The sequence below is a fragment of the Chanodichthys erythropterus genome, chromosome 8 (genome assembly GCF_024489055.1).
Source record: "Chanodichthys erythropterus isolate Z2021 chromosome 8, ASM2448905v1, whole genome shotgun sequence".
Taxonomy (NCBI): domain Eukaryota; kingdom Metazoa; phylum Chordata; class Actinopteri; order Cypriniformes; family Xenocyprididae; genus Chanodichthys; species Chanodichthys erythropterus.
In genome coordinates this window covers 47,156,745-47,228,833 of record NC_090228.1, presented here as the reverse complement: position 1 = coordinate 47,228,833, position 72,089 = coordinate 47,156,745, and the positions used below count along the sequence as shown (strand labels likewise).

The window sequence follows — 72,089 nt, the reverse complement described above, 5'->3', positions numbered from 1 at the left end:
TTGGCTGATGTTTTTAAGGCCCTACCTCGTGCACAGATGATGTATATTGATATTATTCCTTTCAAAGCACCTAATAAATAGTCTTTTATCAGTTAGTAAAGACAGTTTCAAGTAATATTGCAAAAATGTATAAAACAAAACATCCTCTATAGCACCTTTAATAAAGTTAAATAAGATAAAAAAGCAGATATAAAATGGCATATATACAACATATGAGAGATGGTAGTCAGAAACGGTAGTGCAAATAAGTCACAATGACAGTAGTGCAAGTGAACGGTAGTGAATAGACATTAAATAGAATTTCTCAACTATATTTCTTGAATGTAAAAGAAAAAAACAGTAAAAATACAGAAATAATATACATCTATTGGTGTGGCCAAGAACTGGCAGAGCACCCATAGCGTGCGTGTAACGAAGGCAGGACTCAGAGTAAGATCCACACGCAAAGCTTTATTAAACGTCAGATCAAATTGTCAGAAAGGCACAATCTTTATCAATAAACCACAAATTTGAGCTTTAAACCAGCACATTTTCACCTGAAAAACTCTTAAAACTACATATCATGACATAATAACAGTAATATGTTTAAATTATGCGGGGTTTCTCCTTTACTATTGACGCTTGCTGGTTAGTACGAGATGCATTCTGGGATACCTGGCTGTCTCAAGTCTGCACAAGTCACCTCTCGATGCATCCTCGATAAAAGGGGCGGATCAAGAACACATCTGGGGATTTGAACTGAACTTGGCTAGATGCGAACTTTGAATTGGAACAGTACTTGGACAGCGACTGATGACGTTTCACAAGTCCACAAGAACACAAGTACGCATATTGAGAAACGGCCCTAGCCCTGAGGTGATGTGTGTATGAGTCTTTTGTAGTCTGTGTAATGAGCTGCAGCTGGGTGTGGGGATTAACAAGGAGAGAACATGTGACTGGCAGAAAGGATTGTGGGAGATGTAGTCCGGGGCGTGACAGGGACAGACGGTGATCATGACAGTGCGTCTCAATCAGCTCCCTAGTTCAGTAGTTAGGGCACTGATCAGGGAGTCGGCCACATTCATTTACACGGTATACTGATACACGATCTAGGAAGCTAGGGAGCTGATTGAGACGCAGGGATAGTTTGTAGGGGTCTTCCTTGTCTACTTACTTTCTCTTCGTCTCTTTCTCAAAGTAAAGTTTATTAAGAATGAGAATCTAGAAGGATATTAAGAAGGATATTAAGATATCTTTAATATCTAATAATTTGCAGGCATGCAAACTTTGGAAAAAGTGTACTTATGGCACTCAGGTATGTTCTATGCAACTGAGATGATAGAAAATCACGAGATACATTTTCTAGTTTCAACATTATTTGTTCTTCAGACATTGCTCTTTAAAACAAAAAAAAAAAGTATCAGCTGTATGCAAAGTGACCCACATTTGGTTTTTGACCACTGAAAATGTGTACATTTTACCAATTTGAACCATCGAGGGCCTTTTAAATGAAGATACCAAAAGGAAAGTTTGTATTTTTTGCTCTATTGAATTTATTTGTGCTGCTGCTTGCAGTAGATTGTAGATTCTTTGTTCTTATTTTCTTTATTTTTATGTGATGGTAATCCTTTTTTCCCTGAATAGCACATACAGAACTGTACTGAAACCATGATACAAACTGAACCGTGAGCAATTCTAACCATTACACCCCTAATAGCCACTGACACTGCCAATACAGACTGGATGTGCCACTAAGACGTGCCATTGGCTTCTGTACATCGGATGTCATTATTGTAAATAAAAATCATAAGGCAAAGGAAAATAGAGTACAGTTGGTGCAGTGCTGCAAAAGCTATGAATTTATGAAGTGATTTCAAACCTTGCCATTTTCTTATAATATATATAATAATATATAATTAATATATGTGTACTTGGTGTATGACAACAGTCTGTTTTTGCATATTTATAATTTCTGTCTTTCCAATCCTATACAGACGCAGTAATGAAATGGAGTCAAGATGCAACTGAGAGGAGATGATAAAAAACATGCTTCTGAGCACCTTCATGCACAACAAGAAAGGAAGGAGTGGGACACACACAATAATATTTTTAAAAAGACTTCATAAGAATGTTATGGATTGTTGTTTGTTATTTATGTTGTTTCTAAATGTTATGTACGAGCAATTCCAGCATTATGGATGTGACATTTGCAGGCATAACTTGAAACATAAATATTTATAGAATGTATTCATTACCAATATATTGAATCATCTGTTTATATTTTTCTAAACCCCTGAAAATAGAGTCTAGACATCAGAAAAATTTCAACCTATAACTGCGTTTTATATTTTAGATGAGGGAAATGCACTTGCTTTGCGGACATGACAAAAAACGGACAACATATTTTTTTTACTTAGCAACAGTATCTACCAAATGGAGATTGATTGACTCTTCACAGAACATAACATATCTATTTTATTTTGATTTGCGTTTTCGCATTTAGGAAAGATCAATGTTACAGACGTGATGGTTTTGAAAGCGGAATTTATTTGACTATAAAAATTTTCTAGTGGACTATATATTACATTAATATAATAAACCATAATGAGCCTTTGATATATATAGGCATAATTTAATACGTGCTCAAGCGCATGCAGAAAGCTTGCTGCAAATCACTGACAAAAATAGCCTAATAATTATTGTGTCGGGGAAATGTCAGGAATGCAAGTGATCTCGCCGGTGCCTCCATGTCATGTAAGTGCATTAATACTTAGCATAAAAACGTGCACATTTATCTAGGTCAACGTTAAAGTGTGCGATCCATATTAAAATAAATCTTCATATCAGAAACAGACGCACTTGCAACCTATAAGTTGTGGCTATTTAAGTTTTAAAATGATCTAACTGACCGACACATCTATTTCGTTGTTGATCATATGTGTTATTGATCAAGATCATGTAATAGCTGTCATAAAAAAAATAAATAAAAAAAACATCATTAATTTATTATATAATTAAGGTACAAATATTTATCTAAAAATGCAATATTGGATAAAGATGTAATTTTGCTAAGTGTACCCCTCATATGTGGTGGATAATAGCGATTTTCTTCAAATTTCTATTAAAACAGCTGTAAAATACAGAACTTAATGCACAAAAAATGGTTCAGTAAGATTGATATTTGCATGGAATTGCTCGTAAAATATGTTTTTTTAACCCACTATTATATGTTTTTGTTATTTCTGGGTATACACATATACAATCACATATGGACTTTACGTTGAAATAAATGTTTTAATTGAATGCAAAGTGTAAAGTGTTTATTTGACGCAGAAGCAGTATAAATGATGTCTAAAGTGAGTCTGCAGCTGATTTTGTAACACATTTTAACTAAATTTTAACCTTCTTGAGACATCCTATAAATGTCAATATTGGACGTCCAAACGACGTCGTAAAAAGACGTCATAAAAACTTCTGGCTCCTCATGGGACGTCTGTTCAACGTGCAACAATGACGTCCAAACAACGTCGAAAAAAGACGTCCAAACGACGTCGAAAAAAGACGTCATAAAAACTTTCATTCTGGCTCTTCTGGGGACGTCTTTTCAACGTCCGACAAAGACGTCGAAATGACGTCTTTTGGACGTCCATTTGCTCAGTGGGATAAGTAAAGCCTAAATAAAAATAAATAAATAAAAGCCTACTGTCATCCATTGCTGCACACGAATGAGGTAAGCTTTGTGTTTTACATCATCTGACGCATGAACATGTTTACAAGACTGCAATCTCGGCGAAAAAGACAGCAAACTCGGGTTTGATTTGGGTATGCAAGAGCCTATATTGCTGTCAGTGTAATAACTAAAATAATGTTTATATATCATATTTTCTGGCTAGTTTAGTTTTCTATAATAAACCATAGGCTATACTTTAACCCAAACTGAATAATTAAAAACACGTTTAAATGAGTAAATCTTCTATAAATATTTTTTAATATTAATTTTCTCTCCTGACATACTTCAATTCTTGTTAAAACACACTAGATATACTTATTCTGTGCATTTTGAGCACTTTTTGTGTGAAATCACTTTTTTGTCCATCAAAGGTGTACTTTCACTTTAATTGAGCGTTAGCAGAGCAGCAAAAATAGACCCAGCGCCGAAACGATCGCGGCACTGCTGCTTCTGCTCTGCTCCTGCTCCGCGCTGCCGCGCAGCCTCTGCGTGCGGTGTGAACGCTCTCATCTGTTAACATGGACGCCGAAAAAATACGCGCTGCTTCTGCTCTGCTGCCGCTCGCGGTGTGAACCCGGCCTTAAGGCCCTTTCACACAGGACGCGGCATGCGCTGCGCTCGCCGCTGGGTTCAGCGCAGCCCTTCAGACACAAGCGATTTGCGCTACGCTGGCCAGAGCAAAGTGGGCGGAGTTTTCAAAACTTTCAGCGGGAGATCTAAACGTCTAGTCATTTGATTGTTGTTCCACCTGTCGGTTAGCAGCAAGATATGTATCTGTCCCGTGCTAAGAAGCGAGCGATAGCACTAGCCCTGCTAGTAAGAAGAAGAAGAAAGAGGAGGCTGTGGGTGCATGAAACCCTCAGGTCCAGAGAACAGTTTGGGGAATTCAGGCTTGCGAAGGAGCTCCGTTTCCACAGCGACCGGTTCCAGGTGTACTTTCGGCTCAGTAGGGAGCAGTTCGACAGTTTGCTGGGCAGAGTCGGACCTAGAATCTCAAGGATCCATTTAAGTTACCGAGGGCCAATTTCTTCAACGCAGCGTCTGGCAATTCGCCTGAGGTGGGTGATTTATATTGAAATAAAATCTACTACTTTTAAGTGCTGTCTATAATGTGTTATATTTATATGTAACACACACACACACACACACACACACATATATATATATATATATATATATATATATATATATATATATATATATATATATATATATATATATGCACATTTATATATGCACATTTATATATGCACATTTATATATGCACATTTATATATGCACACATATACACACACATTCTATATAACACACACATATACATACATATAACGTTGCATTATATATATATATATATATATATATATATAATATATAATATATGTGTGTTTGTATATATGTGTGTGTGTATGTATGTGTGTGTATATAATATATATATATATTACAAAATACACACATTTTTTAAACACAAACTGATGTGACTGCACTACTCCTTTCATTTCATAGGCTACATACATAGTAGGCTATGTTTTGCAGGAGTTCCGTGATCATGTCTTTATCCCGCTCACGCCCACACACCAGTTTCTTAATTTGTTACTCATTTTTTATTTTGAATTTTCTTCAGATCTCCTTTTACAACAATTACTTGCACACAGAAACAATATCTTTTACAGGGGATCATAACATTCACGCATCTTTACATGTATGATCAATTCCACAGAAAATATGTCCAAAAATACAAAGAAAAAAAGAAATAAGAAAATCATTAACAGTATTTAAAGCAAACAATTTGAACAAAATAAACATCAACTTAAAACAAAACATGGGTTGTATTCAAGTTCCCCTGGCAAATATAACCAGTTAGTTCTAATGGTCCTCCATCACCGTCATTAATGGTGCCCATCTTTCAATAAAAAGTTCCCTTTGTAATCTCAATGAATAAGTAATTTTTTCCATAGTGTAAATATTTCTCAAAATTGTTAGCCACTCAGCTTGGTTTGGTGGTTCATTTTTAAGCCACTTTTTTGTAATGGCTTTCTTTGCTGCTATCAGTAGTATCTGTAATAAATACATCTTTTTCCTACTGTGTATCACTACTGGTTTAATCCCTAGGATTGCTATCAGAGGGTCTTTTATCAGATCAACATTCAAAACTTTATTAATATATGTAAAAATGGATTTCCAAAAGTTATCCAACAAAGGGCATTCCCAAAAAATATGTGAGTGAGTAGCCATTGTCTCTCCACACCCCCTCCAACACTGACTTGATTGATTTGGATTCATTTTAGCCATAACTTGTGGTGTTCTGAAAAATCTGTTATTTATTTTCCATTGAAATTCCTTCCACAAGTTGGCATTAGTAACTTTATGAGCCTGAGTACATACCTCCAACCAAACTTCTTCACTTATTTCAAGCCGTAGCTCCCTAGTCCACTTGTCTTTCACATAGAATGAATTGTCTTTTGTCATTGAAGCAATGATCTTATAAACATTGGTTATTGGTTTCCTCATATGTTCTCCACCCTGAATTTTTAATAAATACCGTTCTAAAAGGGAGGGCTCTATTAATCTGTTCCAGTTTGGGTGTTTTAGTATGTAACTCCTTAATTGTAGGTACCTGAAAAAATCTGTTCTTAGTAGTTTAAACTCTATTCTCAGTTGTTCAAATGATTTGAAGTTATTATTACTAAATAATTGGTGTACATAATGAAGGTTCAAAAGTTTCCAGTTTTTGAATCCTGTATCAAGTCTCAATGGAAGAAAATCTCGAATATAAGTAATTGAACTCAAAACAGAGAAATTGCCTGTTAGCTTAAACATTTGTTGTATTTCCTTCCAAGCTATACATGTTGTGTTCGACCATTCTCCCAAAAGTTCTCTGGTGGATTTAAGCCTATTAAAGGGGATCACTGACAAAGGCATATCAGGACTGTAACTTTTTTCTATATTGAGCCATCTTGTGCTTGTATCATCTGATAGCCACACTATCATTGCACGTAATTGTGACGCTAACCAGTAATGTTTCAAGTTGGGTAGTCCTAGACCCCCTTTAGTTTTTGCCAATTGTAAGACTTTATATCTAACTCTGGGTCTCCTACCCTGCCATATAAATCTTGAGATGAGACGATCTAAAAGACTAAAAGTAGATTTAGGCGGAGAGATTGGTAGAGTTTGAAATAGAAAAAGGAGCCTTGGGAGAACATTCATCCTAACAGCCTCCACCCTGCCTATTAAAGTAAGGGGAAGTGTATTCCAGCGATTCAAATCGTGCTTAATTTTATCTATTAATTTAATATAATTACTTTGATATAAACTAAGATCAGAGGGTATATTTATTCCCAAATATTTAATACCCTCCTTGGGCCATCTAAATGAGAAAGCAGATTTCATCTGTGGGGAGATTAAATTGTTCATGGGGAGTGCTTCTGTCTTAGTCACATTTATTTTGTAACCTGAGTAAAATCCAAAGGTCTCAGTACATTTCATTAAATTTGGAACAGACTTTGTGGGATCTGAGATATACACAATTACATCGTCTGCGTATAGCGACAGCCTGTGTTCCTCTCCACTCACTTCAATACCACTAATATCTGTACTATCTCGTATTAGCTGTGCAAGGGGCTCTATACTAAGGGCAAAAAGAAGAGGCGAAAGAGGATCCCCCTGTCTGCAACCCCTCCCCAACAGAAATTTTTGTGAGAAACACCCATTTACCCTTACTGTCGCTTTTGGAGATGAGCATAACAGTTGGACCCATTTAACAAATCCAGGACCCAAACCAAATTTCCTCAAAACACTAAAAAGGAAAGGCCAGGAGACACGGTCGAATGCTTTTTCTGCATCCAAAGCTAATGCCATACATGGCACTGGTTTAGACTTGGCATAGGACATAACATTCAGTAGCCGACGAATGTTATCAGACAGCTGGCGACCAGTAATAAAGCCTGTCTGGTCCGGATGCACTAGAGTCGTTATAACTGTTTTAAGTCTTTTTGCCAGTATAGAGGTCAATATTTTGCAGTCCGAGTTTTGAAGCGCTATGGGTCTATATGAACTGCACTCTGTAGGGTCCTTTCCCTCCTTATGAATAACCGAAATTATTGTCTCTTTCCAATTTGGTGGGAATTCCCCCTTTCAAATGCATAAGCATATGCTTTCTCTAAAATAGGGCTTATATCATCTACAAAGGCCTTATAAAATTCGTTACAGTATCCATCCGAGCCCGGACTTTTGCCGTTTTTTAACCCCTTGATTGTTTCTACAATTTCTTCTCTCATAATGGGTCGATCAATAGCTTGTGAGTCTTCTTCTGATAGCTTTGGCAGATTTATGTTTTCTAAGTAGGCATCAATTTTTCCAAATTCTGTACATGTGTCTGTATTTGAGTACAGTTTCTTATAAAAAGTGGCAAAAGCTCCCGATATCTCATCTGGCTTATACAGAAAGGGCTTATCTGAGTTGTTATGTTTAATTTTCTGTACAACTGTTAGACTCATCTGTTTTTTTAGTTGGAATGCTAATAATTTACTTGCTCTACTCCCATGTTCATAATAGCGCTGTTTTAAAAATCTTAAATTTCTCTCAGTATTATTTGTGAGCAAGTCTCCCAAAGCTCTCCTGGCTTCCTTAAGCTGAGTTAGATCCTTTGTAGATAGTTGACTTTTATGTCTCTGTTCTAACTGTTTAATTTGTTCTTCAAGTTCTTTACGTTTGGCTTCTCTAAGTCTCGTCTTAGCTGATGCAAATGAAATTATCTTTCCCCTCAAAACTACCTTAGCCGCCTCCCACAAGGTCACTGGTGATGTCTCACTCGTGTCATTAAAATGAAGGTATTGGTCCAATTCCGCCTTTATATGATCTTTAAATGCATTATCGTTTAGAAGTGAGACATTTAGACGCCATAAACTTGGGTTATAACCCCTACCCAAATCCCAAATCAAACTAACTGGGGCATGGTCACTTAAAGTTATGTTATGTATTTTACAATCTAGGACTCTGTAAGACTCATTTTTAGCAACAAAGAAATAATCAATCCTGGAATATGAGGAGTGTGGGTTTGAATAGAATGTGTAGTCCCGATCTCTTGGGTGAATATGTCTCCATGCATCAATCATACCCAGATCCTCCACCATTTGTTTTAAAATCCTATTGGTCCCTGAAAGCCTGGCAAATGATGGTGGGTTTTTATCCATCCTATTTGACAAAATGCAATTAAAATCACCTCCAATCAAAATGATTCCTTTAGCTTTTTCTATAATCATTTCACAAATTTTCTTAAAAAAATTAGGATTGCTTTCATTTGGAGCGTAGATGTTCAGCATAGAGACATTCACACCACAGATGGATCCATTTACCAAAATAAATCTCCCCTCTTTATCAGTAGTTTCTGAGTGTAAACAAAACTGCAGTGAGCTGTGCAACAATATTGCCACTCCACGCCTTCTCCCTGAACCATGAGATGAAAAATACACTTGGCTGGCCCATGACCTTTTAAGTTTCATGTGTTCAGAATCTGATAGGTGGCTTTCTTGTATAAAGGCTATAGTACAGTTAAGATGTTTAAGCTCATTGAGAATTTTTTTCCTTTTTATGGGGTTATGTAAGCCCTTAACATTATAGCTAATTACTCTTATGCTATCCATTAACGCTTACGTATGCAAACCATTTATCGCACATTGCGGTTCTTTTATGTTCTTGGGGCTCATTGTTATACATATCCCATGTTGTAAAATAAAACATTAACACGAACACTGTAACTATATACATGATAACATTTTGCGTCCAGGCTTCCAATTTATTCACCCATAAACATACAAGTCTTCCTTGCAGTAACATTAACAAAACCATATAAAGCACTTGAGTCGGCCGTGAAAGAAAAAGTTTTGCAAGGAAGTGAAGGATTATCCAGAACCTCCATAAAGGAGACTGGGCCTTGACTGCAAGCTCGTTATTGCAGTCCCGCAGTAAATCTGTGTCCCCTCCGACCATCACAGATGTCCTGCGTTTATGTCTCCCACTCTCATCGCCACAGTTTTTAAAATAAAGTGAGAAAAAAAAAAAAAAAATAGTAATAATAATAAAAAAAAAGATCCTTTATCCGCCACTGAAGAGGATTTAGTGCTATTGCCTTTACGCCCATAAAGTCATCCAACAATTTAGAAACCAATGAAAACTGCTTATGAAAACAGCAAGTAGTGGCTTACCTCCCTAATATAGTCACGCAGCAAGTTATTGTTACGGAAGAGCAGGGAGGGAAGCGAGCAGCAAAAAAAGGCCTTGAAAGAAATGTCACCATAGCTTTATCATGCGTCTCCTCCCAGACCACTAATGAACTGATAGACTGCAGCAGGCGTGTTGAAAGTGTATGTGCGTCCCCCATGGGTCACAAGCAACTTGGCTGGAAAAAGTATCCTGTGTTTGTCAACTCCCTTCTCCCTTAACTTCTGCCGCACCTCATAGAATTCTCGCTGTTGTTTATATACTTCAGCCGATAAATCCGGGTGGAACCTGATGCTGTTATTCTTGTAGATCAACTGGCCTTTTGCTCTTGATGCTCTCCATACACGCTCCTTGTCTCGATAGTTTAGAAACTTCACAATGAAGGTTCGCGGGGTGGAGGCGGGGGCGCTCGTCGATCCGGTAATGCGGTGAGCTCTCTCCAATACCACCGGCGGCTGCACATTTAGATTTTCGGTAAACCAGTTTTCCATAAAAGCGCAAGAATCCGCCCCCTCCTCCTTCTCTGGTATGCCCACGATTCTCATGTTATTGCGAAGGCTTCTGTTTTCCAGATCATCTGCCTTCGTTTCCAAAAACTTCACCTTTCTTTCCAACGCACTGACTTTTGTCTGCAGGCCGCTAATTGAATCCTCCGCCGAGGATACCCGCTCTTCAGCCTGTGTGATGCGCCCGTTGCACTCATGTATGTTCGCCTGAACATCCTTAATAGCCGTTAACACACCACTAATTTCTGCATGAAAGTCATGTTTGAGGGATTTGATGGCTTGCATAATATCAGCGCTGGTTACCTCGTTCACCTGCGCGCTGTCTGTGACCACCGACATGGCGTCTCCTTCACTATGTTCGGGTTCTGAGACACTGTCCTCACTAATTTGAAAGTCCAGAGAGTTAAGCGATTTCTTATATTTACTCTTTGATACTCCCCTGGGCATGTTTAACTTACAATGACATTAGGTTGACTTTAAGTAGCTTTAGAATAGGAGTTAGGCGTTTTTGCAGCGAAAATCTTAAGTTCGGCGACGGAGCGGGGAGAAATGCTGCCGTTCAGCTCGACGCCATAACCGGAAGCCCCCAGTTTCTTAATTTGAGGTTAAAGGTTTTGCTGTTTTAATTGTACCAGTAGTTAAGATTTTACTGAACACCATAATGTCATTAATTTCAGATACCTGGCAACTGGTGACTCCTACACCACCATTGCTTCTAGTTACAGAGTGGGCATCTCCACTGTGGCAGGCATTGTGCCAGATGTGTCCAAGGCCATTTGGGACAGCCTGGTGGATGACTTTCTGCCTGTACCAAAGACTGCTGATTGGCAGGAGATTGCCACTGGCTTCAAGGAGAGGTGGAACTTCCCTAACTGTGTGGGTGCAATTGATGGGAAGCATGTGGTAATCCAGGCACCACATAATTCAGGTTCCCAGTATTTTAATTACAAGGGAACATACTCTCTTGTACTTCTGGCGGTTGTGGATGCAAGGTATCTTTTTAGGGTGGTGGATGTTGGAGCTTTTGGTCGGAACAGCGATGGAGGAACCCTTGCTGCCTCTGCTTTTGGACAAGCCCTGCGGGAAGAGAAGCTGCATCTCCCAGCAGATGCTCCTCTCCCTGACGCTGATCACCTGGGGCCCATGCCTCATGTCTTTGTGGGAGATGAGGCTTTTCCCCTCAGGTAAGTTATACTGATTGCAAATCATGGTATAGTGTGTGTGTTATACATACATTATACACAGTATCAAATAATTAGTTTTATCTTGGGTCTTGAGTTTGACTCTGAACAGAAATAATGTCTGATTTTTACATTACTTGCTGCATCAAATTTTGACATAATTGCTTTTTTCACTGTCTGATGCCTTGTTTTCACATTTTTGTATAGAATTATGTTACATTTTTAAATATTTTATTATTGGTTTACATTTAGTTGTAGTCTGTATCTATATATGTGTCTTATCTTCTCATTTTATTACAAGGAGGAATGTGCTGAGGCCCTATCCTGGAAGAAACCTCTCCCAATCAAAGAGGATCTTCAACTACCGCCTTTCACGAGCCCGAAGAGTTGTCGAGAATGCCTTTGGGATTCTTGCTGCACAATGGAGAATCTACCACCGGGTGATTGGAGTGAGCCCTGCAAATGTGGATGCCATTGTGAAAGCAACAGTGGCCCTTCATAACTTCCAGAGGTGGAACTCCACAACAGAAGGACCTTTCCCACAGGAAGAACAGCGCATCCCTGCATTTACACGTGCAAGGAGAGGGAACCAACAACTCCACCCAAGAGGCCATAGCTGTTCGGGAGTCCTTCAACAGGTACTTTTCTTCTGCCAGTGGTGAAGTCCCCTGGCAACACAACATAGCCTGATCTGCCCACCTGTCATCTCTGCACCCCTCACCTGCTGCTGCTTTTCATAACACAAAGGCTCTTTTAAGAGCCACCCACTTATTCTTGAAAGATCTGATTCCTGACTAAACATACACATTGCATGCACACGTTACATCTGTCATGTGTTTTAATAGTTTGAAATTTTTTTTGATTTCATTTGCAACTGCATAGTTCATACACTAAAAAATGATTCATCACTGTAACATCTGAATCAAAACACAAATAATGAACTCAGTTCTGTTACAGAATAACTGGATTTTTTAACAGTTTGCATGGACAATGTTTGTCCTATCCTTTATGTAATGCAGAACATTTAAGGTAAGTTTTCAGAATGTGTGTGCGTGTGTGTGTATGTTTTAGAATAAAAAATTAAAGTATTCGAACGTTAAAGCTGACACCAAGGAACAAATAATATCAAGAAGCTATTTCTCACGAAAACTCAGCCCTATGTAAAACAGACAAGAACTCCATTTCAACTTCACTTTTTTTTTCACGTGACAGGTTTCTAAGACGTGGGGCCAGACTTAAAAGAAAAAGCTCCTCCTCATCTGCAGACTGGTTGAGCACATTCATCAACTGATTATCAAACTCATCCTTCTGCCACTGCCTTTTTTTGGTCTTCATTGATCTTTTTGGTGCTGGCGTAGGCTGTGGAGTGCTGGGTACTGCAGGTACATGTGATACATGGGGTGCCGAGGTAGATGGGGTCTCCCCGGTTTGACTAGGGGGGTCAGACAGACTCAGAGTATCAGAAGATTCAGTGGCCAGAACTGCAGGAGTAGATGGGGAGCTGGGAGACACATCAGTCAGGGTAAGGGTAAAGGTTTCAGTTGGGTTACCAAGTGGTGATGACTGAGCAGCCAGGGGTGATGAGGTAACCTGGAGGGTGTGGGGGCTAGAGGATCTCTCTTCTAGGGACGGGGACATATTGGAGGAAGTGGCCCTCTCTCTGACATGAGGCTCCAAGAAACTCATAATGGAGAAATACCTCCATGTGGTTTTCTGTTCTGCCCCTGCACCACTCTTCTTCTCCCTCATGGCTTTTCTCTCCTTTATATATCTGTCCCTGAGATTTTTCCAACGCCTTTTACACTCATCCTCTAAATAAGTGGAGGAAATGTGTTACTTTTTTTAATAACACATTTGAAAACTGTACCTCTAACAGGTATAGAGCTATCCATGGGGAACACTTATCAAAACCTAAACTATGTTAACACATATTGCCTACTAACATGCTACCTGACTGTTAAAACACACCTGACATGCCTACTTTGAATGTAAATCTGTATGTTTATGTGACAATCATTCCTACCATATTATGTCTTTTAATAAAACATTTAATAAAAAAAAAAAAAAAAACGGTATGGACCATATACTTTGCTGTTCACCACATTACAAACTGTTGAATGTTATTCAGTGTATTTATAATATTGCATTTACGATAACAACAGAGCTTCCCAGATGAAAAAAAAAATACTATAGTAATTTATAGTAAATACAATAGTGTTTTTGAACCATGCTATAGTATATTGTAGTATACTGTATATATTATATTATTTACAACACTTTGTTAATGAATGCTACAGCATACTGTAATATTAACTATAGTGAACTGATAAACTGTAATAAATACCGTAGTATACTTTAGTATTTACTACTGTAAACTTTAGTATAATATAAAATATAAAAACACTATAATGTTTAATATAAATAATTATAGTATTTTTTTTATTTATCTGGGTTATTTCAACTAAGTAATGGAGGAGGCGAGAGGAGGAAAAATGACTTTTAACAGACGCTGCTGCTGCCCGTGTCCATTTCACGTAACTTACGCTATGTTTACACATATTGCCTACATAAAACAAGCTACCTGACTTAAAACCAAACACACCTGGCATGCCAACTTGAATTGATATGTGTTTCCATGACACAGCTTTTCTTCCGACGTCTCTATAGGAGCGTAAACTTGTATCATACAGCTCCGGGAATTCCGACACACACAGTACAATCTTTTCGTCCATTTTGCTTTCTACGTTTGTTTGGATGCTCCGTTTCTATTGGCCGCGCGGGTAATCGTCACAGAGCGCAGCGGCAAAAGTTGAACTATTTTGAACTTTGACCGCGGCGTGCGCGCAAGCTGCGCTGCGCTGCGCTTGCGCTTGCGCTTTGGCCGACGCCGTCCTCGCGCGGCGCAAGCCATTGAAATGAATGGGTTTCATAGCGCAGCGCAGCGCATACCGCGTCCTGTGTGAAAGGCCCTTTAGAGAGAAAGAAACCATCCATCCGTCCAAAGAAACGTTCCAGTTCAGGCATTTGCAGCAAAGAGATGATATAAATCGCGTTGCTCAATAAGAAGGATCACGACGCGTAACACTGCGGTCAAGCCAGCCGCCACCCAGAAATGAGCGGTCAATCTAGCCGCTCCTATATTTCGCGGTCCGCGCATACACTTGGTATTACGTTCAGATCGGTTCACAGACAGTCTTACCGTGATTTCACATTCATTCATTTATTCAGTCAGTCAGTCAGTCAATCTGTATGAATGAATAAAAATAACTAAAAAAAAATATTTCACAGCTCAATTTCACCTGAAAATGATAGTAATCCTCAAAGCCTGACATTGTATGCTGCTGAATTCCAAAATTAAAGCCCTCTAACACTCATACGCTGTTTTGTCCATACATTGTGAAACTGAATACATTTCACAAACCTATTTTACCTTGTGTGGAGAGGACACCTTGGCCGTTTCTCAAAACCAAGTTCGCAAACTTCGGACTCGCGTCCTTGGTGGTTCGGACAATTTCGACTCAGGAGAACGAACTCCCGTGGACGGGAGAACACAAATCCGGTGATTCTGCAAATGGAACAGCAGCGTACTTGATAACGTCACTCAGCTCGCTCTGGCTTCTCCGGTTATCTCTTTATGTATATTTTAGCCAACAATAAAACGAAATTTGTTATAAAACACCACTCTGCCTCTTTTCGTTTTATTTAAAAAACAAACAAAAACATATTAATAGTCTCAGGCAGCGAGTGATTGATTATCTGCAATGTGCAGATTTATAACAAAACGAAATATTAAACAACCCTGCCTCTTTTAGTATATATTTCAAAAATATTAAATGTAATACTATTTGTGCATACTCTGATTAACTTCACTGTAATAAAATGAAATAGGCTATAACATAAAACAAAACCATGTCTCCATTTGTTTTATATCAGTTTTAATGATCAATAATAGCCATTATAAAAGGTAAGAATATACAATAAGAAATAAAGCAAACAATTGCAGTCAAGCGTACAAAATCAGCGCTTTAGTAGGATACAAAAGTTAAATAGCCATATATAAAGTTATGAAACGTCACGTTGCCCTCAGCCAAAACGGAGCCAGCGGCAAAAGTCAGAAGGACTAGCCGAGGTAAGGCTGCTCTCGGCTGGGCACATGAGCGCTGAGCGTCCAGTGATCGCCTGGATCTCACAACTCCGACAACGTCAGATCAAATTGTCAGAAAGGCGCTATCTTTATCAATAAACCACAAATTTGAGCTTTAAACCAGCACATTCTCGCCTGAAAAACTCTTAAAACCACATATCATGACATAATAACAGTAATATGTTTAAATTATGCAGGGTTTCTCCTTTACTATTGATGCTTGCTGGTTAGTGCGAGATGCATTCTGGGATACCTGGCTGTTTCAACCCTGCGTTCCATTCGGAAGGGCTCATCCCTATGCCCTAATCCCTTTAGAGGGTGTACCCTCCGGAGTGAGAGCTTCGAAGGGATGAAGGGTGTAGGGGTAAAAAAAAAAAAAAACTGTTCTTCTGGAACGCACTTCAGCGTCATCTTAACGAGACAATCAAGGAGGATAAATTGTGCAAGCTGCGCCTTTTGTTTAACGTTATTATTTATTTATTTATTTATTTATTTTAGGTTTACCGCATGTAGGCTATATTGTATCTATGTATTTGAAACATTTGAATGGACTGTATTTCAAAAAAAAAAAAAAAACTTTACGGCTCATTTATCAATGTCATTTTGACCATAATAATGTACCAAATCTAACTTGTATAAATATTACAGTAGTACAGAAAAATATTATACATACCTTTATAGTTAAAATCGAACTCCTAACCTCCTGTAGCCATTCTGTGGCGTCAAACAACTTCCCTGTGCAAAGGATCATGGGGGCCCGAAGTGTCCATCAGTTGTTCCCTTCGAAATCCTTCTTTCCAAAGGGCCCTTTGAAGTGGCCAGATTTGAGCACTTTGGTTTGGAACGACCCTTCAATATGGCGGCCATGATTATTTTCACTCCGAAGTGCCCTTCGGAGGGCGATATATCCCGTTTGGAATGCACCGTATGTCTGCACAAGTCACCTCTCGATGCATCCTCGATAAAAGGGGCGGATCAAGAACACATCCGGGGATTTGAACTGAACTTGGCTAGATGCGAACTTTGAATTGGAACAGTACTTGGACAGCGACTGATGACATTTCACAAGAACACAAGTACAGACAAGTACGCATATTGAGAAACGGCCCTTATCACAGTGTTAACGGCACCGTTTCAGCAGGATATTCTGATGTTGGATTCCAAAATAAGAGCCCCCCCCAAAAACTCATGTTTGTGCTGTTTTGTTCATATTTTCAGAAATTCATAAAAAATAAAATCCTAGTTTCCACAGACTAATTTCAGCTCAGGTGGAGAGGACACATTTTCACAGTGTCAACTGCACCGTTTCAAGACATTCTGATGTTGCATTCCAAAATAAGAGCCCCCCAAAACTCATGTTTCTGCTGTTTTGCTCATATTTTCAGAAATTCATAAAAAATAAAAGTTCTAGTTTCCACAAATCAATTGCACCTCAGCTGGAGAGTAAACCTTCTCACAGTTTCAGCTACACTGTTTCAGGACATTCTGATGTTGTATTCCAAAATAGGAGCCCCCCAAAATCTCATATATACACTTTGTCTATACATTCAGAAAATCATTTAAAAGAAAAGTCCTAGTTTCCAAAGAACAATTTAATGTCAGATGGGGTGTACACCTTATCACAGTGTCAAATACACCGTTACAGTACATTCTGATGTTGTATTCCAAACTGTGTATGAAGTTTGGGGGGCTCTAATTTTGGAATACAACATCAGAATGTCCTGAAACGATATAGGTGACACTATGAGAAGGTGTATTCTCCATCTTAGGTGAATTTGTTTTATGGAAACTAGGACTTTTCTTTTTATGATTTTCTGAATGTATAGACAAAATAGCACATAGATATGAAGTTTGGGGGGCTTTTATTTTGGAATGCAACATCAGAATGTCTTGAAACGGTGCAGTTGACACTGTGAGAATGTGTCCTCTCCAGCTGAGTTGAAATTGGTCTGTGGAAACTAGGATTATATTTATGAATTTCTGAAAATATGAGCAAAACAGCAGAAACATGAGTTTTGGGGGTAAACACGAGGTAAAATAGGTCTGTGAAATGCATTCAGTTTCACAATGTATGGACAAAACAGCGTATGAGTGTTGGAGGGCTTTAATTTTGGAATTCAGCAGCATACAATGTCAGGCTTTGAGGTTTACTATCATTTTCAGGTGAAATTTAGCTGTGAAATATTTTTTTAGTTATTTTTATTCATTCATACAGATTGACTGACTGACTGAATAAATGAATGAATGTGAAATCACGTTCAGATCGGTTCACAGACAGTCTTACCGTAATACCAAGTGTATACGCGGACCATGAAATATAGGGGCGGCTAGATTGACCGCTCATTTCTGGGTGGCGGCTGGCTTGACCGCAGTCGCGTACCGGCGCCCACAAAGCCTGCTGCAACACCTCCTGGCCCCCGTGTCACTAGTATAATATAAAACGTTGCATTAAAAATAGAAATTACTGTCACATTAACCCAAACATGAAATATAACATACCTGCAGATAATGACTTGCACCACCCCGCACACTCAATGGCGTGCAAGCCACACGGTTCGCAGAAATAAAGTCGCTCAAGGTGTCTATCACACTCCTCAGCCACACTGAAATACATGGGTGTCAAATTACCCCTTCCAAACATATTTAGGACTGCAACTGCTACCAGCAACTCTTACCTTCAGGACATACACACGGCGCGCCAGAAATGACGTCAGAGACCGAGACCCCAAATGACGTGGCTTAGGTGTCAGACTCCTGCATTTTTATACAGGTGGAATGTACCATTTTGCCCTAATTAACAAAAAGTGGTGGATCGCATCACCACACATGTATTGTGCATCACACTTGTATTTTTATAAGTTCTAGTAACAAGTTAAATTGGTATCATATACAGTGCTTTAAGTGGGCCAGTACGCTCCGGTACTCAGTGCCGCCACTTCCAAATATAGCTCTTAAGCGTACGGCCACCTCTCCGTGCGCCCAGAACGTGCTTTTAGCATCTGTTTTAATCCTTTGCCTGCGCTGCCGCTTTTCAGAGTGCCCTTCACAATGCACGCTTCCTAATTCGTCCCACCGAGAGCAGAGACTACATTACCCATACACCGTAAAACCGGAGTTTTACAAGTGAAAAGTGCATGCGTCGCTTTTGCCGCTGTCAGTGTCAACAACTCAACGTGGCCGGAGAGGGTGTGTGAAACGCGCAGGCTATAATAGAGTACCGGCACCTCTTTTGGGCCACTTAAAGCACTGATCATATAGGCCATCTCACCTTTGAAATAGCATGTTTTAAATAACTATTAATAAATAATAAATAAATTAAATAACACCAGATATTTTTTTCAAGAAAACATATTATGGGATTTCAAGCTTATCCATCAAACAAAATCTCTTTCCTTCAAGCACTCTCTGGGAGTAATCTGATTCTTGTTGGTATGTGGATGCTTTCTAAAACCCAGAGACACCACTGTATGAAAAGGCATGTTTTTGGACTGTGCACGCCAGATCACAAACCCATAAACGGCACGATTCTCGTAGTTTCCGTATATGTGCTCTGGCAGGTCTGGTTTCTTGACACGGCCAGAAACAGACCACTTTGAGAACAGCCGCTTCTCAGTCCGTTCACTGATGTGATAAAACAGAGACACAGGCGGAAATGTTCACTCACTCACCAGCAGATTCCCATATTTTCTTGTGCACAAGATGTAAAATCTCCACAAATTCCACAGTAAATGCAGTTAAATATCTGTTAATGGCCACTCATGTCTAAATAAACCTCTATAAGTTACTGTACACTTAATATTAGCTTATCAAAAGCAGCTGTCAACAAAGCCACAAACACAGCAAGACATCAACAAAACTTAAAATTTTCAGTAAATGCCAGACTGCAACATTTAACAGGACTGATAATTTAAAGTTTTAAATATTTTACAAAAACATGAAGCACTTAAAAATGAAACCATAAAAACTGTACTGTACTGCAATATAAAAATACTGGTGTTACAATATATTCGGTTCCTGAAATATTTTATTCAAATGGGTGACGTTTACATGAATATTCATGAGACCTAGATTGTGGGAATAGTGACCAAGTACTAAGGGCAAGCTTTGAATGTTCCTCTAGACTCAACTGAAAAACATTTTGATACACATCCCTCATACTTCATCATAAATGTTACACTTCATCTGTATTATAACTGTCACGGTTCACGTATCTGCTGTTTCATACTGTTGTCTGTGTGAGGGTTTTGGGTGTGTCACCTGATTGTTCAGCTGTGGCTCGTTACATCTTGCCTATTTAATGCCTTGTCTTTCGTCTCATGTTTGTCAGATTGTTGTGTGGAGTCCTGGTGTTTGTCCCGTGTCTCTCTCGTGTTGTTTGTTCCTGGCTTGGATTTCTCGTTGCTGTTCCTGGTTCCCGTCTGTTTAATTTGGATTACTCGCTCTGGATTTCATTCAAGGATCATTGCACGGACTCACGGACACACCTCACGGATCACCATTCATCACAGACATTCACCGCTCATCGAAGTCCCTGTGTTACCACTCTCCTGCTAACTGTGTTGCTATTTCTACTGTGTGTTCATCCGTCTACATTTTCTGGCGTGAAGCTCTAATAAAGAGATATTAACTTGCTATTGTATCCAGTCTTCATTTCCGTGACAGAACGATCTGACCAATCATGGATGCAGCGAGTTCAGCGGCTTTCACGGAGTTCATCAACCACAGCATTTCCTGCATGGATCAGCAGCAGGAGAGCATCACATCCACCGGACGCGTGGTTCAGACGCTGGTAACACAGGTGTCCGAGCTCTCTCAGCAGCTTCAACAACTCCGCACTCCCACTGCGCCAGCCCCACCACCTGTTCCCCCCACGTCACCTGAACGGAGGGATCTGCCGGAGCCCCGCCTTCCCGTACCACAGAGTTATGCTGGTGAGCCTGATTTTTGTCAAGCATTCCTTAACAAGTGTTCTCTTCACTTTGCACTTCAGCCACGCACCTTCGAGAGAGAAGAATCGAAGGTGGCGTTCGTGCTAACCCTAACCCTCCTGACGGGGAAGGCGGCGCTGTGGGGAACGGCGGTGTGGGAGAATCAAGACCCGTGCTGCTCCTCGTTCCAGGCACTCTCCGCTGAGATGAGGAGGGTGTTCGACCGTGCGGTTGCGGCCGCCCGTCAACTTACAGCCCTCAAGCAAGGTAACCGCACGGTCGCCGATTATGTCATCCAGTTTCGCACCCTCGCGGCGGAGTGCCGGTGGAACGAGGAGGCGCAGTGGGATGTGTTCCTGCATGGGCTGGCCGATCGTATCCACCGGGAGATTTACGCGCTGGACCTGCCATAAACCTTCAATTGACTGGTTGAACTTGCTCTTCGTGTGGATTCTCGCCTACAGAGGTTAGAGCTGTTGGAGGAGCCTGGAGTTAAGCGCAACGGAGCCAGCAGCCGTCTTAGCAGCGTGGTGGATACGGTCGGTCCTGTACTCTATCCTGAGCCCATGCAGGTGGGGAGAGCTCTGCTTTCCCGGGAGGAGAGAGAGAGGCGGAGGTCCCAGGGTCTTTGCCTGTACTGCGGGGCGTCAGGACATCTAATCAGGACATGCCCGGTAAAAGACCAAGCCCAATAGTAAACTCAAGGGTACTATCGAGCGGGAATCACAGTTTCTCCTCATGGACTCACCGCACGCACCTGTTGTACTTGGACACCCCTGGCTCACTAAACACAATCCCCACATCGACTGGCAGCAGAAGACTATCACTGAATGGAGCACCCAGTGTCACAAGTCTTGTCTTTTGTCTGCTTGTCCCACGGTGTCTGTTTCTGTCTTACAGGACGAGGCGGTGGATTTGTCTAACATGCCCGAGGAGTATCTAGATCTGAAGGAAGTGTTCAGTAAGTCCCGGGCTGCTTCTCTCCCTCCTCATCGTCCCTATGACTGTGCGATAGATTTAGTTCCCGGTAAGTCTCCGCCTAAGGGTTATACTCTCTGTCTGTTCCCGAGATGGAGGCCATGGAGAAATATATTTCTGATTCTCTAGCAGCTAAGTTCATTCGCCCTTCCTCATCTCCAGCGGGGGCGGGGTTCTTTTTTGTGGGGAAGAAGGACGGATTTTTGCGACCTTGTATTGATTATCCTGTCACATCCCGGACTACATTTCCCATGATCCTCCATTGCTTATCACCTGCACTCACTTCACAATCACTCCACACTAATCACCACACCCAGCTGCCACACATTACTTTGACTATAAAAGACTCATACACACACCACCTCACCGCGAGGTCTTGTTTTCCCTGTGATGCATTTACAAGCGTTTATATCTTGTCTGCTTCCTGTCTACGATCCTGTGCCGCCTGTCTTGACCTTTGCTTTGTATACTGACCTTTGATTGATATCTGCCAGCCCTGACCCTCTGCTTGTTCCTGACTACGATTCTGCCTGTTCCTTGCTGTACCTGTTTGCTGTTATCTGACCCCTGCCTGTATGACCACGCTCACCTTTTAATAAAGCTGCATTTGGATCTTACTCTGAGTCCTGCCTTCATTACAGATTGGATGTTCCTTCTATTTCCGTAGAGGACAGACTTGAGCTAGATCGGATGTTGGAGGTTTCTAATGCTATTCTTAAAATGAGGGGTGGTAAAGCGGCAGGTCCAGATGGGCTCCCAATTGATATCTATAAAGAATTTAAGGATAAATTAATAGGTATGTATGTAGAAGCTTTTCAGCGAGGATGTCTCCCTCCGTTGCTGAAAAATGCTCTGATCACTCTTATTTTGAAACCAGGAAAGTCACCAGTAGAATCTGGCTCATAAAGGGCACAGAACTTCACAATCAAAGATGAGATAAGTCACATTCAGGGATTTCTCTGGTTTACTTCATGATTAAAACACAGTATTTTTAGATGAGGTTTTATACTAATATACAGTGAAGAGGAGAGGATGTACTGGCTAAAGTTTTGAATTCAACAGAGGAGGTCAAACGGGTATTTGATGCAGTCCGACTGGTGCACACTGTGGTGTTCAGAAGACATCTGATGCCATTATTAAAAGGTTTTATTGAAATTTATTTTGAAATCCGATGGCTCCATGAGGCCTCCATTGGGAGCAATGGACACTTCCTCTCTCAAGATCCATAAAGGTACTAAAAACATTTAAATTGGTTCATGTGAGTACAGTGGTTCAATATAAATATTATAAAGCAACGAGAATATTTTTGGAGCGCCAAAAAAACAAAACGACTTATTTAGTGATGGCCAATTTTAAAACAATGCTTCAGGAGGCATCGGAGCACAGATGAATCAGTGTGTCGAATCTGCTGTTCGGAGCACCAAAGTCACGTGATTTCAGCCGTTGGCAGTTTGACATGCGATCTGAATCATGATTCGACTTACTGATTCATTTATGCTCCGATGCTTCCTGAAGCAGTGTTTTGAAATCGGCCATCACTAAATAAGTTATTTTGATTTTTTTGGCGCTACAAAAATATTCTCGCTGCTTTATAACCACTGTACTCACATGAACCGATTTAGATGTGTTTTTAGTACCTTTATGGATCTTGAGAGAGGAAATGTCATTGCTCCCTATGAAGGCCTCACGGAGCTATCGGAATTCAACTAAAATATTTTAGTGTTATGAAGATTAACGAAGGTCTTACGGGTGTGGAACGGCATGAGGGTAAGTAATAAATGACAGAATTTTCATTTTTGGGTGAACTAACCCTTTAAGCTTTTTCAATTTGAGCCAGAGTGCAAAATTAGTGAGGATAAAAACATTGTGTGCAATGTCTCTGTGGCTACTCAAACTGCTGTTCTGTTGTATGTTTGATTATGTTATGTTATGCAATCACAGATATCTTGTGCATCAGCGCACACAAGCTTTGAGGTAGTCTGTCTCAATTGAGATGTGTTATGGGCTGCCCTCATCAGACTCCACGACAGGTGCGGCATTTGGTTAAAGAATTTCAATTATATCCATCGGCAACTGTAAGCTCTTTCAGCTGTGGTCTACTAAAAACCTCAAATTTATCAGGGCTAAAGTGGGGAGAACAAAGACATGGGTCTTTAGGATGTTTTATTCATTGCTAAGCAGTGAAGACTTACATTGCTTATGTTGTTGCCCATCGACAGAAAATTACAACCAAAAGCTGCATAGAAGCTGAACAAACACTTAAATTCTTATGTGTTCACATTGTTGGTTCTTTGAAGTCAACTAGGTGTGTCCTCTGCTTTTTCTTTAAGTGTGAAACTCTTAAGGAAGGTTTTAACATGCTTCAAGAGAATTTAAAGAACAAACTGGTGTGATGTAATTTCAGAAAAAGAGAAGTCCAATGATTGGTTGGTTTTTCCAGCTTCTTCAGGGTATATGCTGGAATCCTGAAGTTAATTTCAATACCTTTTGAAGACCTTGTCAATAAGACCTCACCGTCACTTCAAGTTCTAATCAGCAATAAACCTTTAACTTAATAAACAGTTGTAGTTTGCAAATATGTCTATAAAGCACAACTGAACCATACAACAGAACTCAGATAAGCTCGGAAGCTCATACCCACATACATACGATGGCTTCTCCTACCATTGCTATGCTGATGACACACAGCTCTACCTTTCATTCCAACCAGATGATCCCTCAGTAACTGCATACAGGTCCTTCTCAAAAATTAGCATATCGTGATAAAGTTCATTATTTTCCATAATGTAATGATAAAGATTAAACTTTCATATATTTTAGATTCATTGCACTCCAACTGAAATATTTCAGGTCTTTTATTGTTTTAATATTGATGATTTTGGCATACAGCTCATGAAAGCCCAAAATTCCAAAAAAAAAATCTAAAAAAATAGATGCTTCGATAGCAGCCTTAAGCTCATCCAGAGTGTTGGGTCTTGCGTCTCTCAACTTTCTCTTCACAATATCCAAGATTCTCTATTGGGTTCAGGTCAGGAGAGTTGGCGGGCCAATTGAGCACAGTAATACCATGGTCAGTAAACCATTTACCAGTGGTTTTGGCACTGTGAGCAGGTGCCAGGTCGTGCTGAAAAACAAAATCTTCATAAAGCTTTTCAGCAGATGGAAGCATGAAGTGCTCCAAAATCTCCTGATAGCTAGCTGCATTGACCCTGCCCTTGATAAAACACAGTGGACCAACACCAGCAGCTGACATGGCACCCCAGACCATCACTGACTGTGGGTACTTGACACTGGACTTCAGGCATTTTGGCATTTCCTTCTCCCCAGTCTTCCTCCAGACTCTGGCACCTTGATTTCCGAATGACATGCTAAATTTGCTTAGAGTCCAGTGCTGCTTCTCTGTAGCCCAGGTCAGGCGCTTCTGCCGCTGTTTCTGGTTCAAAAGTGGCTTGACCTGGGGAATGCGGCACCTGTAGCCCATTTCCTGCACACGCCTGTGCACTGTGGCTCTGGATGTTTCTACTCCAGACTCAATCCACTGCTTCCGCAGGTCCCCCAAGGTCTGGAATCGGTCCTTCTCCACAATCTTCCTCAGGGTCCGGTCACCTCTTCTCGTTGTGCAGCGTTTTTTGCCACACCTTTTCCTTCCCACAGACTTCCCACTGAGGTGCCTTGCTACAGCACTCTGGGAACAGCCTATTCATTCAGAAATTTCTTTCTGTGTCTTACCCTCTCGCTTGAGGGTGTCAATGATGGCCTTCTGGACAGCCGTCAGGTCGGCAGTCTTACCCATGATTGCGGTTTTGAGTAATGAACCAGGCTGGGAGTTTTTAAAAGCCTCAGGAATCTTTTGCAGGTGTTTAGAGTTAATTAGTTGATTCAGATGATTAGGTTAATAGCTCTTTAGAGAACCTTTTCATGATATGCTAATTTTTTGAGATGTATGCCAAAATCATCAGTATTAAAACAATAAAAGACCTGAAATATTTCAGTTGGTGTGCAATGAATCTAAAATATATGAAAGTTTAATTTTTATCATTACAATATGGAAAATAATTAACTTTTATCACAATATGCTAATTTTTTGAGAAGGACCTGTAAATCAAGCTGTCTGGCGGACATATCGGCATTGATGAAAGAACACCACCTGCAGCTCAATTTGGCAAAGACTGAGCTTCTCGCCTTCCCTGCCAATACGACTCTACAGCAAAATTTCACCGTTCAGCTTGGTACATCATCAATTAACCCATGAAATTCAGCCGTTTAGGAGTAATCTTTGATGACCAACTGACCTTTAAAGACCACATTGCTGAGACATGCAGATTTGCACTAAACAACATCAGGAAGATCAGGCCTTTTCTAACAAAACATACAACAACTTCTCATCCAGGACCTTGTCATTTCTAGACTCGATTACTGCAACGCTCTTCTGGCTGGACTGCCATCATCGCAGACTGAGCATGGTGTTGTTTCTAATAGTTAAGTGGAGGAAAATAAATATATTCTTGCTTTCTTTTTGAACTCTTTGGACAAAGCTTGAACAAATTTAATACCTCATAAAATCAGGATTAAGATTTAACACCTTTAAAGTGCCTTAATTTTCCCAAAATTGATTGATCAACTTTTAATAATTTCACCCATTTTATTCATTTTTTTTATAATACCATTCCTTACATATGATGGTTACAGTAGAATCCATTTGCAGAAAGTCTAATGAGTAGCAGCAGAAATAAACAAATAAAGTTAAACAGGCAAACTGTATCCACACTGAGGGCATGTTTAGAGGTTCTCTTCAGAGTGAATTCTTATGCGGTCTTGAAAGTGTCCTTTATGATTGAAACTCTTTCTGCTCTAAAGGCATTTGTAGGAATTCTCTCCAGTGTGAATTTTTTATGTGCCTCTCAAGGCTCCGTTTCATTCCAAAACTTTTTCCACAGTGTTGGCAGGTAAACGGCTTTTCTCCGGTGTGAATTCTTTTGTGGTCTTCAAAGTGTCCTTTCTGTTGGAAACTCTTTCCACACTGAAGGCATGTGTAGGAGTTTTCTCCAGTGTGAATGGTCATGTGCCTGTCAAGGTTCTGTTTTTGGCTGAAACGTTTTCCACACTGTTGGCAGGTGAATGGCTTCTCTCCGGTGTGAATTCTCATGTGGTCTTCAAAGTGTCCTTTCTGAATGAAACTCTTTCCACACTGTTGGCAGGTGTAAGGCTTCTCTCTGGTGTGGATTCTTATGTGCCTTTTAAGGCTTTCTTTTAGAGTGTAACTTTTTCCACACTGTTGGCAGATGAAAGGCTTCTCTCCAGTGTGAATGGTAATGTGAACTTTAATGTTTTCATGTTGATCAAAACTCTGTCCACACATAAATGGCTTCGCTCCATTGTGAATATTCATGTGCTTGTTAAGGTTTTCTTTTTGGCTGAATCTTTTTCCACACTGTTGGCAGGTGAACGGCGTCTCTCCAGTGTGAATTATTTTGTGGTCTTCAAAGTGACCTTTCTGTTTAAAACTCTGTCCACACTGAAGGCATGTGTATAGGTTTTCTCCAGAGTGAATTCTTATGTGGACTTTAAAATTTCCTTTCTGTTTGAAACTCTTTCCACACTGAGAGCAGGTGTAAGGCTTCTCTCCAAAGTGAATTTTCATGTGGACTTTAAGGTTTTCCTCTGTGCTGAAACTCTTTTCACACAGGTTGCAGGTGAAATGAGTTCTAGTTCCAGTATTTTGAGCTATTTTTTGTGAGGAAGTGTTTTCTGTCTGTGAGTGACTAAAAGATTTTTCTCCAGTAATGAAATCATGATGATTGTTATATTGATCTTTATCTTCCATTTCATTCAGTACTTCACTCTCCTCTTTCAGTGCCATCAGGTCTAAGGCAAAAAAAGAAAGAAAATGGTGAACACCAGTTTAATGGCACAAAGCACAGACATCCAAACATTTATACATATTAAGCATCAAAACCAACTGCATGTAATGCCGAGTTCAGACTGCATGATTTTGAAAGTAGTCGGGTCACTGTTCTTTTCACACTGCATGACTATCTTGGCCAGCATTCAGTTGCTGCTGTGTTCAAACTGCACGATGGATCGGCGACAGAAGGTTTCACACTGCATGACCTTACAATAGGAAGTCATTGCATGATTGTCACTCATGTGCACGAGCACCGAATTGCCTGTGATTTCGGGCATCTGTTGGCGATTTCTCAACCTGTCGGCGAGCCAAAATTGTGGATAAAATCGTACAGGCTTTCTTGTTTATGTCTGAATGCCAGCTCATTTTTTGCCTGGATCCTGTGTCAGCATTGCATGTCCAATACTCTCCAGTCTTGATGCCAGAAATGTTTCAGAGTCAACAAATGCACAGATGGTAATTCACAAATTAATGCAGGGAGAGATGTGCTTGTGACATAAATTTTTTATTAGCAAATCTCATTTTTAATTATTTGTGAATTTAATAATTTTTTGTGACACTCATATATTTATGGATCTTATTCTATTAATTTGTGCATATGATTATTTTTGTGAATCACTTTGCATTTATTTGTGGATCCTAATCTATTTATTTGGAAATTTGCAACAGTTTCCCTGATTAACAGTGCGTTCACACCGCCGTGGCAAGAGCGTCAAAATTTGCCTTGGCCGCCCTGCCAACAACGCTGTAATTACGTTGTAATCTCGCCGGAGCTCGCCGAAAAAATATTCAACACCTGGAAACAGTACATAACAGAAAGAAAAAAAACCATAACTGGTATGAATATTGAGACAAAACAATGGCACTGACATATTTAAAAGATATGTCAGCGCAAGTAACTTTCAGTTGAAACAGCTCAAACATGCATTTTAGGCCCCGTCCACACAGAGGCGCGTTTCTGTGAATACACACAAGTTTTGTATCGGATAGTCATTTCATCCACAAGGATCCAGCGTTTTCGAAAGGTGAAACTGATATTTTTTTGAAACCGGCTCTCAGAGCGTATAAGTCTGAAAATGCCATCTTGCGTTTTCGTGTGGACAGCTTATCCGTATATTATCTGAAACGATGATGTCAACACCCCACGTGTCGACCCTAGTCAGATGCCGCTAACAGCACAAAACAGCAACAACAACAATAGCAGACTCTAGATGCTTTTGTTCGTGCTGCAGAAGCTACTGAGCTAAAATAAAGCTTTTTCCTAAGCTTTACTATAGACCCTTTTACTGTTTGTACACAATGATGACGTAGCAACGTATGCGCGCGCATTTTGGCAACGGAAGTGGTGTTGTACCCCATAGGTTCTAACGTGTTAGCAACTCCGAAAGTGATATATATATCTACAGCTTCGCGAGCGGATTAAGCAACACAGACAGATAAAGTTATTTTAAAAAGTTGACTTTATCAAATGGTATCCGGCTATCAGATCCGTGTAGTTGAGTGGATAGAAGACGTTAGCAGATGGCCAAATACAGTGGCCAGATATATATACATAAACCAGGGCTCTCAAGTTTTAAAGACAGGCAAGAATGACTAATATCCAACAACATGACATGATTTTTAAAGTGACCAATAACATCGACGATGTAATACACTATAATTTATTTAGTGCTAATAAAATTATTAAGCCTATTTGGAGAGAGAGATGTTTAATGTGACAAAATGTCAGTCATCGTGTGATAACGAAAATACAGCTATGGAAAAAATTAAGAGACCACTCCAAGTTCAGAAATCAATGTTAAGTGGTCTCTTAATTTTTTCCATAGCTGTATAGCTAGGTCTAGACTACTGACCAGGTGTTTTCAGTGAACAGGCTGTAAAACTGTTGTTCAGACACTCATGAAAAACTGATGCTGATTATCTGGGAAACATTCTCAGTCAAGTTGTCATTGTTTGTGTCAAACAAGCTGTGAATTTTTTGTAACATTAAAATAGGAGATCATGACTTACTCTGTGCTCAAAGTGATGCTCAGAGCTCCAGTGTTTTCCTCTGTGGGTGAACGAGGATGATGGTGAACAATTCCAGGATATGCTTTTTTTTCATTGGTTGTTGCGTTAAATCTTTCCCAGATACAATAGTGCTATTTTCTGATTGGCTACTGTGTAGCCTCTTTCTTTTTTTTGATTGGCTGATAAGTGGCAGGCTACTCCAGGGGAGACGCGCTTGATTCCTGCCTGGCACAGCGGCATATTAAATATATGAAAAATAGTTTTTCTGCGTGAGAAATACAATGTGTGGCGGGAGTGCGTGACAAAAGACCGAAATGAATGACTGTCACGCTCAATGCGTTACACTTGAGAGTCCTGAAAAATTGAAAAAAAAAAGTTGCTAACACGTTAAAACCAAAAGGCAACAACACCACTTCCGTTGCCAAAATGCGCACGCAACTGTTTGATCACGTGGGCTGTAAAAGGGTCTATAGCAGGGATGGACAACTCCGGTCCTGGAGGGCCAGTGTCCTGCAGAGTTTATCTCCATCCCTCATAAAAACTCACTTGCCTATAACTTTCTACTAATCCTAAAGACCTTGATTAGCTGGTTCAGGTGTGTTTGATTAGGGTTGGAGCTAAACTCTGCTGGACACTGGCCCTCCAGGACCGGAGCTGTCCATCCCTGGTCTATAGTTTGTATTCAGCGCACAAGGATTATGTGCATTCTCCAAGTCTTATTCGCTGCTTTAAGCGCATCTCTGTGTCAGAATTACAGCGCCACATACTGGTCTGGCATGCATACTACATCGTTTTGAGTCGTTTCAGTGGTTTCGTGTGGACGCAGATATTTTTTTGAGACAAGAAAAAAAGAAAGAAAGATCGGTTTAGGGTAAAGCTCCGGCTTCGTGTGAACGTAGCTTAGTCTAGGACTAGCCCTTGTTTATGAAACCGGGGGAGTGTCTGTTATGCCTTAAGTTAACTTATACATTCGAGAAAGACAAGGAATGAGTTCAGTATCATTATGTCTTAAAGTGACAGTAGCTTAATGTCTGTGTTTTTAATGTTAATCAAAACAACAAAAGACAAAGAAATCACTCACCAGCTTTTGTAACTTTAATGAAGATTTATCTTTACATTACACAGCCAAATATGCAATGTTACTTTACATTTGATTACTTCAATTAGACCTACCTGAAAAACACTATTTCATTCGTATCTTTGCTCTATTGATTTTAATTTGTGCTGTTGCTTGTAGTTTGATTATTTGTTATTTATTTGACAGTAATGCATTTTCCCCTCAACATAGCACATACCGAATCATCCTTAAACCATGATGCAAACCGAACTGTGAGCAATTTGAAGTTACTGTGTGACGTAACAACAAACGAAAACCTAAGAAGATCCTGCTTCCAAGTTTAAAGACAGCATTAGTATTTTTCTAGTTACGTGAAATTCTTTGTATTCTCCAAAAACATTAATTTCTGTAGAGCTGGACATTTTATAATATGAAATGAATGAGTTCAGCTTTGAGAATGAAACCAACCTGTTTGTTCCTCAGTATCTTCATCTTTCATGTCTTCACTCTCCTCTTTAATAAACTCAATCTTTGTTTGATCCTCAGTCTCTTGTTTTTTAACTGTGAATGTTTGTTCAATCCTAAAGTCTTCACTCTCCTCTTTAATAAATGCCATCTTTATAATAGTGTCACGTGGATCTAAGTCACTTCAACGAGTTTGTGTGTGTTTGTCCTGTTTAAGATAATTAACATAAGGAATAAATAATATTAATTCATGTTAAATAAAGCACTGCAACATTACTTTCAAAAATGGTTAATTAACTGTACATAACTTGTAAAAAACAAATTGACTGAACAGTTTGATTTAAAAACTTTACATGTGTAAAAAAAAAAAATCAAACCTTTTTTCAGCCAAATCACAACAGATGCAGGAGTGCGGCGCAGCTTTATGACGTCATACCGCCAGACCAAAATAAAAGTCCCGTTCACAAAGCAATATTAAGAACTTCCCATAGAAGAGTGTGAGAATCTAACAAGCAAAACTGTAATGTTTTGGTCTAGAAACAATTTATACCTGATATACATTATTAATATTCAAATAGCTACAAATGTGTTAAAATACATGAAAAAAAAAAAAAAACTTATGCATGACTTATTACGCAGACTTATTAAGCAGAGTTCATATTACACACAAAAATAGACAGTAGGCAAAGACTGTTTTAAGTGGTCACTGGATTCTGAGCTCTGCACGCCTGCAAATTCTCTCATGATAGCAAGTAATAATGTAAATAATAGATTCACTGTGCAGCCAGCATTACTGACTGTAACAGAACTTTGTGAGATCGAGTTGAAGATGAATAACAGCTTTTTATTAATGTTTGTTTTGTTTTTTTAAATGGAATAACGTATTCTTATTGTGTTGGTTCACCATCCGCCTATGTCATATTTTGTGTGTAGAACCCTTCCAAAGTAAGGTCATTATGGGAGGTTTCTTCTGTATTGTAAAGAAGAGTTTTTTGAAAGTTATTTGCTTATGTAAGCAAGTGTATTTTTTTTAACAAGGTCTGTTAATATGCAACAAAAAGAAAATGAAAAAGTACAGTATTTACAGTCAAAATCCCCAACACAACCCATCCCTCTACCCATCAGACATAAAGTATCAATTACAATGAACAAAGACCAAAATATATATACATATATACCATTATGGCTACTTAGGCACATGTTCTGTGCTGTAACACCAAATATAGCAATAAAAGGAGATGGGTCTATTGGGGATTTCCAAAAGTTATACAAACTTGGGCATGTGTCTGCTTACATCTATCACAAATAGGGTCTAGTTCTGGTCTGAATTTAGATAACCTAACCTTTAACCAATGAAACCAGTGTAATACCTTGAATTGCACAACCACATGACATATAAATGATTAATAAATCTATTTAATAATTTTCTGCCCAGTTGTCCCTGAAATTTGTTCATTCAAGCCTTTCTCCAATTAATGTTTTAAGTGATCTAAATTGACCAAAATTTGCTGATTCAGGAGATTTCGAATTTTGCTTATTTGTTTTAGGTCTTTTCCTACCTTAAAGCTGCAGTCTGTAAGGTTTGCCTCTTTGTCGACATCTCTGTTTGAAACCTGTAATTACTGTTAAGTGAACATTTTGTCCTTAAAGTTGTGTTAAATGCAGGAAAAATGAGCAAGCATAAGGATTCAAGCGAGTTTGACAAGGGCCAAATTGTGATGACTAGACGACTGGATCAGTGCATCTTCAAAACTGCAGCTCTTGTGGGGTGTTCCTGGTCTGCAGTGGTCAGTATCTATCAAAAGTGGTCCAAGAAAGGAACAGTGGTGAACCAGCGACAGGGTCATCGGCAGCCAAGGTTCATTGATGAAGACTGGCCCATGTGGTCCGACCCAACAGACAAGCTACTTTAGATCAAACTGCTAAATCGTGCTCATGACTTGCTAATTCATTCCCACAATTTTCTAAATCATACACACAATTTAGTAAACTGAGAGAACAACACAAGCCCCATTCACATCAGCGACAAGCAGCAAAAGGTCCCATTCATTTCAATGGAGCACTGGCGACAGAATGTAGGCGTGTCAAGTGACGGGAGACAAGCGACAAAAGTTTAGAAATTTCAAACGAGAAGCGAATTTCTCAAGTGACAACCGATAGGAGTGAAGGCTCTCTGGAGCTCACGTCACTGTCTTGAGTGCAGGCAAGACAAACAGGACATAGTTCCAGAGCGATTTGACTGTTTATATGATTTGACTGTACATACCTGGATATAATAAAATGATGCGTGGAAATGAAGTGGTTGGCAGTATTGTGAGTTTGATTCATACTGTAACGAGTCGTCACACGAAGTGGGATCCATATGCAGGCTTTATTGAACAAATTTCGTGGTCAAACAGTGGCAAACAGGTACAGCAGAGAATAGACAGAATCGTGGTCGGAGAACAGGCAGTAGATCAGGGCAGGCAGATATCAATCACAAGTCCAGATCAAGGCAAAAGAGTCCAAAGGGCAGGCAGCAGAGAATCGTAAACGAGTAACAGACTGGGTCAATAACAGGCAGGGCAACACAATAAAGAACACTCAGAAATGCAAACCGTAGTAGTACAAGTCCTCGCAAAGAATGTGAGGATGCGAGCAGCTGGTTGTGGTGATTAGTGCCAAGGTACGGGGCTGATGGGAAATGTAGTGTGTGAGTGGATGTGTGTGTGTCAGCATTCAGGTGAAGGCGCCCTCTGATGGCCAGAGGAAGGAATCGCGTTCATCAATTTCGTCTCTGTGACACATTCATTGATAGTTTGTGTTACTCTGTGTTCACACCTCCGGCGGCGAGAGCGTCAAAGTGACAGGAAGTCATTCATTTTCAATGAGAGCTGCCGCCGAGAGCGGCGCGGCGCGTCTTGGACAGTGAGAGCTTCGAGGAGAGTTGAAATCAAGTCAACTTTATGGTAATGAGCTATGACGCGGTTCGGCGGCAACCAATGGCGGATTCCAATTGGTTGCCGCAACTTGTCATTTACTTTGACACTCCTGCCGGCGGCGGTTTGAACGAACAATACAGCGTTGTTGGCAGGGCGGCCAAGGCGAATGTTGAACCGTGTGAACGCACAGTTAATGATGTTGTGAGCAGTTTAGCACTGCTGCAGTTCATATTACAGTTTCACTTGCATTATGCAAATTGTCAAACATCCATTAGTGTGTCCACAGAGGAAAACAGCTGAGCGGTTGGAGGCGGGGCTAATTTACATATTCATAAATCCATGTATATTAAATGAGACAAGGGTTTACAAGCTATTTGACGGCATGAAGAAATTTTTTTTACTTGAAATATTTTTTAAATAATGTCATTTTGGTGATCAAAGATGAATTTTAAGGGATAAAATATTTGACCACAAGGGGACATTAATCTAGTTAATGATTTAATGCACTAAGTTCTGAAGTTACAACACTCTACAACAGCAGAATGGTACTTTTAATTATTTTAAACCTAATTCCTAGTCAAATTAGAATGATTTCTTATTTTTACATATCATTTGTAATTACATTTTTTATAGATATGGTCAGATGTGCAGTCTACCAGTCACATTAATGCGAATTCACAGTACAGAGAAAGTACAGTACATGCAGCGAGAAAGTCGCTGGCGGTGTGAACGGGGCTTTAGTAATGTATGCACACAACTGACTTTTTTGCTGCATGTCGTGTGGGGCTCCGTAAAAATGGGAAATGTGCCCCATGTTTCATAATTATTTCTGTCTTTATTGCATATTAGTGTGATCGAAATGTTCTTGATGGAGGTTGAATGCCTTTTCAGAAAAGTGTAATGAGAGTGTTTTGAGGAAGATGGAGTTTTGTATGACTTCTTTTATTAGTTTGCTTAATTCCTGCATTAAGCATTACATAATATGCTTATGATGCAAATGTCGAAATGTCCTGTACATGTTCCAGAAAGGTCAAGAGTAAAAAAAAATAAATAAATGGCCATTAAACAGAAAGCAATGGATGTCAACTTGATTTTTGTGTGTTATATCAAGTGAAGAATCACAGAGGAAGAAATTAGAAAGTTATGGAGACAACGGAGAGGGGAATTGATTGGCTGATACAGCAGTGGTCTGTGAAGTTCAAGTGATCATCAATCACAACTCCAAGTTCCTGGCTGTCCTGGATGGAGTTAAGGTTGACAAACCCAGCTGAATGGAGAAGTTGTGATGAAATGTAGGGTCGGCTGAGACCACAAGCAGTTCTGTCTTCGCAAGGTTAAATTGAAGGTGGTGGTCAAGAAATGTCTGTCTTTTTGGACCTGCTGGTGTGTGTGATGTTCACTCAGTAAATAATAAAAATATATTTTGTTGCTCTTGTACCAGCTATTTCTTGACCTATAAACCATCCTTTTTGTCAGGAATAACAGCAGATGCCTTGAACTTGAACTGAGACGGGAAGAGGTGACTGAGTAATTTGAGGCAGAAGGTGAGCTTTAAAAATCAAACTTTAATGTTTTTCTTTACATTTATTAAATTTTAAATAGTGTCAGGAATTGTAAATTTGTAATGTGTAATCCTCTTAATTTACAGAGGCATGTTCACACCATGAACAATAACTATATTAGCATCCAAACCAGCAGACAAGATCATTCTGTTTGTTCTAAGAACTGCAGATTTGTTGTCTGTTGCTTAAAAGATCAAGCTGTGAAAGCAGGATGGGTTTTGATTGGCTGTCTACGTTTTTATTGTTCATCAGCTGCTGAAAAAAAATAATAATTCTGAAAGTGATTCCATGTAATTTATCTGTGCTGTTATTGTTAGAATTGTGATGTGAACTCTACTATTCTGTTGTATTTAGAAAGATTATGACTATTGAAGTAGACCGATCAGTCAAGACAACAAAAGTCTAGCTGAAGAAAAGAGGCAGAGTAGAGAGTTTGGTGATGAGGGAGATGAGAACATAGATTACAAACCGACAATGAAAGAGAAATGATTGCCAGAAAGTTAGCAACAAAGGTTGCAGGCATGTTGAATGAGATACCAGTAGATTCACTAGAGGAAAAAAATACAGAATATTTGAAGTTCACAATGGAAGGGAAAAGCTCAAAAGGGACTGATTTGTTTACAGCAATTTCACAAATGCTTTATACTGTATTCCTTGCTTGCTTTTCTCATATAAACTGAAAAGGGGTTCCAGCTAACATCCGGACTCTCGGCCTGTGGTTAGAAGCATAGTTCCTTGTTGGTTTAAGGTGTCGAAATAATTAATTTTTGAGTTACGTAGTAAACTTCCCCTCCACAGTCCTTTTATGAAAATGCAGAATTGAACTTGGTTTCAAAATAACTTCTGCTCAATTCATGCTTAATTAATGCACAGATAATCATGTTTTAATGTATGACTTATGAAGAACTAAACCATTAATTAATGATTACTGCATCAGCAACTAATAAAGAGTCTATATGATTAATAGATCAAGTAATATATGAATTCTTATTAATTAAATGTGGCATAATGTATTAATTCCTTAATAACATATTTTATTAACTAATAGTGTAAGTTAATGTGTTAATTACCACAATGGGTTGAAGCCATGTACTTCAACTTCCAGTTGTCTGCTTTAATTAATCATTAACTAATGCTTTGAAAATGTATCATTATGTTATGACTTTACTTGTTGAGGCACATGACTATTAACTAACTGTTAATTAATATGTCATTATGGTTTTGACATCTACACTAAGCCATGGATTTCATGAAAACTCGTGAAAAGTCCTCTCACCGGCCCCCGCTCCCTCTCCTGTAAAAGTCACGTTGGTTCTATTGACGGAAATGAGAGGGAGGAGGAGAGGGAGCGAAGTTTCACGAGTGAAGATATTACTGCGCCAAGTCAAAGTGCTCCCGAGCACTTGCTATGGTATTCCGCCATACATTATAGTTATCCTTTTTACCCGCTTAGAAAAGCGCCACGTTTTATTTTGTGTCACCATACTTGGTCGTGTAACTACTCGTGTAACTGTATTTAAATAGGGAAAACGTGGAGGTGTTTGGTCGCTTCTCTGCTTGGCCCCTATTGAATGAACTGGGCTAAGCTAAGTGCTAACAAAGTTTCGCCGCAAGACAGAGCGATTTAGTGCACGCACTGAGACGAGAGAGGTATGTATCAACTCGTCTTAGTTAAGGGAATAACATAGTTTAATATGAAAAAACGGTGGAGTATCCCTTTAAACCCCTAAATTAAAACTTCTGTAAGCAGCTTCTACATACAAAGGGTCTTTACAATAACCCCAACCTAACCCTAATACAGTCTCATGTCTTGTGTTAGATGTCAATGGTTTGATCAAAAAGCTTTTCATAATTTTGGTCATTTTGGTCATGACCTTAAAGGGATAGTTCACCACAAAATGGAAATTCTGCCATTTACTCACCTTCAAGTAGTTCCAAACCTGTATGATTTTTTTGTTCTGCTGAACACAAAGGAGGATATTTGGAAAATTGTCAGTTACCAAACAGATCTCTACACCCAGTGACTAGTCAATGGGAGGTGAGATCTGTTTGGTTACTGACAATTTTCCAAATATGCTAATTGAGGGTGAGTAAATGATGACAGAAGCTGTGTCCCAATTCAGGGGCCGCGCACTTCGAAGTGCATGAAAGGGGTGGGGTTTTGGAGTGGAGGGTTGCCAGGTCTGCGCAACAAAACCATCCCAAAAATAGTGTAATCACAGCACAAGTGTAAAGTGTCCCAATCCCAGACTTGGCAACAATGAGCCGAGCGTTGTTACATGGCTAGCGGCTGTGTGAAAGACATCTGAGACAGTTGATGTTTGTGTGTGAATTTTAAAGTTTTATGACTTTATATTGGGTTTTGACACGTTCACTGCCGGCGACGATGGGACACTGGACCAAAATATGTATGGTTAAACTATGTAATGTTAGTTTTATATCGTTAGCAAGTTAACCTTGTTTGTTTTTATGTTAAATGAAATGTTAAATGTGTCAGTTGTTTTAACTAAAAGAAACTTGCACTGATATCTTAAAATATACCTGCTGAGCATGACTATTTGTAACAGGCAAGAATTTTAAAGCTATGATGACCAAGACAAAATTAGAATGGACCATAGATCTGTTTTGTATGTTCAAATATTTATGATTTTTATATATTTATATAATACGCTCCACCAGCATCTCCCTTCTCAGCCGAATGAAAGTGTACACAAATATGTTGTTGTTTTATATACTCATGATTTAAAATGTTATGCTATTTTTCTGATGTTAAATCTAAGTTCTGTTGTATATAGTTGTAAAAGGTACTTTAATGTACCTTTAGAACGATGTATTTAATGTAAAAACATTTAATTTACATGATGAAAAAAATATATAGGCCTATGTATAATTTTTCATGTAAAATTACAAGTTGCATAAAAGAAATAAACAACGAACAGAACAATTCTCTTTTATTTACACGTGAACATATGTAAAAAAAAAAAAAAAAAAAATGTTTCACAGAATTACTCTGGCTCATTTACAAATAAATTACATTACAAATATATGTAGGTCTATACAACTTATGCATTTGCTAACTTAAATTTAAAAAAAAAAAAAAAACTGTAGAGAAATTAGGCTGTTTCATTGACAAAATGACATTTAAATAATATTCATATCGACACATTTTAATTCACTGTATTCTGTTCTTGAGAAAACGGGGGGAAAGCGGACTTTGAAGTTGGATTCACCGCGGCGCGAGGAGGGCTTACATAACTCAAGAGCGACTTCAAGTGCACCCTCTCCGTTTCCCAGTGGAATGAAGCGTCGATCTCAAGACACTTCGCGGTCTACACTATCCCACAATTCATTGCGTGCCAGTGACGACAGGAGAATAAATGAAGCCTAAGCAATGCCCTGGTTTCACCAATCAGACTGTAATATCCGTGATGTCCAAATCGTCAGGTTTTCATAAATGCAATATTTGTCTCTGAGATGGAGTGCAGTTGAATAAAATTCTAAAGTACTTTAAATTTAGACTTAAATACAGAGTAAATGTATAAATATGAATGTATATATTTTCCAAGTTATAACATTTCATTTAACATAAAAAAACAAACAAGGTTAACTTGCTAACGTTATAAAACTAACATTACATAGTTTAACCATTCATATTTTAGTCCAGTGCCCGTCGTCGGCGGCAGTGAAGCATGTCACAACTCACTAGAAAGTCATAAAACTTTAGAATTCACACACAAACATCAGCTGTCAGATGTCTGTCACACAGTCGCTAGCCATGTAATAACGCTCGGCTCATTGTTGCCAAGTCTGGGATTGGGACACTTTTTACACTTGTGATTACACTACTTTTGGGATAGTTTTGTTGCGCAGACTTGGCAACCCTCCACTCAAAAAACCCCACCCCTTTCATGCACTTCGAAGTGCGCGGCCCCTGAATTGGGACACAGCTATAATGAAGTTGAATGGGGTGGAGAGATAGAGTTGTGGGTAGGGTTAGGGTAGGATCAGAGTGTGGTTGTACATTCGCTCCTCCTCACTGGACGTCTAGCGAGGGGGGCTAACGTAAGCTCCGCCCGTTTGCTCTGTAGCGAACACCTTCTCCAGAATTTTCATTTTTAGGTGAACTGTCACTTTAATTTGATCCACTAGTGACAGTCCAGTAAATGCTCTGGAAGGAATTAGAAAAAGAAAGTTGTTTAGAAATTTTAAAATTGAAACTAGGTGCATTTGAGTCAGCATTAGTCAAGGCATTTCCCTCACCATATATGTTGTCAACTTCAGCATAATCAGTGTACGATGTGCATGTAATCACTATTGCAGTAAGACTGTGATTTAATTTAAAAATAGTAGAAGCATGATTTTATAATAAAACTGATCACTTAGTCTTTGCTGTCTTTTCCCTCTTTCTTAAATGCTCAACTGCAGACAACAATCAAGCTACTCTTCATGATTTAAAACAGGACTATAACAGGATATTGATAGTGTAAATGTTGTTCAGGTATTTCTGATGACCCATCTGTGAGTTACCTGATTTATATGTGGTAGAGAATGAGACTGGAGGAAGAGTGAACGACCATGAGGTGATACAGATCGAAACAAACCACAACCGATTGACTGCCAAATCGAGTGTAATGACATGTTTAAAGTCCAGTGTGACACGGGTCGACAAAACAGAAAAGTGCTGACAATGGGGATCGCAGGAGTAGGAAAAACGGTCTCTGTCAATAAATTCATCCTTGACTGGGCTGAAGGAAAAGAAAACCAGGATATAGTCTTCATATTTCCACTTCCATTCCGTAGATTGAATTTGATTAAAGAAGAGTACAGTCTCATGGGACTGCTTAACAAATACTTCTTTAATAGTCCTGAAGAACTGTCCTCTCTTCCTGAAGATGGTAAAGTTATGTTCATCTTTGATGGACTGGATGAATGTCGCTTTCCTTTGGGATTTAAAGAAGGTGACAGATTTACAAATGCAAATGAAAAAACAGCAGTGAGTAAGATAATAATAAACCTTATCAAGACGCATCTGGTTCCCTCTGCTCTCATCTGGATCACATCCAGACCAGCAGCAGCCGGTCTGATACCCCGTAACTACATTGATCAAGTGACAGAGGTGAGAGGATTCAATGATGAGCAGAAAGAGCAATACTTCAAAAATAACAGCAGTCCTGAGGTTTCTGAAAACATTATCCGTCACATCAGGAAATTCAGGAGCCTGTACATCATGTGCCATATCCCTGTTTTCTGCTCCATCTCTCTTACTGTTCTTCAGCCCCTACTGGCCCGAGCGAGCAATGACAAAACTCCCACAACTCTAACGGATGTACACAAGCTTCTTAATTTCTCAGAAGCAACAGATGGAAGAAAAATACTGTGATGACCCTGAACCTATAACCAGTGCAAGGTCTTTTGATGAGATTATTCTGAAGCTTGGGAAACTGGCCTTTCAACAGCTGGAGAAAGGAAACCTGATTTTCTACAAAGAAGATTTTGAGGAATGTGGACTAGATGTCAGTGAAGTGTCTGTGTTGTCTGGGTTATGCACTCAAATGTTTCAGGAAGAAAAGGCAAGAAAATGTTACAGCTTTATACATCTCAGCGTACAAGAATTCCTTGCTGCTCTCTATGTGTTTTTGATTAGCAAATACAAGAAAACAAACCCATTTCTTGAATCCTGGATAGAAAAACTGACATGGAAACTGTCCAAAAAGCCACTGCTTCAGCTTCATAAGGCTGCAGTCAACAAGGCTTTACAAAGTGAGAATGGACACCTGGACCTTTTCCTCTGGTTCTTCCTGGGTCTTCCTGGGTCTCTCACTGGAGTCCACTCAAAGTGACCTGAAGGAACTACTGCCAAAACTGACACTGAAAACAGAGAATGTTAAAGACACTGTTGACTATATCAAACAGACAATAGAGATGGAGAAATCAGTGGAAAGAACCATGAATCTCTTCTACTGTCTGAGTGAACTGAAAGATGACTTTGTGGAGGAAATCCAGAAGAATCTGAGCTCAGGAAATCTTTCAGCAGAGAATCTCTCCTCTGTCCAGTGGTCTGGTCTGGTGTTTGTGCTCCTCATGTCAGAAGAGACTCAAGAAAAGTTTGAACTGCATAAATACCAAAGATCTGATGAAGCAGTAATGAGACTGCTGCCAGTAATCAAAAACACCAGAAGAGCACTGTAAGAGTCACCTTTACATTCATTCATATACACTGTTCATTTTTTTGTAATAGGGCCTTCATTTTACATGGGTAACCTGTTGGCCTAGACTATTCAGAAAAAAATTAATGTAATGTGTATGATTATATAAATATTGGTTTGATGTTTTATGAATAGAAAATTGTTTTAGCTTTGCTCAACAGCACAGGGTTTTTTCAAGCTTCATATTATAAAAGCTACCTACTAAGCATTACTGTTACTGTTTATTTTGTTCTATACACAGGCTACAGTTCTGTGATCTCACTTCTCAGTCCTGTGAAAATTTGTCTTCAGTTTTACAATCCTCAAACTCCTTCCTGAGAGAATTGGACCTCAGTAACAATGACCTGCGGGATTTTGGAGTGAAGCTTCTTTCTGATGGACTGAAGAGTCCAAACTGTCAGCTGGAGATACTGAGGTAAATGGTTTTAAAATAATTAAATAAACATCCGGGGCCCCATCCCAGCTGTGGCTTGACAAACTCACAAATGCATTACATTTGAAGCATATACTGCTTCAAACAAGCGAGTGAACGCCGTACAAGAGTCTTTTGACAGATGCACGTCGGGCGTCCCACGCATTTTCCGACGTGATAAAATTGACCAAGAACCCGAACCTGAACCCGAGAACTCGACCAACCTGATTGAGATCACGCCTCTACCTCCTCGTCGAACCACTGACAATTAGATCAATCGAAACCACCCAACTAAAACTGGTCTTAAACAACACACCCCTATGTTAGTTGAAGTGTTCCTAACCCATTTATTCCAAATTACCCCAGTCACCAGAATTTAGTCAAATGAGGGAAGCGTTGTTTGTGTCTTGTGTTTGTCTGTTCTCTCTCTGCCTCTTGTTCCAGTGCCTGCCGACGTTCGCACCAGGAACCTCGCCAAGCAAAAGGGGGACTGTAGGGCATCGCTCGACAGAACCTGCCAAATGAGCTTATCAATCAGCAACATGATTAAACAAAGCTTCATTTGAACCAAAAGATCCATTTCCTGACAGCAAAGACCCCAGCCTTAACAGGAGTGATGACGCGACTTCTTTTAACCAAGGACTCTGTCTTGAGTACTCCTCAGCTCATCCGCAATAAACTAATCAAAACCTATCCCGGGGGTCTGATCACATTAAATCTATTGATTCTCTCACAAAACCCTCTTGTATTATCGGATGGAACAGGAAAACGCTTATCAAGTTAGGACCAATGGATCCTTGACCAATACCTCCTTTGTGTGAAGCAACTGCACAGACATCCCCCTGATTAGGAGTTCGTTTTGACCCGGTCACTTCTGACTTTATGCTTAAGGACTCAATCTTTAATCTCAAATGGACAATCATTAAGAGATCATTTTAGACTATATACAGAATAATACATGCCATGATGTAATTACTAACATGTCTATTCAATGTATTCAATATGTGGGTTTTCTTCAAATGCATCATTGTAATCATTGTTTTAATTAGGTCATTCTAGTAATATGTGTGTAAGAAGTGTGTCATGTTTATTATCCTCTTTGATTCAGTGTGCATGAATATTGAAATTTGGTACCAGAGAAATATTAGGAAACTTTATAAAGTTACTGATAAACATGATTATGTTCCACGGACATCACAATCAATGGACAATAGACGGGGCGTGTCTATGCTCCGTAGCAACGTCTCATTGGAGAATCACATTGGAGGATGGAGCCAACTTCCTCCTTTAAAACTATGCTTTCCCAATAGCTAGTTGTCAAAAGATATGTAAAAGATACGTGAAAGAATCGATATGCTGAAGAAGGGTTGAAGAACCCATCTAACTGCCATGGCTGATTTCCATCTGATAGTCGCTGACTATCTTCATCCACGAGCCGCAACAGCCGTCACATCCCGAACCCTGAAACACTCCGTTAAACCTTTTGACCAAAGTCTCCAAAGAAGAGAGCCGCTCCAGCCAGACTCTCAGAACAGCGCGTTTCACCAGCCGGCAACTTTCTTCAAAGCTTCCGCGCAGCCCAACGAAGGGCTTCCCAGAGAGACATCACCTCAAAGACAGCCAATCCGAGCCGGGATCCCGCTCAACAAGAGTCACGGAACAACCCGATTACCTCAGCTGTCAGAGCAAACGCAGGTACAAGCAAACTTCTCTCTCCCTTGCTGGAAACTGGTGAAATTCCTTGAAACAGAAAGAATCAAGCCAAAGCTCTGCTTTTGTGATTTTTCTCAGGTTGCGATGTTTAGTTAGTACTTGGGACTTTCTCCATAACTCATATCAACTCCGTGAATGTGTGTGTGTGTGCGTATGTATGTATGTGTGTGTATTTTAGCCTTAGTTTCTTGTAATCATTAGAAGTAGTCAATAAAGCCTTGTTTTGATTTTCACATATACAAGTTTCTTGAGCTGTGTGTCAAATTACTGCCTTAAACTTAAAAGATCAAGTTACCTCTTGCATATAATAATATAGCCTAATAATCACAATACTAATAATCATAATATAATATTGTTACTGTTGGCCGCAGGATAATATTTTATCCAGAATTGGTACAATACTTTAACCTCAATTTTCGCTGGACGAATAATTGATGAAGTGATAAATATTAATTCTGAATCATTTACAGTGAATCAATTACAGTTGATTCAATTCTTATTCCTCGTAATAATTAAATTGAGCTAATAAATAGGCGAAGTCCTACAACTTGGAGGAAAGGGATGTTGACTTAATTTTAGTTGGATCTAAGTTCCATTTCACTTCTGGCTTTTTTTTTTAGTATTCCTCCCTATGTGGTGTGTATCAGGCAGATGGAGAGTGGGTGGGTGGAGCGTTGTTTTGTTTTCTGTATGTTGAGTTGTAGGAGTTTTCTGTATGTTGGAATAATTCTCCAATAAAAAAAAGTTTAGTTTCCAATGGAATTAGTTATTAATTAAATAAAGAAAAAAAAAAATATTGTGTTAGGTTTAGCTTACATTATTCGTTCATGTGACAATCTTTCTCACAACAGAGAAATCTACTCAGAGAAGAAAATATATGCGCTTTTGAGATTTATAGGCCTCATGTTTCATTTTTTTTTTTTTTTTTTAGCGTGTACTTTTCCTTTGCGGTGCTCTGATATGAATGTACACAGGAGTGCAACATCTGAATAATTTTGCTTAATAAATTAAATTTTTGGTTTGTTTCTCTCCAAAACACTACTACAGTGGTGATAAAATGATAAAAAGATGTTATGCAATGTTATGTTATGCAAAATCATTTTCATTCTATTAAACTTCAGCTTGTCTAACTTATTTTTTACTTATATTAATAAAGCTCAATTTGTCGACTTTTAAATGATACCAGAACTATGCTCATACTCAATATAGTTTAGGAAAGACAACCTGTTTAATGGCTCAAAAGGGGGATGCGCCTCAAGAGGCTAACTACATTTAGAAAAGTAAATGAATACTTTTACTCTGATACACTTCCACAGACACTTTTGTAACTGAATCTACAGACAATAGCAGCTGCCTGCAAATACAAACTGCACAGGTCAGTGTGTGATAGTAATATTTGATTGACAAACTAATGTCTTGTGGATTGTTGCTGTGTTTTTATAGATTGTCTGGCTGTATGGTGACAGAGGAAGGCTGTGGTTATGTGTCTTCAGCTCTGAGTTCAAACCCCTCACACCTGAGAGAGCTGGATCTGAGTTATAATCATCCAGGAGATTCAGTAGTCAAGCTGCTCACTGATAAACTCAACCACCCAAACTACAGACTGGATAAACTCAAGTATGTAGAGATTTGTGATTAAACAACTCCAAAAACATTATTACAATCTTCACTTATTACAAACCAGTTAGACTTTATTTCTTTTATAGATTTACAAAAGTTCTTATTGAGAATTTACTAAGGTTGTAAATACTCGTTATACTATAGAGCTGTTGAATGCTTTAGTAAATGTGCAGCTTAAGTAGTTTCAGGCAGGTTTTGACTGCATCATAGTTCCATATCACTTTCCAAAATAATTTCAGTTATTTCAAAGGTCCTAACAGCCTACAACAACAAAAGAACCAAAACCCACAAAGTAAATAAATATAACAAACAATATGATATAAATTACAAACCATTTTTATGATTTTTATGCTTTAATGCTTTATTCGGATTCTTCCACTCTCTCTCCCATACAAATGCACACACATGCAGTACAGACACATGCACAGAAACTTTTTAATTTTTATGCACATTGTGAAGTTTGAGTAGCTGAACAAGTATAACAGTTTACATTTAACTGTATCCCAATTAATGCCCAGATTTTAATGGATGTGGGGTCCGACTGTGTTACATCCACGTCTGTCCCGAACTCCATTTCCCAGAATCCTCCTGTTCCGCGCACCTATCTTCACTCCCATCATCAGTCTTCCCGCCATCTCCCCGGATTCCCTGCACCTGTTGTTCCTCGTCAGCACTCCCTTTAAGTTGGACACTTTTCCTGCACTCCTTGTCTGTTCTATTGTTTGCTTAGCCGTTTATGTTGTTCGTGTGCTCTGGTATTGTGAATAAAACCTTTGAATTGTGGATCTCCGTATTCGCCTCATCCCTTCAGCATACAACGGTAACAGAAGAACAGACCCAAACCGCTGGAAATCCACAAGAAAAGGATGGGCTTATTATTTACGTCTGAGGTTCCTAATCCTCCCGTATCTCACCTGCCAGCTTCTGCCGTGGATCGCCTCGTTGGGCTCCTGCAGGAGGGACGTTCACTGGAGAGGTATGTAGAGGAGTTTGTTGAGTTGGCTTATGTGACGAATTTGCCAGATGCTTGTTTAAACACCCTTTTTCTGGAGGGGCTGGACGAGAGCATTATCCGTTTTGATGAACCTGCCGATCATTTATCCTTAGACGATACCATTAATTTGATTTTGTATTTAAATGGTTCTAAGTTTGTTATCGAAGAGGTTCCGGATATAGCGTGCAATTCTCATCCAATTCCTCCAGAAACACGGGTGGCCTGGCCAGTTCGTCAGTCTCCATCTTCCTCCACATGCCCCTCCAGTGAGCTTTTCCTGCCGGACCCACAACCCCCTACTGGGTCCAGACGACCCAAGAGAAGGAGGAAGACCAAGCAGCCCAAGTTCCCTGAGTTTTCTGCCTCCGTGCAGCCCAAGTTCCCTGAGTTTTCTGCCTCCGTGCAGCCCAAGTTCCCTGAGTTTTCTGCCACAGTCCAGCCCAAGCCTCCTGAGTTTCCTGCCGCTGAGCCCGCCCCAGTTCCAGTGGGGCTTTTGATTGAATTTGAGGGGATGAACTGGATTCCATTTCCAGACCCCGCTCCAGCCCTCACCGAGCCCCCTCCATGCACCGTCGAGCCCCCTCCATGCACCGCCGAGCCCGCTCCAGCCACCGCCGCCGAGCCAGCTCCGTTCACCGCCGCCGAGCCCGCTCCTGCCACCACGGTCGAGCCCGCCCCAACCGCCGCTAAACCCACTCCAGTAGCCAACGAGCCCTTCAAACCAGGGGAGTCTCCCAAAGAATTTTTTTTTTTGGGGGGGAAGGGTACCAGTGGGTGGGGAAGATGAGGGTGGGTGGGGAAGATGAGGGTGGGTGGGGAAGATGAGGGTGGGTGGGGAAGATGAGGGTGGGCTCGGAGACCCGCCATGGCCATCCCTGGCTTCAGACCCGCCATGGCCGCCCTCGGACCATGACCAGCCATGGCCGCCCAAGGTTCCAGACCCGCCATTAGGGCCGAGGACCTAGTACCGCCCTGGAGACCTCCGCACCCGCCTGCACCCCCCGCACTTGCCTGTAGGTCTCCAGGGCGCCCACCCCCCCTCCCTGCAGTTTCATCTGAGGCGTGAGGACACTCCTTCCGGGGAGGTGGAGGTAATGTTACATCCACGTCTGTCCCAAACTCCATTTCCCAGAATCCTGTTCCGCGCACCTTTCTTCACTCCCATCATCAGTCTTCCCGCCATCTCCCCGGATTCCCTGCAGCTGTTGTTCCTCGTAGCACTCCCTTTAAGTTGGACACTTTCCCTGCACTCCTTGTCTGTTCTATTGTTTGCTTAGCCATTTATGTTGTTCGTGTGCTCTGGTATTGTGAATAAAACCTTTGAATTGTGGATCTCCGTATTCGCCTCATCCCTTCAGCATACAACGGTAACAGACTGAAGGACCCCACAAAGTAGTATAAACAAGGATGTGTGTGTTTACTGATTAACTGTGACACTGTGTGTTTTGTAGTGTGGATCATGGAGGAGAGATCAGGATTACAGCAGGAGTACACAAATGTATGTATACACACACTCACACACTTGTCTTATCTTTAGGACAACCCCACATTTCTTAAGTGCATTATTATCACTTGTTGTTTGGTAACAGACCTGAGAGTTGAGTTCCAAACTCAAGTAAAGATTTGCTTTTGTAAAACAAATTTGTGAAAAATCCTGAATTAACTTGTCAATCTTTTTTCAGTGTTCAAAACTATCTCCTTTCCTTAGCCCCATTCACCACAGTAAGCTTGTAGTAATTTCTTCTAATTTGAGTGGTACTGATAGGTTTGCGCTGGAAATTCGAACATGCCACAGTTTGTCTTTGTGTCATTACGTCACATCTGTTTACATAAATAACGAGTCCCAGCGAGTAGGCTATATCATGTGAGGATACTGCAGGTGAAGGATCATTTATAGACTTTTCTTACAGCAGCTAGAATAATTAAACATCATTTTGATGGCGGATTTTATAGTATGACAAATGGACATTTAGAGATTGAGCTGTACATAAATTGAAATCTACAGGTAACGCAAATACACACTAAATGCACATAGTCACACAATGCTGATGTTGTTAACATTAATTTGAGAACAATGTATAACAATAATAATGTGCACGGTTTGATGTGATATGAGCTAAGCGATCATTAGATTTAATCACTATTTATAGTGTGATTTATTGTAATGCTTTTTTTTCCTCATTTGGTCAGAACAAAAGTGGCAGATTTGTTACTTGTTTAGATTTTTCCAGTGAAACTTCTTATTTTGTTCATACTTCCAAGACTACAATCTGATTCCGAAGTACCTGTACAGTATTCACCAGTGACTGACAGCCACACATCCTTAAAGCATTAGATTAATCCACACTGAGGAGTCGTCCCGATGCACAACCCACGTAAAGATGATAATTCCGTAAATAACTGCAATTGCAGGTTTTGAACAGAGATGGCAACCAAGAGGCAAAACTTACAGACTGCAGCTTTAACTTTAGACTTAATATAGAACGTTTATGTAATACACCCCTGATGTGTTTTCTCTCCATTAGATTCCCATCAATTCACTCTGGATCTGAACACAGTGAATAAACGCCTCCGTCTGTCTAAGAAAAACAGAGTCATCACTTACACTGTCACAGAGTTTCAGCCGTATCCTGAACATCAGGACAGATTTGATTATCCTCAGGTGTTGTGTAGAGAGAGTGTGTGTGGACGCTGTTACTGGGAGATTGAGTGGAGTGGTGAATATGGTGTGTTTATATCAGTGTCATATAAGAGCATCAACAGAAGGGGACAGGGTGATGAGTGTGTGTTTGGATCTAATGATCAGTCATGGAGTTTGATCTGGTCTCTCTTCGGTTACTCATTCAGACACAATAACATACAAACTGAAATCCCTGTTAAGTCCATCAGCGGTAGAATAGGAGTGTATGTGGATCACAGTGCAGGAACTCTGTCCTTCTACAGCATCTCTGGAGACACAATGAGCCTCATCCACACAGTCCAGACCACATTCACTCAACCGCTCTATCCTGGGTTTACCGTTTATCATGTTGGATCATCAGTGAAACTGTGTTGATGAAAAAGAAAAGAGGCTTGACACAGAGAGACGATGAACACTTATATATAATAAACGCTAGCAAGAAATATTAACACAAGACAATGAATATAAGATGACTGAGGGTTTAAATATACTAGATAACAAGGGACTAAATGAATGACAGGTAATGGTGATAAGTGGATACAAAATAAGACAGCAATGGAAACACAGGAACTGAAAACCAATCCATGAAACAAAAGGAAAATGGACAAAAGACAAAGTCTGCAAACTCACTCTCGATTTAAGGAAGACATTGAGTTAGAATCAACAACAAAAGAAACAGGAACAGCATGTTAAAGTCAAGGGAATTAAGAGAATGAATCAATTTAATTTTGTTGATCAATTCCTGTGTAAATAAAGGATCTAAGGATCTCTGATCTAAGGATTAACATGTCTGTTAATTCCATTGTGCTTTATTTTCTTTTTTTACTCAGTTCAATCATTTATAATCATTAGTCATGTATGTTGTTGTCATTTGATTTACACCATTTATCATTTTATTATTATTCTCAAGTTTATATTTACCTTTGCTCTGTTTTTGTTCATATTTTATTGTCCTGCGATAATGTCTGGTATGAGTGCTCTGGTTCCTAAGGATGAATTTGCCAATACATTGGTAGCTTTAAATACATAGGAGTGATCAGAATCCATGCAAGACTCCACTCGGTGAATGATTTCCTGCTACCATTTGGAATGCCTGGGCCAGTTGTTCAAAAGTAATCTGATCTGATTTCGGATTGATTGTATCTCGGAAATCAGTTGTTCAAAATAAAAAATAATTATGTAATCAGATTAGATCACAAATCACAAAATCCAATCCCTTCCATATTCAACTTAAGAAGAAATTATAAAACTCTACCAGTTCAAAAAAGCTTATGTTACGTCCTACGCTTTCCATATTCAACTTACGGAAAAAGCTTAACTGACAACACCAGTTGTTTTTTCCGTAACGTGAATACGGAAGGTGGTCTGGTGGAAGCTAGGTACTTTACTTTATAACTTGTTAAATATGGATATTTTTTACACAAATGTATTGGTTCGCTTCAGAAGCCCTTTATTAAGCCCCTGGAGCCATGTGGCATACGTTTATGACGGATGGATGTGGATGAAGACACTTTCTTCATTGTCATACTTGTTGGTCTTGCTTACTGCCATTATAAAGTTTGGTAAACCTTTTATTTTTTTGTGGTCAGTAAGAGACGTACCATGGTAAATAAAGGGAAGATGGTTGTTATATTAATAAACACTTTTTTATGTCAAACCTGTTTTAGCATCATTATCTTAAACAATTATTAATAATGATCAAATGATGAACAAACCATTAGTAAATCATCACTATGTAATTTGATGTAACATGAAGCTGGTCTGTGTTCAAAAACAAACATGTATAAAGCAGTGTTTTAAAGAAGAGTAATTTATTAGTTTTGAAGTGAATAAACATCTATAAATGCCTTACAGTCAGGTGATTCCAGTGGGTTTCATTAAATCCCTTCACTCATGTGTTCCGTGTGGGATCTAGTGATAATATGAACTGGTTTTACCCTACACTGAAGCTCACATCAGGTGCACAACAGTTAAAGACTCCATGTGTGTCAGAGAAGACAGCTGTCTATACCCTCACAATTCAGCACTTACAATGCAGTACACACTACAGTGTTCAACACCTGTTATACTTGATGTGTAAACACGTGAATAAATCATTCTACAAAGCTTTCTGCATCCCCAAAACTAAAGTCTAATCTCTTCATCATGCATAAACATGTTTCATATAATTTACAGATCATTTATATGTGATCTTATGAGCATATCAGTACGTAAAGTGTTGGATTTGCATAAACACTAATGTACATCAAGGCCGTGTGTACAGTTTCTAAATCAGTTTTACATTTAAACAACTTTAGAAATGTACAAATGTTTACTATTCTTTATTCTATTTTTCCCCAGAATGAATTCTCATGTGGACTTTAAGGTTTCCATCTTGATTGAAACTGTTTCCACAGTGAGGGCATATGCAAGCTTTCTTTCTTGTGTGAATGTTCATGTGTCTTGTAAGGTTTCCTTTCTGAGTGAAAGATGTTCCACACTGCTGGCAGATGTAAGGCGGCTTTCCAGTGTGAGTTCTCATGTGGCTTTTAAAGTTTCCTTTATGCCTGAAACCCAATCCACACTGTTGGCACATGTAAGGCTTCTCTACAGAGTGAACTCTCATATGCTTTTGTAGGTTTCCTTTTTGCCTGAAATTCTTTCCACACTGAGAGCAGGTGAAAGGCTTCTCTCCAGTGTGAATTCTCATGTGGACTTTAAAGCTTCCTGAATCATTGAAAATTGCTGCACACTCTTGGCAGGGGTAAAACTTTCTTCCAGTGTGAACTCTCATGTGGACTTCAAGGTTTTCATTTTTTTTGAAACGTAGTCCACACAGATGGCAGGTGAAATTACCTACAGTCCCTGACTTTTCATGCCTTTTTCGTGAGGTAGTATTTTCAGTCTGTGAAGATTTTTCTTCAGTCGTGAAATTATGATGCGCCTTGTTCTGATCTTTCTCTTTCACTTCATTCAGATCTTGACGCTCCTCTTTCAACGCCATCAGGTCTAAGGTGAAAAAAGAGTTTATCCCAGTTTAATGTCACAAAGCAAAATACATCAAAACATTTAAACACATAAAATATCAAATTATAACAAGTATGCTAGATCCTATACACAATCAATGGTTTATATGTCTTTTGAAAAATGACAGGTGGCAGTGTTTTGCATACGTTCGGCCAAACAAATGTACGTTTGCGTCAATAGTTCCTATTGTGTTGGGTTAAACCCTACTCTGAAACAGGAGCTAATTTAGTCCCACCAAAAGCGTCCCTGTAGCTTAAAGGATTAGTCCACTGTAAAATAAACTTTTCCTGATAATTTACTCACCCCCCATGTCATCCAAGATGTTCATGTCTTTCTTTCATCAGTCAAAAAGAAATTAAGTTTTTTGATGAAAACATTCCAGAATTATTCTCCATACAGTGGACTTCAATGGCCTCCAGATGGTTGAAGGTCAAAATTACACTTTCAGTGCAGCTTCAAAGGGCTTTAAACGATACCAGACGAGGAATAAGGGTCTTATCTAGCGAAACGATCGTCCATTTTCAGAAAAAAAAAAAAAAATACAACTGTATATGCTTTATAAACACAAAGTATCGCCTTGAACGTACTTCTGGTTTCCGCATTCTTCAAAACGCTTACGCTGTATATGCTACGCCATCCCTATTCTACTTACGGAAAAAACGAAGCTGGTGCTGCGTTCGTTCCATAAGTAGAATAGGGAAGGCGTAGGACATAAAGCATACAGTTGTATTTTTTTTTTTTCAAAAATGACCAATCGTTTCGCTAGATAAGACTCTTATTCCTCGTCTGTTATTGTTTAAAGCCCTTTGAAGCTGCACTGAAACTATAATTTTGACCTTCAACCATCTGGAGGCCATTGAAGTCCACTAGGAGAATAATCCTGGAATGTTTTCATCAAAAACCTTAATTTATTTTCGACTGAAGAAAGAAAGACATGAACATCTTGGATGACGTGAGGGTGAGTAAATTATCAGGAAAAGTTTATTTAAAAGTGAACAAATCCTTTAAATCGTTCCCAGTTTCTGCAGTGACAACCAGGGTCATGGGAATTTAGGTCACCACATTTAGAAACAATACTTAGTCTATAAAACATATCAAAACTCCAGGAAGTACAACAAGTGTATCTGTGAGAACATTTTGACATTACTGATACTACTTGTGCTTCGAATCATAATACCAACGGACAGTCTACCAGTGGCAGCATTTCACAAACCTCTATTTGAGTGTGCTTGTCATGATAACGGAAAGGAGAAAGAACTTCAAATGTAATTTTTGGTCATACAGATAAGAGCAATACATCATTGGAAACTGTAAAGGTTCTAAGAATACTTCTTCTCTAAAAGATTATTTGTGTACATTCACAATACCAACAAAACATAGCGCTTTTGTAAAATAAACAAATAGTAGTTCACGTATTTTGAACTTCGTTTTACCCCTAAGAACAAATTGAGCTAAAGCTCAGCGATTGTACACACTGTAAAGACAGTAACAATGGCGTCAATTTTACATTATCAATCTAAGCTCGTGTCCAGTGATGAAACATGATAAAAAAAAAAAAAAAGTTATTCAACCCAAGCCTCTATCACAAGAACGACTTGAGTATGAGTTTCTCAGTGATGCCCTACTCAGTTTGAGGTACATTATGAGACGTAATTCCTCACTATCAGCATTAACAGGTGTATGTCTATCATCAAACCGTGTGGTAACTTTATCATTAACTGTATCAATAACAGTGCATACATTAGCCCAGCACTAAAGTGAATGACTAATGTAACATTAATAATAATGGACAGTTTTAGGTTATAGTGGCCAACAACTGATTAGCAGAAGTATTTCAGTAAGACAGTGATAATGTGAGAATACAAAACTATGTATTTTGTACACTCAGTATAAAATACATCAATAGTTAATCACTTGCAGGTTGTGATTTTGAGGACCAAGTTAGTTTAAAAAAGGCAGGTAAAATAAACCAAATTTCCTGAGCACAGCATCTTGTCGACATGTTATCCACACAAATGAGCTACAGCATTTGAGGGGGTTCAAGTTTTCACAGGATGTCCACGCAGAACGTAGGCAGGCATTATGTAAACGTGTTAACTTGTGACGTGTGAAATTCGCAGAAATGGGTTTCGAAGGACTTGTTTAAGCGGTTTAGATTCGACGCTTTCTTTTAACAGACAATAACTTTATTTATAATGCACTTTACAGCTTTGCGGTCTGTTTACATTCACATACAGCCACATTACACACTGCATGGTAATTTTCAAAAATCCATAATAGGGGAACTTTAAGGCTTCTCTCCAGTGTGAATTCTCAAGTGTCTGTCCAAGTGTCCTTTTTGAGTAAAACTTATTCCACATTGTTGGCATTTGAAAGGCTTCTCTCCAGTGTGAATTCTTATGTGACTGTTCAGGTGTGATTTTTGAGTGAAACTTTTTCCACACTGTTGGCAGGTAAAAGGCCTCTCTCCAGTGTGAATTCTCATGTGACCATTCATGTGTCCTTTTTGAGCAAAACTCATTCCACACTCTTGGCATGTGAAAGGCTTCTCTCCAGTGTGAATTCTCATGTGGACTTTAAGGCGTTCTTTTCGATTGAAATTTATTCCACACTCTTGGCAGGGGTAAAGCTTCCTTCTGGTGTGAACTCTCATGTGGACTTCAAGGTTTCCATGCTTTTTGAAACTTAGTCCACACAGATGGCATGTGAAATTACCTACAGTCCCTGACTTTTGATACCTTTTTCGTGAGGTAGTTTTTTCAGTCTGTGAGCATCTAAAAGATTTTTCTTCAGTTATGAAATCATGATGTGTCTTGTACTGATCTTTCTCTTCCATTTCATTCAGATCTTGACTGTCCTCTTTCAACAGCATCAGGTCTAAGGCGAAAAAAGTTGTATTTAATGCCACAAAGCAACAGTTATCAAAACATTTAGACGCCTACAACATCACAACTATGGATGGACGGTTAGCGATTTCATGATAAACCATGATAAGATGTCCTGACGTTAAAACTATGTTCGATTATCATGATTTTGAAAATTTGCAGTAAATCTTGTCCAGGTAGCATCAGTCTGACACTGAAGCTTATTTTCTTTTGTACTAGAACACATGGCGGAAGGCAGTGACAGCACTGGGGAGATTCATCCCCCAAAAATCCTTCCCACCACGGCTGCAGCTTCTCAGTGATGTCCGATATTGTACGTATTATTGCATGTTATTGTTAAGCCTCACTAAAAACAATCAAAAAAAACATTGTAAAGCACCATAAAGTTTTCGTGCACTATTTTCCAAGGCTTCTGAAGCCATTTGATAGCTTAACCCTTTAACAGTCACACTAAGAATACATTTCCAAAAAAATATTTTATTACTAAAATGGTGTTCCTGAAACCACATTTAGTAACTTTTTAGGTTTTTTTTTTTTTTTTTTTTTTTTTTTTTAGATGACCCATTTACTAAATGGATACCAGCTGGCTGACTTGCGCAACTGGGGTAATTTTTTTTTTTGTATTAACTAACAAGCAGTAGGCATTAATAGAGTTTTTCATGAGTGCAACTTAAGATGAAGTTCCATCCATGGAACTTCATGTATCCATGACTTAATTTAAAAAAACATGTTCTTATTATAACACATGCAGCCTGGTTCACTCCAAGTGGGACCCGAACCCGGACCCATCCGCATGGGAGTTGGACGCTCTAACAAGGACCCTAAAAGCTGCAACCTCTAGCATCAGTCGCTAGAACATCTCTTGAGATCAGGGGAGTGAGGTTTACACACACACAGCTCTTACTAGCCTACGTCTTTTAGACACATACAATTAATGCATTGAAAAAGTGCAACATTTAATGTAATAATAGAATTTTTTTTAAATAAATACAACAAAAAACAATTACAAAAACAAATACATTTAAAATTATATTACAAACAAATAAGATTTAGGTGACAATCTGTATAAAACAAATGGCAAAAAAATAGTCAATGTAATAGAACAAATTATTGATATATATGATGAGGCATTTTTTATACAAAGGTACAACTATATTCTACATCCAGAGTAATCTAATCAAAATTTTAAAATGCATCCAATGTAAAAAAATGAAATAAAATAAATATTAGAATAGAATATTAAACATCACCTCTGGTCACAATCACCTCTGGTGATATGCAACAAAGCATTGTTTTTTGTTGTTCAAACAAAGGAACAGCTTCCCATCTCCACATTTGGAACATCGCCAACGTGACACTCCACCTTTGCACAAATTGCACCTCCCTCGCTGAGTGCCAAATGTAGGCCAGTGTCCAATGCCATCATAGCGGACTTCCAGGCTGGGATGGAGAACTCGGGGGTTAGGACGACGAACTTCTGGTTTGTGCTTTGCATTTGTGGGCTGGCCAACCCTGGCTGGTACCTTGTTGGCTCCCTTCAACGTAGCTGCCACCGACAGGCGGAACTTCTTCAAGGGCATCGGTTTCTGTTCAAGAAGGTTGCAGTCTTGCTTGTAGACAAGCCATGCATTCACAATGCTCACGTCAATGATGTACCCAAACAAAGGCAGGTACCAGCGCCGTGCCTTCATTGGCGTTTTATAGAGGTGCACAAGCATATCGGAGAGATCGATGCCCCCCATGGCTTGATTGTATGCCAGGACAATGGATGGGCAGGGGACATCAACCTTCTGTTGTGCCTCTTTTTTTAATCTTTTCACTGAAGAAAGCGGCTCCACCCCACAAGCATTGCTCAGCAAGGTGACACACTTGTTGTCGAACCACTTCACTGCAATGACTCCCTCTGATGAACAGAAATCGACAAAACCTTGGCCTCGCTTCACCATCTCCTTGTCGCTCATCAATGTTGCACCACCTGAAAAATGTGGAAATAAAAATTTGTGTATAAATCCTAATACAGTTTCTATATGTATGAGAAAATGTATAGGCATGCATGCATGTTGTAGTTGTGTTTGTATATTTAACAATTAATATAATGAACATAACACAGAAAGTACATTACCTGAGTGATTTGTTCTGACGGTACCCACACTTCTCAGACCCAGATTGGTGTGCAGTGTCGTCACCAAATTGAAGCTGGTAAATAAGTTGTTGTAGAACACCACAGTTTCCTCTTTGTGTGTGATAGAGCTGCAGAGAATTGAGACAACCTTGGCACCTAGGTGGAGGTCTTCCAAGCCCAGATGTGCATGCTCTTCCTCTTGAATGTTGAAGAATGTTGTAGCCCCTTGGTACAATATAAAGTCATGGATGATGCCAGAGGAGCTGCCCCGACAGAAGATCTTAAACCCCCACTTATCTGGCTTGTTTTGAATATACTGCCTGAGTTTGCCAGCTCTGGTGCCCTTGTAGGCCACCATCACTTCATCAACACTCTGCCTGTTGGTGTGGGGAATGAGAAGGCATTGTTCTCTGAACATGTCAAAAAGAGGCCGGATCTTATGGAAGCGGTCAGTGCAGCCCTCCATCTGGAAGTTGTCATTGAAGTGGACATTTCTTCGTAGCACATTGAAACGCTTCACTGACATGGTATCAGCCACTTGTGGGAATCGTGACTCACAGGCCCAGTAATCATCTATAGAGGGAAATTTAAAAACTCCCATGTACAGTAAAACTGACAAAAAATCTTCCATTTCAGAAACTGTGGTGTTGACGGACGTCCCGGTCTGTTGAACTGAGTACTGGTTGGTATGCTTAGTTATGTGCTCAATCATCTGGTCAGTGAAGAGCCTCTTCCAATACATAAACGGTGTTTGGACTGACTCTGGAATCATGAAGACCGGCTCGGGCACAGTGAAAGGTGGAATGTCCTTCTTGACCCATGTGGTCTTTCTGGTCTTTGTAGAAGGGGAGGGAGTTTGATAGAGGTCTAAAGAGGCCTCAACAAGTCTGTTCCTCTTTCTCCGTTTCTTTGGAGGGGGCGGCAAATCTTCATCATTTTCATTGTCTGGATCACTTAGATCTTCAACCTCAGAATCACATGGATCAGCAGGTAAAAGTGCAATAGTGCTGTAGGCTGTAGATGTAGTTGTGGGATGTCCATAAAATGTCAGACAGTCCATTAGGTCTGAAAGAAATAGGACCTTAACATTACTTTACACAAGAATGATAAACTGTATCTTGATTAATCAGTGTCTCATGCACATCTACTATCCATGAAAATGAATAATTGTCATGTTGACAAACTGTTGTCCCAACATATAGGCACATTGAAATTTCATATAAATTGATAAGAAAAATGGCATACCGAGTAAGAAACATTCGATAACATACAACTATGAAATTAGATAAGACAGAAAATGTTGAAGTTTGAGTAATAAGAGTTCACGGTGCTAATAAAAAAAAAAAAAAAGGACAAATATGTCCATCCATAATTACAATTACATACTCATAAACATGTTATATTTGTCAGATTATTGAACAGAAAATGTAATGTCTGTAGATAGCTACCCATCTAGACAGCTGTAGCTATTGCTATTCAATGTAGTGTTATTCCAAAAAGGCTCAGAAATGAGTAATGTTAGGACTACCATGTTATATTTTGTTGCTGAGCAGTTCAGTTTACCCTAACTGGGGTGCGTTTCCCAAAGCGAACTATGGTTGCAAGTTCCGTCGTTACCAATAAAGTTCAATGGGACTTACGACCATGGTTCACCAACAATGTTTTCGGGAAACGCAACCCTGGGCAACTCGACCAAGCGGTCAAGCACTTTTTCTGATGCAACACAGAGGAACATTTTATCACCGCATTTCTGCCATTTAACTAAATATACCGTTAGGAGATTTAGAACATAAAATCCAATTAAAAAAAAAAAAAAAACTTACCTCAAATATTAGCGTCACTTGCGGTTTTTGAAGAGATGCGTCATGTCAATATACTTCCGGTTTTCTTTCAGCTTCTCAGCAACAATATATTTTGCAGCATTCCCACCCAGTGGGTATAATGGCAATTACACACTTTATTCAATGAGGGCCAAAAATTGGGTTTGGCAAGTTTTAATTAGAGCAATTTGATCACGAAAAAGGTCAACCACGCATTTACAATGCATGTTAAAAGGTTAAACAAAACTGTTTTATTCTAGCCTCATGCACTCATTTTTTTATTGACACTTGTATAGATACATTTCATAAAGCAACATTTTGAGCAAAAAGCTGAGAAAATCACATCTACATCTGGATTGGATTCAAAACAATGATCAAAACATAGATGGAGTAGATCGAGTCCATCAACACCCCTAAAGCTTCACAGGCCTAACCACTTCCTAGGTCGACATTTCACTCAATAACATTAGGCATTTTGATTTATATGCTGTTTATTGTTGACGATTGAATCATTTTACATATGCATCTGCTTACATATGAGACTGCACAGGACAGAAGACTGCTAAATTCCCCATCCACAAGTCTCTTCTGGTTCAGCAGCCACACACAACCATCGTCTTTTCTTCTTAATTTCTTCTTCTTTCAAGATGAGTACTTAGAAGCATATCCTTCTCCATCGTTTTTGATTCTTGTTCTCTTGGTGTATCTTCTGAACTATGTTGCAATGGTGGATGCACTATTTTTCTTCTCCGACCCTGCCCAGCGAATGTCCCATTGATGACATGACTCAGTGCTGCCCTCTGATGGCTGGTAAAGTATGGAAAAAAATTGTACTGCGCACGTGTCGAAGTCGGCCATCCGCGGTTGAGTATACTTTGAAAGATGCTCGGACACGACTGCGCACAAGACGCATCCGGTTGTGGAAAGTGAAGTATACCTGGGCCTTTAGCATGTTAGCCAGGGTTCAAAGCACCAAATGCAAGTAAAAATCAGCGTTGAAAGGGTGTTACTCGCCAGTTGCCTGGTAATTTTAGGAATTTTGACAATGCATGGTTGTGAGAATGTGATATGGCTTAGTGCGATCATCAAATCACATATGTTGTGATTTAACTATATAAATATATAGACTAACGCACATTTGTTCATAAAATTACTGTAAATATTATTTGTTTTTATATGTTGTTGAATGTGGTTTGGCACTTCTGGATCAGAGCGCTTTTGGCCATTGAATCAGAGCGCTGGGCTGTACTGCCCATTGTTGCCAGTAAACCTGATAATACTCAACACCATTGGTTCAAAGCGATGTCAATGCTTTGGCAACGTAAACCCTTTTTACCATGCCAATATGCTACTTGAATCTTCCTCATATTTGAAAAAAGTGATTGACAAATTCAGATTCATGATTCAACCACAGACTCACGACTCTGTTCATGGTATGTAAACACTCAATAATATATTTGAAAATCGCCCTGGTTGCACTAAGACAATATTTATTTTGATTTCTTTCTTTTGTGTGGCTGATCATGCAATTTAGGGCTGGGCGATATATCGCATGCAATTGTCACGCGCATTTCGCCAGTAAAGCCGGTTCCCTGATTACCGCTAAATCGGCATCACCTGCTTTCAAATGGAGCGGCATTTAATAGACAGAGCCGTAGATCACTGACAAGTTACGCAATATCACGTTCATTATCGAAGGCGATTCATCTGCGATATGAACGCGATATTGCGTGGCTTGTCAGTGAACTACGGCTCTGTCTATTAAATGCCGCTCCATATGAAAGCAGGTGATGGCGATTTAGCGGTAATCAGGGAACCGGCTTTACTGATGAAATGCGCGTGAAAATCGCATGTGATATATCGCCCAGCCCTAATGCTATTATTTGGAGTTTGTATGAGTAACAAAAATGCTTTCTGTTTACAGATTTGACTGCAATAATAATGCAAAAACTGACTCTTCAAATCAACATTAAAATGTCAACTTTTACGAAAAATAGTCTATAATAATGTCTGAATATATATAATGGATGTAGGCCAGTAAGAGCTGTGCATGTAAACTTGACTCCCCTGACCTGAAGAGGCGTGTTAGCTAATGCTAGAGCCTGCGGTCTTTAGCGTCCTTGTTAGCGCCAGCCTCCCATGCCAGACTTCAGTTCAAATCTCACTCGGAGCGGGTCGAGTAGGACCGTTACATATATGAATAACCTAGTAATGCAGCAGCTGTTTTATGTAAGGCTATACAGTCATCTAGTAGTTATACCTTTTGCAAATAATAACTTGTGCATCATTTAGAGATATATATTTAGTATATTTACTAAATATTTAGGGAACATTTAGTTAATTTCCCCTTCAAATACAAAATATTTATTAAAGGATCAAATTACTGAGTTCAGCTTTGAGAATTAAACTAACCTGTTTGTTCTTCAGTATCTTCATTTTTCACTGTAAATGTTTCTTCAATCTTCATGTCTCCACTCTCCTCTTTAATAAACTCCATCTTTGTTTGTTCCTCAGTCTCTTCTTGTTTCACTGTGAATGTTTCTTCAATCCTAAAGTCTTCGCTCTCTTCTTTAATAAACCCCATCTTTGTTTGTTCCTCAGTATCTTCATGTTTTACACTGAATGTTTCTTCAATCTTCATATCTTCACTCTCCACTTTAATAAACGCCATCTTTATAATAGTGTCGTTCGGCTCTCAGTCGCTTCCCCAATAGATTTTTTGTGTGTTTGTCCTGTTTAAGATGAGAAAAATCAAATTAAAATTAAATTAAAAAAGAAAATTAAATCCAAACTAAATCTCTGGGTGTGTATTAATCAGCTCCTTAGTTCAGTAGTCGGTGCACTGGGAAGGACAGTGTTTTCCATACATTGATTTATTTGTGGTGGCCACAAATAGATTTCAGTGTTTCCTATTCATTAACTAGACTCTGGAGGCCCTCGAAAATATATAAGTTTTTATAATAACATAAAAGTTCAAATGAGACATGTTTGTAAACTTGTTTTCCGTCAAACTGAGAGGACGAAACTAAAAAGTTTCATTTTTTTTCAGTGTATTTGTTTTAAAATATATGGCTATTATTGAATAATATTGCAACATTATTATTACGTAGTTTAATGTACACTGAGACACTATATCACTAATAAAAAAGAGGTATGAGTCCCAATTAAATGTTAAAAAGTCAATGCAGAGAATGCAATGCAATGCAATGAACTCTCAAAGTGCACCAGATTAATACATTTATCTTTAAAATGTACTAAATTTTCTTACAGGGGAATAATGGCCCCAGACCCTCTGCTCCACCCACCAGTTCCACTAAATCCTATGGGAAACACTGAAGGGAGTCAGTCAGAATGGGAATTAATGGCCTTGAATCACCTGATTAGACAATGTAAACACTCAAAACTGACAATACAAATTAATAAAACAATGCAAGTTATACATACATTTAATATATTAGGCAGTTTAGGTATGATTTGTAGGAATCAAGATAAGCAGGAAACAGAAATACAGCACTTCGAATCACTGAATCTTTTTGGAAAGTATTTGATTCAATTGACTCGGAGTTTTGTAAAGTTTCATGACTACTCGCCACAGTCGCCAGTGACCGAATTCGTGTTTATGATAAACTGAATCACGATAAACGGCGCGTAATGAGACGCATCTTTTCTGTTACTCGCGAGTTTTCATTGTTACTTTGCTCACTCGACGATAATACATGTTAGATAAAGCAATGCTATGTTACATTTAATAATACACAATTCATTTTGCGTCGCTTTAAATGGTTTCTAGCGCTTTAAACACCTTAAACGCTTAAAACACAAACCTTTCTTCAGCAGAATCACAACAGATGCAGGAGCGCGTCGCTGACTTATGACGTCACGCTACGGGAGACCAAAATAAAAGTCCCGATTACACTCTGCTGCGTCTAAAAATCACAAAAGTGCATAAGAATATACATAATTTTTTTAGTTTCAAGATCTAATTCATGTATCCCCTATATGTTGTTTAATAAATAAAATAAAAGTGCATAAGAATTTACATAGAAAAAAAAAATTCTTTTTTAAAAAGGTTGACAAAATTCAGAGTTGAATGTATTGGAGAAATACATTTAATGACACAATAATACATTTCACATTGAGAAATAAAAAATAAAAATTTAAGCAATAACACAATTCAGTCAGTTCAGTTAAGAAAGCTTTATTGGCATGACAAAAACATTTTGTATTGCCAAAGTATAAAAAAAATAGAAAATGGTTCAGAAACATAACATACAGTAAAGCCTATGCATGATAATAATAACATATTAATGAAACTAAATAAAAAAGACAATATTATACACATGGCTATATATAGCAATAATAATAATGATAATAATAATAACAACATAAAATAATAACAATAATAAAATAAATAAGAGATTTGAAGCATTTCTGGAACATCATTACTTTAGTTTTTTGGAGGTTGACTTTCAGGGCCCAGGACTAATTCTCCCGCATATTCAGGCTGTCCTGAAGCCCCTCTTTAGTGGATAACAGGAGAACCATGTCATGTAGAGTGAGACCTTGAATAGGAGCATGTTCTAATATGTTGGCCAATTGACCCTTCACCGGGGTTTTCATTGACAAGTGATCTAACCAATCATAACGCAGAATCCGCCATTTTGTCCGACAAAGCAGTCAGGAGTTAGAAGACGTCTTTCCGCGTTTGAAACAACATTCCTTCTCATGTTCATTCATGTTTATTTGAATGCTATAAATTAACTAGTAGGAAGAGATGAACGGTTCACGAGCCGCTGGAGCTGAGGCGCTACAGCAATCTGTCACGACAGATAAAAGAGCCACAAAATGGTTTTTATTGTTTGAATTTCTTAAAGGTGCCCTAGAATTAAATATTGAATTTATATTGGCATAGTTGAATAACAAGAGTTCAGTACATGGAAAAGACAAACACTGAGATTCAAACTCCATTGTTTCCTCCTTATTATATAAATCTCATTTGTTTAAAAGACCTCCGAAGAACAGGCGAATCTCAACATAATACCAACTGTTACGTAACAGTCGGGATCATTAATATGTACGCCCCCAATATTTTCATATGCCAGCCCATGATCAAGCCATTAGACAAGGGCAGCCAGTATTAACGTCTGGATCTGCACAGCTGAATCAACAGACTAGGTAAGCAAGCAAGAACAACAGTGAAAAATGGCAGATGGAGCAATAATAACTGACATGATCCATGATATCATGATATTTTTAGTGATATTTGTAAATTGTCTTTCTAAATGTTTCGTTAGCATGTTGCTAATGTACTGTTAAATGTGGTTAAAGTTACCATCGAAGTTACCATTGTATTCACGAAGACCAGAGCCGTCACTATTTTCATATATATCAGACTAGTTGGACCTGATAATTCTTTACACAGGGTGGCCAGGGGACATTAGTTTTCCTAGTAATAGGCCTTAGAAGTATTAAATTGTCTTAAAGGTGCCTTTAAATTGTCTTAAAGTACGCCCCCAATATTTGCATAATGCCAGCCCATGTTCAAGGCATTAGACAAGGGCAGCCAGTAACGTCTGGATCTGCACAGATGAATCATCAGACTAGGTAAGCAAGCAAGAACAACAGCGAAAAAAATGGCAGATGGACCAATAATAACTGACATGATTCATGATAAAATGATATTTTTAGTGATATTTGTAAATTGTCTTTCTAAATGTTTCATTAGCATATGTTAATGTAGGCTACTGTTGGTTAAAGTTACACCGTTTATTATTGTATTCACGGAGACAAGAGCCGTCGCTATTTTCATTTTTAAACACTTGCAGTCTGTATAATTCATAAACGCAACTTCATTCTTTATAAATCTCTCCAACAGTGTAGCATTAGCCGTTAGTCACGGAGCACAGCCTCAAACTCATTCAGAATCAAATGTAATACATCCAAATAAATACTATACTCACATGATCCAATGTATGCATGCAGCATGCATGACGAACATCTTGTAAAGATCCATTTTGAGGGTTATATTAGCTGTGTAAACTGTGGCAAGCGCGAGCTCCGGGGGAGGGGGAGCACGAGAATTAAAGGGGCCGCAACCTATATATCGGTGCATAGTTAATGATGCCCCAAAATAGGCAGTTAAAAAAATGAATAAAAAAAAAAATCTATGGGGTATTTTGATCTGAAACTTCACAGACACATTCAGGGGACACCTTAGACTTATATTACATCTTTTAAAAAGAAGTTCTAGGGCACCTTTAAAAAAATGACAGTTTGAAAGCTGGGACTTTGTTTAATATCATAAATAACCTGCTCTGCCTTGTCTGTCGACGTGTTGTCAGTGTCGTCTTTGTTCCTTGATGCATTTTTCAGAATTCAGTTCTTCGAATTCCAATTTTAAAAGCACATTGGCTGGCAGTGTATATTTTATCAGAGTTTTGTCTGGCAGGGCACAGAGGAAAACAGGCTGAGATGGTGATATGATTCCTATTTGAATGTTCAGCCACAGTTCAGTGTTATAGTTCTCTTTTGACTAATTCCATGCACAGTCCAGACTTAATCCAGATTATCATCTAGTGTTACCGATGGTAATATCTCTTTGTATCCTGAGGGACAGCATCTCCTCTACACTAGGTTTCCTGTAAGATGCTGACAGTGAAACAGTGTGAACAGTGAAAAATCCAACCAAACTGTGCCTGTGCAGAGATTGTGAGAAGCGAATGTCAACTGGAGAACAGCAGCGCATGCGGGCCATATATGCTCTCAGGTAAAGGGGTTGGGCTACACGCCCAACCTCAAGTATTGGCTACACGCTTCTGTCTGTCAAGCCAGACTTGGTGCAAAATTAGATGCTTCCGCAGAGGTTAGGTATGGATATCCTTCCCATAGATGGATCTCGAACATGAGATGATGAAAGAGAACCATATCCTCAGTTTTCTAAGTCTGCTGCTCTGTTATCAAAGTTGCTGAAGAGAAAACACAGTTCTATCACTCAGATGCACGATTCTTATTGGAGCACGTCCTCAACATTCAGAACCAATGCGGCAACAAACCATCAACCTGTTAGTGTTGTTAAGGAAAATGAGATGCCGATTTAATTATTATTTTGCAATTGAACTATGCTTTTGTTCAAAATTCCCTGCTTTAGGTCATAAATTCTTTACAGTACAGTGCTTTGTGCTCTAGAGGATCATGGTCTTCAGGAACCTCTTTCCAGTGGTCTTGAAGTCCTTCCTCCTGCACATTAGCAGGTTCAAACCCCTCTCACCTCAGTCCAGCACCAGATCACAACCACAGAGTGGACGTGTCACTGAGGGTGAGTTTACAGCCATAACCTCAAACATTAAACACACTGCTGTCCATGCTTGACATTTCATGCCAAATAAAATGATTCATCTTTTATCAGACGACTTTCTGAGCTGGTATGAAATCGGCAGAATGCTTGGTGAGGGAGGATGTGACTCCAAAATGGATATCCATTTCAAGATGTTTTAGTGTTTATCATTTTCACTATTTAGTGCACTTGACATTTTCAAAATGTAGCATATTTTGGTCCCACTTTATATTAGGTGCCCTTAACTACTATGTGCTTGCGTTTAAGTTAATCATATGATACAATGCACTTATTGTGTTCATACATATTTTTTACATTGTGCTTATACTTTTAAAAATACCTGCATGTAATTAAATCTGTAATTAATTTCTGTAATTACATTTAGAATTACACTGTTGAACTTTTCCTTACACCTTAACCCACCCTTAAACCTACCCATACCACCAAACCTGTCCCTAACCTTACCCATATCCCACCTCAATAGCAGCAAGAGTTTTTCAATACAATATAAACACAATAAATACATTGTACTTATCAACCCGATCACATGAGAATGCATATCAATAGTACATGAGTAATCTCACAGAATATATATGCCAAAATGAGTTTTGGCATGCATATAAGCACTTTTTCGAGTGCATATGATACGCACTTTATGTTGTGTATATAATACGCTTGGTAGTCTTGGGTAGGCATTGTCACTAGACTGGGTTCTTTAAAATACAACAGCAGTACGACAGCTATGCACAACTACCTACGATTAAAACATCCAACTGCAAAAGCAAATGTTAGTGAGATGCACACCACAAAGCAAACGAGCATTGGTGAATTCTCTACGACTCTCTAAAACTGGTCATTACGTCTGAAATGAAAGACAAAAACTTCTCCCTCACTACTGATCTCTCGATGCACTTGTATTTCTAAATGATCCATGAGCTCGACCAAAGACTGCATGTGGGGAGAGGATGATAGCGGCAATGACTTGTGTTAGTCTATAAACTTTCAAGCCAGTTAAAGTAAGATACTATTCATTCGTGTTATTACTGTGTAAAAATTAAAGTTATTATTATAAGTTATTATTAAATTACTGTATGCATACAGCCATGCACATGTAGTTTGCATATACGACGCAAATGTTAGGATCAAAATGTTGCATGCTGCTATTTATTTGGCTTTACTCTGTTACATGAAAATTAAAATATTTAATGTCATAATTATAATGTTTTGAGAGTTTACTTATGTAATTGTTGCATTCAGTTATGAATTAATAAACATTTATTGATAAGAACTATTTCATGTCTCTTCATTTACAGTAGCATGAACCACGAGTAGTCGAGTAACTCGATTATTGTTTTGATAAGAAATCGACTAGCAGAAATCAGTAGTCGTGCAACCCCTAAAACACTCTAACAGTACCTTCTTTCTTCACAGTCTTTCTTCTAGCCCGGTCATCCCACACCCCTTCTGTTAAAGGTTGCCGTGTTAATCCTTGTTAATGTGGCCCACAAAGTTCCAAAGATCATTAAGCTGCTGGACTGGCAGGAACAACCTGCCCAATATATCATGGTCTTGGAGTGTCCCTCACCCTGCCAAGATCTGTGGGATTTTTTGGAGTCACGAAGCTATCCTCAATGAGGACACAGCAGTTTATCATGACACAGTCATTTCCAGGTACGCACTTCTGACCTTTTCAGATTTTTCATATTTTATTGACGTTATTCGTCACACAATGGACACAGAAGCATTAACGTTGTTTCAGCATGTCAGATAAGAGTGAATGTTTATGTATCTGTTATCAGGATTTCTTCAATAATTTCACAATCATTTGAAAATTATTCAGAAAATATCATTCTTAAACTTATACTAAACATGGCCTAAACTTTCATATTTAAGTAGCCTATGTCCTGTGTTAGGAAAGTGTCTAAAATATATAATTTTCTAATTAGTTCACATGCATTATTTTACACACTGGTGATCAAAAGTTTGAATTAAGACTTCTTTAATGTTTTGAAAGAGGACGGCAGAATTTATTTCATCGAAAATACAGTCAAATAGCTGTTTTCTATGTGGATTTATTGTAAAATGTAATTTATTCCTCTGATCAAAGCTGAATTTTCAGCATCATTACTCCAGTTCTCAGAGCAATTTTAACATTCACAGCATGCAAACATCAATAAAAATATTAAAGTTATTAAAAACAATCAACATGTATTAAGAAACACAACAAGAAAGTTGGATGAACACATTTAGTTTGTAGATACTGCACTTTGTTTTTGTTTTAGTTGTTTAAGGTCATCCAAAGGCAGAATGCAGTGTCTACATTTTGGGGGTCAAAGGTCACATCAGTGGTCATGGTTTTTATCTATAAAAAATTTCTTCCTAAGAAGGCATTGCATGAATGCATTACCACTAATCTACCTACAACATGTTTGACTGGCTGGGGTAAAAACTTTAAAGGCGTTTTTCTCAGTTTCAGTGTTTGCGTAGTTACTGCACTTTGCCTTTGTAGGGCAGAATACATGAATCATATTCCTGCTCCGATCACTACTTTCTCGTGTAGCTACTAAATTCAAAAGATGCTACTTTCTTTCTTATCAAAAGTAGCAAAATGCAGAGCTTATTTTAAACTTTAGTGTTCCCAAAGAGGAGACCTTATAGGGACCCCTTCTGTTTGAAGTTGTTGGTTCCAAGCCTTTGAGTGCCTCTATACATAACAAACGGGCATTGATGAATTATGTAATATTTTATAATATGTAATATATAGATTTTTATTTAGAATGTATCAGAATTTGGTAAGAGACCAAAATAAACAAGATTTATGCATTTTGTTTGTCCTTTGTGTCATGTATGTATGACTGTTGTGCATCTACCATAATACATAAACTGGTAAATGTGGTTGTCAGGACACAGACAGAGGCAGGTGTGAGTGAACACAGGTGTTTATTGAAACAGAGGCACGAACACAGGTAATGGAGATTGCAGGTGAGTAGATGAACAAGCACTTTAGGAACAGTCACTTAGCTGATAGTAATGAGGGTTTGTATTTGCAGGTAGAGGAATCAACAAGGAGCAGATGTTCGGAGACAGAAGACGATGGGAGGAAGACACTGGAAGACTCAGGTAAATCGAGGGTAAGGAGTTCCGGATGTTCAGCGTGGAATTGAGTGAGGGGTCGAGGATGTCGTGTTGGTTGACCCAGGAACGTTCCTCTGGGCCATAGTCCTCCCAATCTGAGGACTGCGTCATCGGGAGTCGAGGATTGCCTGTACCAGGTAGATGGCTTCTTCTTCGGCGATGTCGGGAAGAGGAGGTACCGCATCATCACCAGGATCTGTAAATGGAGAAGGCATGGGATCAGTGTGGGGTTTTAACAACGATACATGAAATGAAGATGAGATACGGTACTGTGCAGGGAGGTTGAGCCGGTAGGTGACTTCGTTGAGCTGCCTATATATGGTGAAGGGACCTATGTACCGGGGACTCAGCTTTGGGGCAAGGCAGCCGGAGACGGATGTCCCGTATCGAGAGACACATCTTCTGGCCAGGTTGGTACTGAGGAGTGGGGCCCCTTCTGGCATCGGTGTGTTTGTGTCTTTGGACTGCATGCTGGAGATGGACATGAGCCAAGTCCCTCACTCTCTCGCTCTGCTGGAACCAGTGGTTGACAGCTGGAACCTCCAAGGGCTCACCCGACCAGGGGAAGAGTGGAGGTTGGGAGCCCAGGACACACTGGATCGGGGTGAGCCTGGTGGTGGTCTGCCGAAGGGAGTTCTGGGCATACGCCGCCCAGGGTAGGAACTGGCTCCAGCTGTCCAGACTCTGGATATGGACTGAGGTCCATGGTCGGAAACAATGTCTTCGGGAATGCCAAAATGATGGAAGACATTATGGAACAGGGCTTCGGCGGCTTCGAATGCAGTGGGAAGAACCTTGAGGGGTATGAGTTTGCAAGCCTTAGAAAATTAATCCACTATTAGCAGTACACAGGTGAAGCCATTTGAGGCTGGTAGGTCTGTCATGAAGTCAATGCCCCGATGTGTCCACAGTCTACGGGGTATTGGTAGTGGAACCAGTTTTCCCTCAGGAAGCCTCCTAGGAGTGTCAGCAACGGCAGACTGAGCATCCCCTCATGTAGCAGGAGACATCCTGGGACATGGAGGGCCACCAGTAGTGTTGCCGTAGGAGTGAGCTGGGTACGTGAACTGCCTGGGTGTCCAGAGCCAGGAGAGGTGTGAGCTAAGTCCTTGAGGGGCTGACGGTGGACCGGTGGAACGTAGAGAAGCCCCTCAGGACCTCCCGGCGGAGCTGGTTCGGAGCGGTTAGCTTGGGAGATGCGTTGATTGATGGACCACAGGATAGGGCTGGCGATCATGGCTGGAGGGAGGACAGGTTCAGGATCGGGGTTATCTGGTTCGGTTGATACAGCCAGGATAAGGCTTTGCAGTTCTTGATTCCTGGGCGATAGGAGACTGTGAAATTGGATCTAGTGAAGAAGAGGGCCTAGCAGGCTTGACGAGGGTTCAATCTTTTGCCATCATGAAGATATTCCAGGTTACGATGGTCGGTGATCACTTTGAACAGATGTTTCGCTCCCTCCAGCCAGTGTCTCCACTCTTCCAATGCTAACTTGATAGCAAGAAGCTCTCTGTTCCTGATGTCATAGTTCTGCTCTGCCAGGGATAGCTTTTTGGAGAAGGCACATGGATGGAGTCGTGGTGGGTCACCCTGTCGCTGTGATAACACAGCCCCGACCCCGGTGGAGGATGCATCGACTTCAACGATGAACAGGAGATCAGGGTTCGGATGGACTAGGATCAGAGCAGTGAGGAAGGCTTCTTGGAGCTGGTGGAAAGCTTCTCGGGCAGATGGAGTCCAGGACAGAGACTTGGGCCAGCCCTTGAGGAGCGAGGTGAGGGGTGCACTGAGGAGACTGTAGCTGTGGATGAAGCGACGGTAGAAATCTGCAAACCCCAGGAAACGTTGTAGATCCTTGACGGTTGTGGGAAATGGCCAGTTGCAGATGGTCTCCACCTTCCTCTGGTCCATCTGGATGCCGTGTTGGTCTATGACGTAGCCCAGGACGTGTATGGTGGTGGTATGGAACTCGCACTTCTCCAGCTTGAGGTGTAGATGGTGTTGGCAGAGCTTCTCGAGGACCTGGGAAACATGTTGGCGATGTTCAGCCTGGTTCCGGGAGTAAATGAGGATGTCGACAATGTAGACCAGCACGAACTGGTTGAGGAACTCCCGGAACACCTCATTCATGTAGTTCTGGAACACGGAGGGAGAGTTTGACAGGTCATATGGCATAACCCGGCATTCATAGTGTCCAGATGGTGTAATGAACAAAATTTTCCACTCATCCCCCCGGCATATACGATTGAGGTTATTCGCGCTCCACAGGTCCAGCTTGGAGAAGATGCAAGCTCCACGTAGCTGCTCCAGAGCCGCCTGGACCAGAGGAAGGGGATAACTGAACTTGACCATCTGGGAGTTCAGGTGATGGTAGTCAATGCACGGCCTCAAGCCTCCATCCTTCTTGGCCACGAAGAAGAAGCTTGAAGCGGCAGGGGACGTAGAGGGTTGGATGAAAAGTTGTTTTAGTGCCTCCTGAACGTACTCCTCCATGTCCTTCTGTTCCGGGATGGACAGTGGGTAAACCCTACCCTTGGGTAGGGTAGCCCCAGGCAGCAGGTCCTCTGTGTGAAGACAGCCG

The 72,089-nt window shown here is 39.6% G+C and overlaps 4 protein-coding genes across 7 annotated transcripts in view; 1 reads left to right on the top strand and 3 right to left on the bottom strand.

Moving 5' to 3' along the window:
- Positions 1 to 26,490: 26,490 nt before the first annotated feature.
- On the bottom strand, positions 26,491 to 31,250 carry LOC137025352 (gastrula zinc finger protein XlCGF57.1-like). Its single transcript, XM_067393345.1, has 2 exons — positions 31,103 to 31,250; positions 26,491 to 27,527 (listed from the first exon to the last, which is right to left on the bottom strand). Exons 1-2 carry the CDS (start codon positions 31,248 to 31,250, stop codon positions 26,491 to 26,493), a joined length of 1,185 nt encoding a protein of 394 aa, XP_067249446.1.
- Positions 31,251 to 35,267: 4,017 nt separating this feature from the next.
- Positions 35,268 to 50,849, top strand: LOC137025087 (uncharacterized). Of its 4 annotated transcripts, none has more exons than XM_067393121.1 (7): positions 35,268 to 35,403; positions 35,497 to 35,564; positions 40,081 to 41,767; positions 42,030 to 42,203; positions 45,357 to 45,530; positions 47,979 to 48,025; positions 49,053 to 50,849. In XM_067393121.1, the coding sequence occupies exons 3-7, from the start codon at positions 41,349 to 41,351 to the stop codon at positions 49,580 to 49,582; spliced, it is 1,344 nt and encodes a 447-aa protein (XP_067249222.1). In that variant the 5' UTR covers positions 35,268 to 35,403; positions 35,497 to 35,564; positions 40,081 to 41,348; the 3' UTR covers positions 49,583 to 50,849. The 4 variants fall into 4 exon arrangements, with proteins under 4 accessions (XP_067249222.1, XP_067249220.1, XP_067249223.1 ...); XM_067393119.1 differs by having other exon boundaries at positions 40,008 to 41,767; XM_067393122.1 differs by having other exon boundaries at positions 35,360 to 35,564; positions 40,128 to 41,767.
- A 170-nt stretch (positions 50,850 to 51,019) lies between these two features.
- LOC137025351 (gastrula zinc finger protein XlCGF57.1-like) lies at positions 51,020 to 62,909 on the bottom strand. Its single transcript, XM_067393344.1, has 4 exons — positions 62,865 to 62,909; positions 61,453 to 61,772; positions 54,503 to 55,090; positions 51,020 to 52,195 (listed from the first exon to the last, which is right to left on the bottom strand). The coding sequence occupies exons 2-4, from the start codon at positions 61,709 to 61,711 to the stop codon at positions 51,534 to 51,536; spliced, it is 1,509 nt and encodes a 502-aa protein (XP_067249445.1). The 5' UTR covers positions 61,712 to 61,772; positions 62,865 to 62,909; the 3' UTR covers positions 51,020 to 51,533.
- Positions 62,910 to 69,615: 6,706 nt separating this feature from the next.
- LOC137025350 (uncharacterized) overlaps positions 69,616 to 72,089 on the bottom strand; it is a 5,466-nt gene continuing 2,992 nt past the window's right edge. The window contains exon 5 of the mRNA XM_067393343.1: positions 69,616 to 69,704. Within this exon, the coding sequence (XP_067249444.1) occupies positions 69,616 to 69,704 (89 nt within the window). The remainder of the gene's footprint in view (positions 69,705 to 72,089) is intronic.

Excerpts from the sequence above, each read along its gene's own strand:
- LOC137025351 (XM_067393344.1), bottom strand. The coding sequence starts at position 61,711 with ATGGCGTTTATTAAAGTGGAGAGTGAAGATATGAAGATTGAAGAAACA. Across the intron at positions 55,091-61,452 it reads AGATACTGAAGAACAAACAG|ACCTGATGCTGTTGAAAGAG; the intron begins GTTAGTTTAATT and ends TTTTCGCCTTAG. Across the intron at positions 52,196-54,502 it reads TCACACTGGAGAGAAGCCTT|ACCTGATGGCGTTGAAAGAG; the intron begins AAAGTTCCCCTA and ends TTTTCACCTTAG.
- LOC137025352 (XM_067393345.1), bottom strand. The coding sequence starts at position 31,250 with ATGGCATTTATTAAAGAGGAGAGTGAAGACTTTAGGATTGAACAAACA. Across the intron at positions 27,528-31,102 it reads AGATACTGAGGAACAAACAG|ACCTGATGGCACTGAAAGAG; the intron begins GTTGGTTTCATT and ends TTTTTGCCTTAG.
- LOC137025087 (XM_067393121.1), top strand. The coding sequence starts at position 41,349 with ATGGACACCTGGACCTTTTCCTCTGGTTCTTCCTGGGTCTTCCTGGGT. Across the intron at positions 41,768-42,029 it reads AAAAACACCAGAAGAGCACT|GCTACAGTTCTGTGATCTCA; the intron begins GTAAGAGTCACC and ends TTCTATACACAG. Across the intron at positions 42,204-45,356 it reads TGTCAGCTGGAGATACTGAG|ATTGTCTGGCTGTATGGTGA; the intron begins GTAAATGGTTTT and ends GTGTTTTTATAG.